This window comes from Gavia stellata, chromosome 7 (assembly GCF_030936135.1).
Source record: "Gavia stellata isolate bGavSte3 chromosome 7, bGavSte3.hap2, whole genome shotgun sequence".
Lineage (NCBI taxonomy): Eukaryota > Metazoa > Chordata > Aves > Gaviiformes > Gaviidae > Gavia > Gavia stellata.
Window position 1 is genome coordinate 5,823,591 of NC_082600.1, and position 72,089 is coordinate 5,895,679.

Genomic DNA, 72,089 nt, shown 5'->3' on the forward strand with positions numbered 1-72,089 from the left:
ACCATCTAAATGAGTCAATGATCTTCCCTTAAGGTACAGTTTATAGCTGCATACTGACTAAAGAAAATATACACTGGTTCTTTAAGCAAGAAGGGGAAAAAACTCAGCTAAGGCTAATCTTATCAACGTATAACCTTTTAATCAGATTATTGAAACAACATGTTAATTTATGAAAAGTTCAGCATTCTATTAAATTGCAAACAACGTAGTGAATTGCAACCCAACAGGCTGCTTCATTGAATTCATGCAGCCACTCCTGGCAAAGGCATTCCAAATTTGAACTTAATTAATATTCCTACTCCTGGTTTCCATAGTTTCTTTTTAAACATGAGTACCAGCACAAACTGGCAGTAACTTTACCCATATTCTCAATAATAACCCCCCTCTGGCTGTCAATATGTATGAAAGGAAAAATTTTTTGCATACCCCAAACAGTCTGTCATTTTCCTGTCTTTTGTCAAAAATATGTTGGCAACTTTTTTTTCCCCTCTTTTTTGCTTACACAGCTTAAGATGCTTAACTGTTTCTCCGCTTGGGTTATAAGCGAGACACCTTCCCTCCTTTATGTATTGGAAAGAGAGATCAGTAGCCAACCTCCTCCAACTTCAGATGACAGCCACATCGCAAAAAACAAATTTCACAGAGGTATGGGGGCAAAAAAAAAAGCTTTCCGTGAAGAATCAGGATCTTAAGTGGCTAAAACGCTTGGGGAAGTGTTTCATATTTTCCTTCCTTGCCTAGGAACTTCAAAAATGGCTGGTGTCCATCTTGTACCAATAACCTATTACTCTAAATACACTTTAAAGCTATTTTTCTATTCCTATATAAAGAGGACTGCCCTTCATACAAGCAATACCTGAGCTAGCCTGAATACCAGAAACACAGATCAATAGTCTCTCTCACTCATCACCTGGACAGAAAGCAGGAGAGAAGCACAGCACTGGATCACACTTGAGCAAGGAGAAGGAGGGAAGAAACGTTCCCATCAGGGCCCCACTCCCATAGGTATCTTTCTAGAGGGCAGAACTCCTACTCTGCAGCTTAACAACACTTCCCCTTCTGCACGATGTGGCCCCAAAATGCATCTTTCACTGTCATGTGAGCCTGTTCACCAAACAAACCCCTCATTCACAGTATCCAACCCAGTACCCTCTGTCTTTTCGAGAGTATTCTTTGTCTTTTGTGCTGGGACAAGAGAAACATAAATGTTCTGGAGGGTACCCATCGAGCAGAGGGTGATTTATTCCAGTTCATAATTCGATAGCCCTATAGACTGTGCTTTTTCTAGAAGACCAGTCAATGGCAACAGTTAAAGCACTTTTCAGCAGTTACCTGCTAAGAGACTAGCGGTTCCCTTAACGTACAGATCTTCCGACGCCTCGCATGTCACCTTCATTACAGACTTCCCAATTTCCTGTTAGGGACTACACCTAAAGCTTTTCCCTAAACTGAAACCAGCATGTAAGCTCAGGGTCTCACCATGGTTATATCCAAACTGATTCTTCTCTCTGAATTTCTAGGGGTAGGTTTTTTTAGCCCATTAGTCTGTTTTAACCAAATGTGGCAGACACATAGAAGCTTAGAAAAAATTATGCTCCAATAAATTTTGTGCAAAACGTTCAATGCAAAGTTCAGAAATACAAGTTAGTGCCTCACTAAAACAAAGGCTACAGAGTGAGCTCAGCAGTAGTTTATTGTTTATCCCATCTGTTGACCAGGCAAAATGTGTGGTGTCCAGTTAGCATGTGTGTTAATATACGTGAGATGTTAATGTATGTCTCACAAGGACACACAAGACAGACTGACACTCATCCACCCAGATCATCTGGGGGAGACATCATAGCACAGAGGGTACTCCAGAGCGATTTAAGGGGGTCTTCGGAGTCTTCAGGGGGAGGAAGCTGTTGGACATCATTCCCCAGGAAACCAGACTTCTGTTTACCTCACTGTTCAAAGAGCAACGCTTACACAAAAAAAAAAAATTAAAAAAACCCCTGACAACATAGGACTTAGATACACACAATCAACAAATCAGCCTTCTGCACCTTCTTTCCAGTGCTGTTAAACCGATTGTTATTCATGGCCTGAATTCAATGCTGACCCTGCTTTAAAAGTAGAGGGGTGGGCCAGATGACTTTCCAAGATCCCTTTCAATCTGAATTATCCCGTTTCTGTCATACATCTAGGAATACAAGCAGTAAGACCTACACCTGCCATGCAGTTGATTACAGCCATAGTTGAACTGGCCAGTTGCGAAGGTTAGACTACAGAAAAATCCAAGTCAATAAAGATTAAGCTCACATATGATACACTGGTATAGAGAGTCTATAGCATACTCTCAACAGGTACATGAGACAGGTAGTGATGCCATGAAACATCTGATCAAACATTAAACACAACAAGGCAACCTTGGGCTGGACAGGACCCATATTCCATATTCCATCAAGGCTGATGTCAACCACAATTTCCAAGATTTTGCAGAATAAGAAGCCTGCCTTCAGGGTACCACAGTGCAAAAAGGTGATCTTTCATCCTGTCATTCCAAATTCTTCTGTTTTATTGAGTTGAATCAACTAGGCTTTGTTAGCAGGTGCCTCCTGTGTTGCCAGACGGGAAAGCTCAAAGCCACCTGTGAGTCAGGAGGGGACAAGATGACAAGCAACTGCTTGACTGATAAAGATCCTATTCTTGGAATAGTTCCTGTCTATCCTGCCAAATATGCCTTGGCTGAAGAGTGTGTGGTGGCCTGGGAGGAGGGATGAAGAGAGGGGAGGGAGTGCTGAGGATCAAAAGTGCCCCCAGATAAGGTAGGCCCCAAGGCAGAGCCGAAAGAGAATGGCAGGTCAGATGGAAGCACCCTAGGAGAGACTGGGCATCTGAGAGGACATCCAGGAAAACCCAGGATTTTCTTCAGAAGGAGATGAATAATTTCTCCTTGATGTTGGTGGTAGCCTTCAGCTTTAGGGACTCTCAAAGTCCTAAGCTGAGGGAATTGGTCTAAAAAAAAAAAAAAATAAAATTGATCAGGAAGCCCAAGTGGTCCTTTGACAGAACAGAAAGGTATTTTCTGGTTCACAGTTCCTAACATAGAGAAGGGCAAACAGGATGGCTAGAAATACCATTCGTTGTTGCACAGGCAAGAAATTCTCTAATTCTTCAGCTCCCCTGGGAAGGACAGACGACATTATTTCTGTCACGACCTGACAAGCATTAGCTAGAAGATGGATCATGGAAAACAAAAGGGTGAAAGTAGTGAGGACATATGAGGGCAGCTCTTAAACAGAGCCCTGCAGGAAGCAGACAGACATGAGGTGCACCCCAACAGACTGCCAGAGTAGCTCTAAAATATCAAAAAGCCCGAGAAGTCACTCAGACCAGGACCAGCACTGCAGAACTCAAACCATGAAGGTAAGTTCATCGTGTTCAGTGTGGAAGAAGAGATATCGCAAAGAAACTTCTGAGAACAACGGCAGAACCATTTCTACAAGAAACCAGTGATGGAACAGATGGATGGCATCTGTAGATTGTCTAACTTGCATCGTACCTCATTGTGCAGTCTTAGACAAATGCACAATCATCAGTCGACCAAACGGTCAGACAGCAGCTGTCACTCATGCAGGCAGAGCTGGGATCCAAGGGGGAGCAAAATGAGAGGGCCTGTTCTTCTCTGCCAAGGACCAGCAGGTGTGGAAGGAGAGAGATGCCAAGCAGAAGGGAACCAAGCTAGAAGAAAACTCATTTTGTTTGAAGTTAGCCAGTGTCAGATTAAAGAAATCAAAGACTTGTTTAGTAGTAAAGCAAAGAGAAATAAAGGAAGCTTTTTTCAGATTTCAGTCCAAGCCTTTTGTCCAGTTTAACCTCTTTTCTCTTGTTCCTCCATTTGCTTGTTTTCTTCATCAGTCACAACAGAATGGCTCCTCCAGAAGAGACTCATCCCTTGGCTTTGAGATCACCAAAGAGACCAAGATCAAAGCAATTTAGGAAGCACAGTTTTCATGCCCGCCTCACCATGTACACTAACGTGCTTCTTCACACAGCACTGTCACTGGAGATAAATCCATAAGCAACGCTGTGCCATAGCAGCCAGAGTTACTGTGCAGCCTTCGTAAAGACAACTACTAAACACTGAAAGGCAGTATTTGCCTGCTAGCAAATTTTCTGTTCTCTAGTCTACTACCAGACATTCAAATGAAACAAAATCAGGTCTAGATTCTTCCATTTGCTAGGGAAAATGAAATCCAATGAGACAAGCAAGCTGGAAGGGCTGAATTCATTACAGACAGTCTTCAGGGGTCAAAACAACAAGTATCAGTGGGCTTCCTTGGCTGCTACAAGTAGGCGAGGCCATCTTATTCTTTAGGCATCTCATTTTAGCTGTTCTAAACAAGTGGCTTGCATCCCTTCATAACTGATGAAGCAACTGAGACTCTTCTAGAAAGCAAATCATCTGTCCTACTTTAGTTCTATTCCAGGATGAATCAGACTTTGGAATAGCTCCCTTCACTCTTAGTCCATGACATAGGGAGCCTACACAACTAGCACAGTACACATTTAAATTCACAGAATGGGAATTTGGTGGTATCAGTCCCCCATGTTGTTACCATGCCTTGAGAACTGCTCCACTTCTGCCTCTTTTGGCTCCGGTTATGTCTTGCATGGCAAGACATGCCATGCTGTGTTGTCTTCTACAATCTTGTTTCATCGCAGAATTGGCTCCATTCCATTTTCCCTTTGGAATCCACATAGTTTGACTTCCAAAAATAACATCCCACTAAATTAAAACAAAAAATTAAACCATGTTATGTCACTCCTCTAGCTTCCTCAGCACATCTAGTTTCTTCTATGTCTATTTTATACAGAGCAAGTTCTGCTGAAGAATGAGAGCCATTTCTCATCTTTTATGGCATGAAGCAATTTGCTGGCACTTAAAGGAAAGTACACTTCAATTCAAAGTTGGAGACAAGTGTAAGAGTGTATCTGACAGCACACCGTATAACTCATGCAATTTTTTAAACCAAGTTGACAGACTCTTACAAGTTTCTAAGAGTAAAGGGCAGACATTTCCCAAGCCTGATTAGGACCTTATTCAGCCCTGGAAATAAAGAACTAAGATGAACTCTCTTTGGCTGATATTGCTGTTGCTTTCTGCCCTCACAACATGACTGAACAGTTGAGCACTAAGCACTCCCGTCGAATCATTATTTTCTGCCTTCTCTTTTTAAGCTAGGCCCCTAATGTTGCTAAATGTACCATTTTTACATGAAACAAAACAGAAAAGTGCCCACCTTCCTGTTCGTTACCTCATATGGTGGGGTCTGAATTGAAAACACCAACATGGAGAGAATTACGCGTTGCACAAAGAATAGCTTGGGTTTTCTCAATGTGCGCAGTGTCTTAAATGGGAAACAAACTACATTTTGGATCATATCACTGCCACACGAGGCATTCTCCCTCTGGTGGTCTGATCTGAGGGTACGTTCTGGAATAATTTCCTAGAGGGAAGCTGACAGCTCTTTCACACCCTTCCCCTCCTCCATACAACCAACCAGCAGCATTATTCTTACAGGATCGTTTTTATTAAGACCAAATAAAGTAAATTCCTTTAAAACAAAGTGCCTTCATAGTGTAAAGACTTCAAAGGGATCTCTGCCCATCTTTGTAGGGACTACCACCACCTTGGACGTATGTCTTTTTGTTCCCCAAAAGCCACTTTAACCTACTTTTCAATTTTCAGAAAAGAGGCATTCTTTGTTGCTAACAAAAGCACCACCTTAGCACCTCACTTGCCAACAAATTAAGTGCTATCAGCTAAACACGCTCCACCGTCTGCTCTGAGTTATACACCAGTCATGGTAGGTTTTAATTTGATTAGTGATTGGGCTAAAAGCAGCTAAATAAAAATTATAATGCCCAAGAGCCACTTAGACTTGTTCAGACAGTTTAAATACCAAATCCCTTCAGCAATATAACATTATCTTTATAGACAAAACTGAGTTTAAAAGTACAAATCTAATTGATCTCAAGTGCATTGGAATTACTATATTTAGGCATTGGATTATGTACTACAGAAAGCCTCATGCTATGTAAGCAACAAAACTAATTGTGGAAAGACAAAGGTATGTGTCTAACGTGCTTATGGACTTTTAAAAATTCATATTTTCATTGAAGCTGGCAAAGTTACAGCTGCTCACACCAGCAGTGAATTTGGCACAGCGCCCTATATGTTGAGCGAACATAAACCAGCTATTTCTGGTCCCCTTCAGAAGACCTGGACTTCAAGCCCTGCCTCAAAATTACTGTTTAAGACTCTCACTGTTGCAGGAAGAAAAAAGTAAATTAAAACCCAGCAAGTTGATTCTCAACAGCTAAGCAAGACTTTCTTGTCTTTATTCTCAACTGGGGGGCTCAGTTCATGCAGGCATTTATGGCAGATGCTCAGACACCACAGAAGGATGCTATTACACTTTTAAAGAAGCTTTTCAAATGTAATACACTATTTCAGAATAAACAAGTTACCTAGACAAGGGAAGGAGCAATCCATCCCCACAGCCACTTCTGAGATTAATATATATCAGCATCTACTAAGAAAAGACACAAAAATGGAGAGATTCACTAGTCCAATTGAACTTGTGTCTGGCTGGACAGGGAATTAATTCTAAAGCTTTCAGATGGATGCATGGATTCTGCCTGCTTTGAACTCTGCTGTTGCATGTAACTCAGTTGTCTGCCTGCAGATAGACATCCCTAGGAGGGAAAAGCAATAAAATCCATTTATTCCTGAATACAACCCCATATCTGCATCTCGGAACAAAACAACCATCAAGAAACATTTGCAGACAACATGATTCAAGATATCCCTCTAAAACTTCGCGGCTCACCCTGTGTTGCACATTCTGCTTAACATGGGATTTTTCCAGTGACAAGGACCAGAGAAGCAGCTCTCCTCTCGCTCCTTTATAAAAGGAGGTACATTCACTAGTTAAAAAGACTAGCTTTACCCTCAGAGGCTTCCAGAAAAATGCATTAGGAGGGAAAAACAACAGCCAACACAGCAGAAGACAAAATAGGTCTTAAAAATAAAAAAGAGACAACAGTGATCTTCAGTTAATTCAGGAAAATCCGCAGAAGGAATCCTCGTATTAAACACCTAAACCGAGATTGTATTCCAATATTAACGCAAGGGGCTGGGCTGGGTCTTGGAGGTCTCACTTCAAGATGTTTCCTAACAGGCTAGTGAGAGCAGGAGTGAAAGCGATTTGGATCAGAAATTCCATAGAAGAGCAAAAAATCTTTCTAGGTTGAAGAGTGTTGTTACTTTTTTTTTTTTTAAATGAGAAATTAAAACCACATACACTGAGAAACAAAATTAGGTTAAATCTAGCCCAGCGTTGCACATTTTAACAATTCACTCTGCTGTCTGTAGAACACAGCAATATAAATATTGCTATCTCCGTTAAAATGAATTATTGACAATTTTAATACATGTTGCACAGTACATATTAATATAGAAAAATACATGTTATCAGCAGTGCAATGTTGACCATGTACTAATCCATTCCACCTGCTCAAATATTAGTGCAAATAATTATATATTTGCAATGCATCATTGCTGTCTAGTTTGAATCTCTGCCTCCAGAATAAATGTCTCTTCTCTGAAGTTGTTTGCTATTATGAGTAAAATGTTATATATTCATACTCAAATTGACTTTGGATGGATAAGTAAAATGAGCAACCTTCAAAAATCCACTTGTCTAAGACTTAGCAAGTCATTTTAATGAATTGTTTACAGTAAAATGAATGTTATAAAAATGTTTCAAACACAAGCTCATGTTAGCTGGCTTCTCTACAACACTCAAATACCACGCGTCAAAACAGCACAGAGTTCAAAATGATCATCTTCAACTGGCAGCACCAACTGAGGTGAACCATGTCTATCAACAGGAGTTATTTACCCTGATACCGTGCAGTTTATCTACCTATGAATCGACTCTGGGGACATCTTCTCTCCACAGCCTCACCTTTCTTTTCAAGCAAAGAGGTGGCCTTGATGAGGCTGGACGCTTGGTAGAACAGCAGCTCCTGTCCCCAATGGGCTGATGATCAGAATGGGAAAAGCAGACATACAACCATGACACTGCAAGGGCTCGTTTGTGCCAGGATATACCCTTGGCTAGAAGTGAAGTTGGGACAGGGCTGAGAAGGTCAAGGGCAGCCCTGAGAACAGGTAAGGTGAGGTTAAGGTGAATACATTGCAAGGGAAGACTGGTGCAAACAGGCAGCCGACAAAGAGGTGGGGAGCAGAAACAGCCCCAAAAAACTTACAGAGCCCCGTTGTGCACACAAAGGGGAGGAATGAAAAGGACCGACATATCTCAGTCCGTCCTCTCCTCTATCCTTGCTAAATTCAGGTTTGAGAACAACAAAACACAGCAAGAGGAAACTTTCAGCAACAGCCACTGCTGCCGTGATGCCTGTCTCACAAAACAGCATTCGTTTCTTCACGCTCTGGCTCCAGCAGCCTTATGGACAATTTGGGTTTCAGTGAAAGAACAGAGAGAAGCTTTAACACTTCAAGAAGAAAAATTTCGAAGTATTCACTTTCAAATAATATTGTGTATTAAAAGATCAACTGAACAAGGACTCCTAGAAGCCACACTGCAAAGTTAAAGGTTTCTCTCTCTCTCTCTGGTAGTGTGGCAACAGAGGGGAAGGGATAACGCAATTCTGAGATCTGGAAACGAAAACAGGGCACAGGGACGTAAAGCTAATAGAATAGAAGTAGAAACCAAGGCTTCCACGAACACTAAGGTCTGTATTGACACAGAGTAAGCAGTGCCCCATACAAGAGAAAAGACGACAGGCAAACACAGCTGCTTCCCCACTCTAAGATAAGCAGAAGACATGGTATAGAAATCTCCAACCCCCAAAAGAAGTGAGGATGGAGGAAAAAAAGACAAGCACAGCAATGAACATGACTGGGCAAGAGATCTGGCTCCCTCCCATCCTTAAAACAGGTGTAGAAACACTGGGAAAGAAAAAACAAACAACGTGCCAGCCTTGATGTCCAGAGAAAAAATACTCCAATGTAGACAGCAAAACACAAGTCTATCTCTACTTACAACTAGCACAGAGGTAGTGGTGGTGGATAATGCCTTGAAGCCAATATCCAGCGGCACATGAGGACAGGAAAAGGTGCCTCTACCTTTCAGTTGTCTTCTAAAAGAGTAGCTTTTGGTGCTGACAGCTGGCTTATCATCCCTACAACTCCTGGGACAAGAAGTGCAAGGAGAAGGGCTGCTACCTGCATCTAAAATTAGACGAGCAATCATTTAGATATCTGCTTCCTTCATATAGGAAGAACCATCACCTCAGCCTGGTTTCCCTATCCATAACTGGTTCAACTCAAGTGCTAATCCAAATTAAGATAGTTACTGCCACGAAAACTTAATACAAAGAGCACCCCTCTGTTTTGGCATGTGTCATGACATCTAAAACTGAGTACATTAGGTTCACTGTCATGCACATACTGGATTGAGAAACCTGGAGCTACAGGCTTCTGAAGAATAGGCCAACGTGTACCCAACCCGTGAAGGAACCCAACGGGCCTCTCCCTCTTCAGGGCACTTTGTAAGATGCAGCATTTTTGCCACATACTTGTAACATTTCCTACAGAAAAGGAGCAATCAATTCAGACAACAATCAACCACAACACCCCGGCACCAGGTAGATAGCAGAGGATTGCTCCTTAGGCAACTGAAATTATGAGTTATCAGAGGCAGTTAAAACACTGAAGCAACCAGTGATTTAAAATGACTTTGTGAAAACTAAGAGGAATAAAAAACAAAACCAAAACCCAACCCAAGTCCAATAACAACTGCAAGATAAACTGACCTGCCACCTGTCAATACCATGCCGTTCTCAAGTCAAGCACTTACCATTATCCAGATCACTGTAGTCTTCAAAGAAAAAAAATATAAGCTCAGCTCTTGCCATTCCCCTTCGCTTTAATCAGACTGCGTGTTGTTGATGCATTTCTACTCCGCACAGTGGAAATAAGCAGAGCTGACATTCACAGCATCCCTACCTATCCTTCAGAGCAGACTGACACTCATGTACGGCTAGCCTCTTCCTGTTGAATCCAGTGGTTTCAAGATGAATGAACAGCTCCACGGTGAAGTATTTTAGCCAGTCCTCCTCTAGACCTTCACTTCATTTTAGGGTGGGATGTAGCTGTGAAGAGATTTCAATTCCAATCCTGCTTATTCTCCTAGGTTTTGTATGTCAGGTTTCTATTAATCACATTTTAACCTCCTCCTTCCATGTGCTATGCAACTTCATTTAAAACTGCTTGTTCTCCACATCCTTTTAGTTCATGTCTTCTTCACTTCTTACCCTCCAAGTATCTAGATCTTATTTTTCCAAGCACTTCCATTTCCCAACTTTTTTGTATTTATTTGTGTTGAGAACTATTCTTACAGAACACCAACTCCTTCCTGCGCTCTGTGCATACGCCAACAGAATACAATACCAAATCATGTTAATAAATTATAGGACTTGTAAAAACACAGCTGATTTTCCAGCCTACAACAGTTTTACTGCAAAGCCATTTTCAATTGTAGACAACATAATTACACACACATATACACACCTCCTCTCAGGCATTCATTTGCCTGCCAGCCTGTTAAATGCCTATGTTCTGGGAGCGAACATTAGAAAGGCAATCCTTTAACTCATTACATGAACATTAAAAGGCATATTTGTATTTTGGATAGTACTTTATTGTATTCAGAAGCCACTGGAAATATTTTCCCAAATTACATGCTATAAGGGCTCTAAACTTAAAAATGTGTGAAAATTATAGTTCCCCATCCAAATCCAACTTGTATTGTAAAGTAAACTTACTGACAACGTAGTCTTCTCTAGAAATAGAAACTCTTACAGTGTTTGCATGGGAGATGTTTTAAAGGAAGGGAAAAGGGAAAGCTCACACCAGGGATAAATTTGGTCAGTAAAATTACTTTTATTCTTTTTTTTTTTTTTAAATAGAAGGGTTTATACAATTGAGTATAAAGATATTTGAAGAACATGGAAATGAAATGAAAAAAGTGTCTAGAGGGAATTCTTTTTATTGAGGAAGAGTTTACATATCTAAGTTTAAGTATTCACCTACTTTTTGCTGCCTCCTGTTAACAGGCATAATGAAAATATTGCACTGAGCATATGCATGGAAAACACAGCTAATAAAGCAAGAAATATGGTACATAAATTTCATACAACCTTGAAATAATTCAATCATACAACAAATTCTGAAGCACTTCTGCAATTTTACGATGATGTTCACTGATCTGAGGTGTTTACAAATTGACACTTTTTTGTAGAAAGATTTTGTATTGGTTAATAAAACCACAGCCTTAAAATTGTTGGCTTTCAGTTACAGAGGTAACAGAGAGGTATCATCTGAATTCACATCAGAGCTTTTGAAAAAAAATGGCAGCAGTACAAGCATGTGCCTCCTCCAGTGTCCAAAACTCTTTGTGGCTTTGCCATGGCCAAGGAATAGAGCTACGCAGCTCAAAGCAGCCAGTCTCCCCGAATACTTTGAGACAGTCTGGCACCTGTTCTCTTGTTTACCGATCTAATGCTCTGCTAAATATAAAATGAAGCAGAAGAACCTCAACTAACCAAGAGAAGTTCTACGCAAGTCTGTCAATATTGACTACACCTGGGAAGTCATTAACAAAAGAGGAAAACAATTTTATTTGCCTGACCCATAAAGTAAATTTATAGAAATGCTGTTCTGAAGATGGGAGAGAAAGAAGCTTCCGTAACATACGCTGAGCCCACAGCAGAAATGAAACGTTACAGATTATTTGTTCAGAGATGATGCAAGTCAGATTGAAGACACAAACCACTGCAGTTCCAACCTGTTTTCCACAAGAGCTCACTCTGAACAAAGGTCTATTTACAACAATTTTCAACTGCTTGTGGAAAAGCTACCCCAGATGCTTCAAACACAACTGTTGCTTCAATTCACTGTATGCACACTATGGGTCCATCTCAGAAACACCTTGAATAAACACTGGAGCATAACAGACACAGAAGTAGCCTGTCTCCAATGTTAAAATTATGATCAGTGGAAGAGAAGCTTTTGCACACTTCAACGTTTTATATTGCTCAGGCACTGAAGATCAATTACCTTCGGCACAGGAATTTTCAACTCCAGGTTTTTGGTAGAGCTGCTGTCCATTCCTCCCACATATGAAAAATGGGGCTACATTTTATCCTTTCACTTCATTATAATTTGGATTTATTTACATAAAAAACAAGAGACAGGAGAAAGTTCTCTTATATTAACCCAACAATGGGCACCTTCACCTTGTAATAAGAACGCCTTAGACAAGGCAGCTGCACTTACTTTAGGAGCGTATATAAAATTCAGTGTGCCGGTATCAAACAGGAACAATAATGTCAGATCATACAATGCCAATATGTTCCGGTGGGCCCTTGACTATTAGGTACAAAAAAAAACAAAGCCAAAGAACAAAAAACCCACCAAACTTTTCACCACTTTAGTTCTGTTTATAATGCTACGCAATGAATAAATTACATCTTTCTGGGACAGCGTTGCTTTTACTCCTACATCTCAAAGAAATTCCAAGCTAATTAATTAGAGCAAGAAATTACATTGAGCAGGATAACGTTTTAAATGAAAGAAATTACTTAGAAACACCAATCAAAGATAATTTGATTATGATTAGCTGTGCTGAAGTCTAAGCTATTAAAACTGATGAAGAATGTTTTTACAGTGGTCTATTCTATGTAATCCATTACCTACGCTATGCTCTGTAGTTCAAGTCTAACAAATGGTATCTGATAATTCAATATTGAAGACCGAAATACTTTCAATGCACCACTTGCTTTCCTACACCGACATGTTTCCAATAAAAAAAAAAAAAAAAATCAGTAGCAAGTAGATTTGCAAAATTCTTCACCAGGAGAACTTTAGCTTACATGAAATATCATTCAGATTTTTACCTGCTCGCCTTCTACATAGTCACGTTTAAATATGGCTGCTGCTTTATTCTGAACAGTCATTATCCCACAAAAGTTACAACCATGGTTTGGTAAGAAATCATTTCCTGTGCTTTCTAACAACTGAGGCCTGCCCAAAGGTACAACATTTCTTTCCATGCTCTCAGCTGAAGTGACGAGCAAGACGAGCAGACCTATAATCAACACGCAGCTGAACAAAGGAGTGAAGGATGTTCTTGTCCAGATTAGCAAGTTGTTCTCCTGAGCAAACTTGCTTTAAATTATCCGGGGCTACAACCAGAAGATTGCAAAGTGCATGCAAGGTATCAAAGAGTTGTAACACCAACGCAATCTGTGGTTAAGAGAAAAACAGAGAAAGACAGGTATTAAGAGTTAGAGTTGCTTGAACTCTTATGACACAACGTCCACCTAGATTCTCAAAATACTTTCTCCCTACAGAGGATTTACATCCATCATGCTCTCCTCATGTGCACATAAATATATATAGACACACGCACATATACATCTGTAGGGAGATATGCACATATGCAAAGTTATACATAGAACATTTAATAATGCAAACTCAGTATTTCCTCAATATACACACATAGCCTGCAAACAATAAAATGGTATCAGGAAACTGCTCTTTAGGACATGATAAAGAACTGCTGGTGTAGTAACAGAATATATAAAATCAGTATACAAAATGGTGATGTTCAAACAGAAACAAACTATTTTTATGAAGGAAAAAAAGCGTTATTAAAAAATAGAGTCCTGCTACTAATTTCAACATGGCTGTACATCACCAGCCAGTACATGCTTACCTTGAAGTCTTTGGCACACTTCCTATACTCAGCCACGTCACAAATAGCTAACATGCCTCCCATGCAACTGTAGGAATATTGCTGTAGGTGTTCATAGATAAGTCGATGAAAACGAACTCCAAGCTCCATCAAAACTGTGTCCACATTCTTACCATCCATAGAATTTCTAATCTTTTCCACCTGTTTTCTAACATAGCCGCAGACTTTAACACAAGCCTAAAAAAAGAGAAAAAAAGAATTAGGCAACTTTCTAGACATCTGTTCTTCTCGAAGTGGCTTCCACATCATAAGCTGAACATCAGTCACTAAATCTTTATACTTCCTACAATACACCACTGAAATTAGTAATTTTCCAATTAATAATTTTCCAACTTTTTTTATTTGCCACATAAAGATGCAAAAATGCAGGTAGCAATGCAAGACAATATTCAGTTCAGTTATAGTTCATATCAGTTCAGAATAGAACAGTTTAGTTTGGGCTTTTAATTGAAACAATGATCAACCAAGGGGTGGGGGGCAGGGGGAAATGATTAAAACCTCTCACCAGCTGCAATTATAAACCCAAATTCACAGCATGCAGGCATCTTCACCCTTCCCACACAGTACCAGACTCTACGTCCTACTGCTCCACTTCTCCCATTTTCACTTGGCTGCAGGCATTCTGGCAATGCTCTCGCTTCTTCCCATTGACCATAGTTTGTTCTCTACTCTTCTCTGCCTTGTTCCCTAACAAGAACCTAATGTAACCCAGCAGTACAGCTTCTCAGCAGTCTGTAGGCTGGGATTCAGACAGAATCAGTGGTAGAGACAATATTCTATAGCAAAGAATGTTCTTGCCATACCCATGACACTTTGTTATGCTCCTGCCATCCTAAGAGGGAAAAAGCATCCAGCAACTAGAGAGTACCTGATAATTGATTTTCTGAAACTAATGGCTTAAAGCTAATTATCAGCTAAAAACCTTGTTCCAAATCTGGGCCTCTTGGGAGGTGAAAGAATGTGACAGTTTGTCCAGCACCTACTGATTTGTGTCTGACACAACAAACAAAACTGCTAATGTTCCTTTTCAGCTTGAGAAAACAGTCCACAACAGAGTTTGGAGGTACTTCGTGCAAAATGGAATAGCTAAGTAAATTAATCAAATACACGTTGTCTAATTCGTGTTTGGTACAGAACATCTTGTACCTGATAACACTCATGAGCATTTGAAGCCATACTGATGAACTGGGACTTAGTTTACTTACATTAGTATACTGAATCAAAACATTGTTTTCATCTTCTGGTTTAAAATCTGTCTTCTTTTGCTCCGCAGCCAAGATGTGCTTCATCTGTCCAATCATACAATTCAGTGTCCTTTAAAGTTACAAATACAGATTGGCTTTTGAAGGGAACATTTTTATTTCCTTGATTTTTATCTTTACATATACTAATGTGATTCTATACAGAAGTAAGTGGCATAAAGCAAAGAGGGAAAAAACCCCACTACGTAACATTTGAGTAATCTACAGAATACATACTAAAAGCGCACATTTATTATAAGAAGCAAGTGGTGCTAGGACATGTCAAAGGAAATACTTCACTAGACAGACATGTACACACACACTCTTCCGAAGTTACAAAGCAATTCTCTAGAGAAGGTAAGTTTGATTTTATGTTAGCAGTCAGAAAAAGGAGAATCAGCAAAAAAAAAACCCCAACAACCCTAAAAACACTCTTGCCTCCAAGTTCAATGCCTTGGAGCACAGCATACAGCATGCTAGCCAGCTGGTTTTAAAGGGGACACATTAATTGTAAGGTAATCCATTCAAATCCAGCTCTTCAGAGAAACTGGATAGCATTCTTCAATGCAGAGGGAATCAGACAGCCAAGGGAAGCATTCCAAAGAGTTTAGTAGAATTAGATCACATTGCATATTACTCAGAAGCAAGCATCAGAAAACACTTGGAAAATGAAGGGCGGGGGGAGGAACAATCTCTTCCTTTGCCAGAGCTTGGTATTCCTTTTGTTCTAAGAAATCTAACAGAGTTTTACAGTGCCATTTATTTCTCCCTCACAGGACTTATCTTTTCAGAACATTATCTATGGCCAAGGTCCTGGTTTACTTCAAGTCCAAACCAAAGGGCAAGCAGCAAAGCAGCCAAGAGAGGCTGCATACCCCTATCAATGCCTACCTTTGCCAGTAACCTCCCTCTGCCTCTCCTTCCATGCCCCCCCTCCCTTTTTCTTCACCCCCCTCACCCCTCCAACCTCCCTGAAGAAAACACAGTCAAGGCCATTACAGGCCTTGAAAGATTCAAGTTGGGGTGAAGGGGAGAAGAATATATGTATCCAAAGAGGGAAAAAACCTTCTTTTTTATGCATACAGCTCAGACTTGCATTTCAGGTGCACTTCATTCAACAATCCACATAACAACAGAAATTTAAAGAAACTGTATCTTGCATTCTCTTCAATTTCCATTTTCAATAAATACTCCCACAAGGCTGTTTACATAGAATACATGCTGAAAGAAAAACAGTTGAACTGATTTTGTTTGGCTAATAAATCACTTTTACAGAGGAAGACAATTGCTACGAATGCCATTCAAGAAGCTGCTATTGGACTTTTTCAGATTGGATAACGTTGAAACCATCAACATTTAGAAGTTTTCTTTTATTTTTTAAACTAGATCATTCCTTTAAGCAAGACAATCAATTCTCAACAGCATCAGTGACACCACAAAGCAGCACATAAGCAGGCACACAAACACATTTTACACGTAACATTAATCTCAAAACTAATCTCTCTTTTCTATGTGCCACAAATCTGTGAACGTACCATTTTCCAACAGGGACTTGTTCTCTTAAGTCTTACTATCACTTTTAAGAGATTAATTATTTTACACAGACAAACTATTCTAATGCTTATGAGTGACCCATGCCTGTCTAGATCTAAGTTTATGGCCTCAGTGGTTCAAGTATTTCAAACTTTGTGTTTAAATCTCTAAGGTCACTTCCAGCAGGAGCAGCTAAAATCTCAATTGCCACTTACACATCCTCTATCTCCACTTTTCTTTTTGCACCCACAGAAAACGCAAGTGCAAATAACATATCAAACTTCTTTCTCAACTCTCTGGAGAGAGTACCCAGCAGGACACAACTGCAATGCCTGTTTTTCCCACACAGGGCTGTTCTCATCACTCTCCAGTATGGTGTGATCCTTACAAAAACCTCAATAATAATTTCCAGAGTAGCCCTCGTTACCCTCAGGATGGCTTATTCCTGTTACTGCAGAGAGAAAACAGGCACAGAAAGCTTAGGTAACATGTTCTAGGTTGACTATTGCCACCTTGAAATATGGGAACAGGACATGCTTCCCGTACCAAAGTAGGGCATCGCACAACAGCTCCATTTCCTAGTATTAAGCTTGTTAGTTTGTTACTTCCCTCTGCTGCAAAACAGCTATGAATTTACAATTTTTAAAGCTATTCCCTCATTTTTATTTAAAGAAATAGAAAAAAAGATTAAATGAGTCACTCACAACCTCAAAGCAAGTCACTGTCAGAATCAAAATTATGCCAGGTCTACAGACTTCTGTGACTAGGTCTAATCCATAGCACTGCACAGATTCAAGCAAATCATCTAACCTATTTTTGTCAAACTTTGCTCCTAATGGAAATCCTGCAAGTCTTTAACCTATTTCAATCATCATTCCTCCTTCCTTTAAAGTAGAAAAAAGTAGTTTGAGACAGTAAGGTAAAACTGAATTATTGCACTCTTTCAACATAACCAAAACCCTGTAACATCCTTCCAGAAGTATTTATGGGTCATAAATCTGCCATGGAAAATATGACCCTCTAAATAAACAAAATCTAAGTTTCCTAAGCAAAATAATGCATACTTACAGATTTTTAAAAAGTATTAAAAAAATAAATTTTGTGTTCAAAAATAATTTAATCCTTGAAAGGAAAGCTAACATACATCACAAAGGAGTCTTACAAGAATTAATGATTAACAGAAAGTTTAAATCTCTACTTGCCTATCAATGCCCATATCCAGCTTCACTTCCATTTGTTCTATGATATCCTTTTTCTTCTGAAGGCATTCAGATAATTTAGGAGAAGAACTGCAACAGTATAAATGGTTGGGTGTGTGACAGAGTGTTAAAATATCAAAACAAGTTTGTCTCCTGGGTCTGCTACTTACAACAGGATTTTGTGAACATTTCCCATCCCATCAGAAAGGACTAGTTTAGATGGAGTTAGCTGGCTTCAGAACAACAAATCAACTGCCTGAACAGCCACCTGACCCTGAGCAGGATTTGCTGAGTGCTGATGGGGAGTACTGTAACACACTTCAGGCAGCATTGTGCCTGCCTACTGAGCAGTGGCTCTCAGCTGCTGCCAGCCCCTGGCAGGTAAGTGAGCAAACACCGCTCTTCATCCACACTAATTCACAGCACATCAGTGCGCTCTGCCTCGAGTGTATCCATCCCGTGGCTCCCAACAGCAGGCAGCTTTCATGTAGTTCACCTGTGGCTCGCAAGACATGGCCAGCTGTTCCCTCTGCAGAGCCTGTGAGGTACCCCCAGGAATCTCAGCAGTCCTGATATTGCCAGTTCCCCCCAAGGTGCAACCACAAACCCTCTCCAGTCCTGGCCTCTAATGCAGCAGTGAGGTCTCCAAGGAGCAACTTGTCTCTCCTTCCTATCAATACTCTTGGAGCTCCCTCTCTCCCATTAGTTCTTCAAGGTACCAATTTGTTTAACTTCCCTTTTCCCCCCTCTCATTACAGTATTTCATCTTCCCATAACAACAAGCTGAACCACTCCAACAATAAACTCCTCTTAACAGAGATGAAAAATGAAAAAAATTGCTTTCTTCACCAAAAATGACCACTCATAAAGGAAATGCTAGTCAAAATAAGGTACCTGATCAATGGCATCAGATGATCATTGAACTGCTTGTCAAATAAATGGAAAATAGTATTGGCCTGGTGGACAACATCCAAGAAATAAAGATTTGCATTCTTTGAGTCAGAAGAGGGAATGCCTAAGGCAAAAAAGCTTTCATTAGGATTGTAATGATACGCAGTTCTTATAATTAGCATAATGATTTTTTAAAGATGCAGAATTTTTCCATTAATGCTTAAATCACAGGCTTAGAGTTTCAAAAATTCACCATGGTGCCATACATAGAATACTTCTCATAGCTGTATCAGGTAATAACCTTAAACATAGAAATATCTTGCTTTTAAAATTTCTAAAAGCAAAATGGAACAGCCAATTTAAATATTTCTTCAGAACATGAGTTTTATGCTTTCATGTAAGAAAGATAGGTTCTCACTTTCAAGAATTTAACTTCTTTAATACAAGTAGTGTTCTTATTTACTATCACTCTTTAAAATGCATAGGTATATGTTTTATAAGAATTCCATGCTTGTTTGTAAGACACTAAGCCTTAATATCAAAATATTCTCTTGCTATGGCACAGAGAACAATTAAAAGAGGTAGTGAGTGCTGATGTCCCAATTTCTGTGACACAAGCATTTTTGAAGACAGCAGCATGTTTCCATCTGTGCGTCAATTTCCCAAATGGAAGTTATGCTTTGGAAGACATTAAATGCTGACACCCAAATACACAAAACAAATTTCATTTAACCAATACATTCTGAACAAGGCCAATCAATAAGGCACAGCAAGGACCTGCAAAGATCATCTGCACAAAAAGGCCAACGAGATGAAATGCTCAGAAAATATTATACTCACCAGCAAGGCCTGTTTCTAATGCATAATCGATGTGTTCAGTACATAAGAACTCTACAAGCATAGAAAAAATTCTGAAAGCATTCTTCGGTAAGTCAGATGGATCAGAGAGCTTTAAAAGAAAAAAATTATCCTAAAGGTCATTTCTACATACATTTGAAAGTTTATCCGATATTGCGTAGGGGTTAAGCTTAAAATGTAACAAGTATTCCAGGAAAACTGGAATTTTATTCTAAATTAAAAGTATCCATACAGAGAACTATTCAGGAACAGCCTTTAGTGTCAATAAACCCTTCAGCATTAACAAGTAAACTAAGGCCAACATACCACAGGATGCTACAGAAAGCAAAAGCATAAACAGTTTCTAATAGTAATAATAAAGGAAGATACTGATTAATAGTCCTTAAAACACAATTGTCCAGATGTAATCTCAGGAATTACCTAAACTGCATAGCACTGGATGCTGGGAAAATGTACACAAAAAAGATGACTATCCATACCCTGTCTTTTTTCTTTTTTACTAAGTTTCTGCCACAGGCCACAGTCAGAGACAGGACACTGGGTTAGATAGGCCTTCGCTTTCACCCAGTGCAGCTTTTCTTTTATCACTGCCACAGTACTGCAGGCAAAATAATACAGACTGAACCTCAGCTACATTTATCACAGTTCAGCTGGAGTCAACGGAGCATGAACATTTTTATTGAGTGAAGTAATGCCCACATATACACAGAGCATCTGTACTTTCATGAGCTGTAAGCAACATGGGATTTTGGACAGCAACCTGTCCGTAAATCCCTTTTCTAAAGAAAAACGCGACAGGGCTTTTGCACATAAGAAATATGGCTTTGGTTTTTAAGGAATTATGTGAGACTTTATGAAGCTAGGAGTAAGAAAGATTACTATTGCAATTCAAATTAATTTACATAACAATACTCCCAAAGATTTCTGCTGTATTCCCCCCCAAAAAAACGAAAACAAAACCCCCAACAACAAAACACTGTTACAGAGATTTCCAAACACTGAAATGTTGCAATATACAGTTACGTTCAGAATTACCAACTTATTTTTCCTAAAGCAGTCACAGTTTGGACAGACAGTGTATCTGCATGCATCTGTCATGTGATATAAATATTACAATTAATTAGCCAGGGACACATTTACCTTATTTTTTGCATAGTGAGTTGCCCTGACCACAAACAAAACCCTAGCAGCATGTATGAGAGTGAAGAAGTTATACACTTGTAATTCTAAAAATCTCCTTTTATGCCAAGATCGATCTAGCATTGGTTTCCACCCCAATACACATATACAGTGTTTTCAGATCAAGTATGAAAAATTCTGATCCTCACAGAAAAGAAAAAAAAAAAAGTTGTACACAATTGGAAAAAGTTAGTTTACATCATGAATTTAACCATTTCTAGCAACTACCATATTGAGAAAAATAATGATCTGCTTGTCTTGCAGTCACTGACTTTCACCACTACGAAGGTGGTCATCCCAGTGTGTACAGGTAACAGTGCTGTAGCTGTATTTTGTTATATCTTTGGCCCCTCTAAGTATTAAAACTTCTAAATATCTAAAATGTTAAGTTTTTCGGCACTAAGCAAATTTAGAATGTTAGAGGCAGTAAAATTTGTTAGATATCAGTGTTGTTAGCTAATAAAAAATCCCTAGCATTTAAGTTTCCAGTTAAATTTCAAGGGTTTTCATTTACACTAAAGTATTAGACAAACAGTAATTGACAGGCAGTAAAACCAGCGATTTAATCAGAAGGAAAGCACTTTTTTTTTGTTAGACTAAAGCATTTAAAGAATAGTAGAGGGTTACCAAGGTAAACCATGTTAAAGATTATTCCTCTCAGCATTTTACTGGCAATACTCTCTAATGCTAGAAGAAAGGGCATTTGATACAGGAAAACAACTGTTGGACTATTGTCTCTATTTTTAAAGCAGGAAAAAAATTGCACTACAGGCTTCTCAAGTCGTGGGTCTAATTTAGTAAGAAAAGCAATGCAGACAATAGGTTTAACCCTCCCCACTTCTTCCAAAAATAGACAGTAGTAAAAACCACAAAATACAACTAGATCCACATTCAAAAAGCAAACCCTTAGCCTCCAGTGTGACCCTGATTCAGTGAAAAATACAAAAGAGAATTAATTTAATAATGTCCTTCCCTTCTTCCTATCACACTTCAACTGAAAATTGAACCTCAAGATTTAATTTTGCACACAAAATTGTATCAGTAATGGAGATCACAGGAAGCAAACTTACCCTGTGACATCTTTCAAAAGCTTGTTTAGTTTCTTGCAAAAGGTTAACCACCACTTCTTGAGATAGAAAAGTTTCTCCGTGTGTGTCAATACTTGGCCCCAACGGTAAGTTTGTACGTTGCCTTATTCTCTCTTTGAGGTCTTGAATGCTACAACAAAGACATACCAAAAGAAGACTTCACTGGATTGAAGTTTTGAAGCTCAAATTCAACAATGATTTAGGATATTTTAGTTGTTAACTTAAAAACCAGAACCCAAGACACAGCTGAGGATACGCAAGCATTAAGACAGTTTTGCAAGCTTAAAAAAAATTGCCAGTAAATGCAAAACTACCACCTCTGATCCCATGGTCAACTGTGTTCTACCATGGCACGTTCACACCATGGGATAGCTATTCCCCATTGTGGAGTAAGAGTAATTTGAATTGAATCCTATGGCACTTATGCTCTATGTTCAAAGCTTAGCCTCCATACATTCTGTCCCATTGTACTTTCAAAACACTAATGAGAGCTTTCTATCTCATCCAGGCCCACAAATCCTCTCATCCTCATCCGCTATCTCAGCAGTCCTGATATAGTCAAGCATGCTCCAACACATTACCATGCAAAAAACAACCCTTAAAGTCAGTCACTACAATCAATTTAATTTTCCCCAAGAAAATTAAATTTTCATCTTTGTTTTTTAAGTCATTCAATTACTCTGCTGCTGCTGTTCTCTCCAAATCGCTTTTCATTCCTGTCACACTGAACCCAGTAGCTCTTTGAAAGGTGCAGTAGTCTTATCACCTCTGCTTCACACAAGTTTTAATTCTTCCTTTCCCACTTCTCACTACTCCTTTATTAGAGTTTCTCTACCCTGAGGATAATGAAGTCTTGTTTTACCTTTCTCTAAGTCCATTGCATCTTCTGGGCTCATTAAGAGCTTTCTCACTGACATTGCTATGGTCTTTTCCCCTTCCTAGGTCTTGGGAGGGGACCACAAGACCTGGGCAGGTGAAAAAAAATGTATGCTTTTAGATACACACATATACATGCTTTAGGTACCTTAATTTTGCTTCAGTCCTTTTGTGGATCTGGATCCTAAGTTGAAACATAGGTTTAACTGGTATTTTTCATTTCCCATGAGCGTATAAATACCATGCATCACCCTTCACATGTACTGAGAGCAATATACTTTTTAGCAGAAGTTAACATGAAGTGATAGCAAATTATAAAAAGCTGTAGGTCATTTTAGAAGCCTGCTCTTTTGCAGTTCATCACTGTACATCTGACATGGCAAATACTATTTTTCTCCCCTTACCCCCTCCCTTCCATTTTAAAACTACAAAACTTCACAGAAGAAACTCACCCTCCAGTGCCAATGGACCTCTTCTGGTGATTTTTGGAATCATAATAGCGTTGCAGAATCATAGCACTCCTACTTTTCAAATAACCAATTTCCACCTCAATGTAATTCTCCAAGTAGGAAATGAAAATGGATTTGATAAGCTTAGACAAGAAAGTCTGCTTATCAGTACCCAAGTTAAATTCCATCAATTTGCTTGACAGATTAGTAGTTCTTTATGCAAAAGAAACAAAGAAGGGGAGAGGAGGAAAAGGTTGAATTTGTATGAATTACAGCATTACATGTTTGTAAAGTACACAGCACAACAGAATCCTGATTGCGATTAAGACTTCTAGCAGCTTTACATTTAAGTAAAGAATTTTGCATAATTCATGTTTAATTACATACAGTACAACTGAAACCAAGTAAGTTGCCAGTGAGATGCGGAGGACTGGCTTTTGCACAGTTTTAAAATTACTCTCAAAGATCACTATACTAAATGCTTCCCATTAAAAATAATAATGGCGATTTTAAATTTTCTTTAGGAAAGCAACCATTATAAAGGATAATGGCCATAAAAAATTTTCAATTTTCATGAGAAGTTTACATTTTTGGCTTCTCTTCCTGCATCTTGATAATAAATCAATCTATTACAAGAGAATATCTACAACAATAATTTCATCATCAATATATAAATACCTTGTATATAGATCATAGAGATTCTTAAGATACTGTTCTGCATCTGATTTCCTGTGTTCTTCTAGCTGGTCCTTTACATAACTCTGCAAAATTTGGGTACATCTGTTAGAAGAATAACTATCAGCCACAGGTGCTACTCACTACTTGCTAGATTATGGGTAGTTTACTGCAAAGTGTAAGTCTTTCTTAAGATAATTCATATATTCTTTGTTTTTAAATCTCTAATTTACAGATCCTGCATTATCTACAGACAGAGTTAAATGCATCTTTTAGAAGAAAATTATTTAATAATACAAAGCAGTAGTGTGTGAAGCAAAGACAAAAGACAGATTGCTTTGAAAACATGCTTGACCAACAAACACAAAATCCCCTCTTTTTAAGACTCAAAAGCACTGGAGGCCTAGGGGCATTTCTGCAGTTGACAGTAAGCAAAGGAGATGCTTACATATTTGCTTATCATAATACATACACAAAGCAGATACAAGCTTAGAGCCTTCTTGTCATTGAATATTTGAATAAAAAATATTATTTGCCATAACATAGTAAGTCAAAACTGACAAGCACATTCGGGGTTGAAAGACAAACTCAATCTCTACACTATAAGGAGAATAACATCTACAAGGAAATTGCTTTTTGCAACGAATAGTCATGTTGTTGACTTTACACACTTAAGTGAGTGTACTCACAGGACGGAAAACTTACTATTTTCAACTATTCCAGACTTCCATATAAATCTTGCATTAGCTGTGCGACAATATTCACAACATAAATTATTTTCACCTATTCCATGTTAACCTCACACATGAAACCCAATTCCAGGAAGGACCAGATTAAAGATACATATTAAATGTGAAACTTCTTTTCCTGACATATTCTTGGTACGGGACATACAGAAGAAATCAAATATGCGTATGACATCTTATGAATTACTCAGTGAACATACCGATTCCCTTCTAATGTTACATACTGAATTTGAGTATTTTTAGTCACACTGCATTCGGAGCACAAGCAGCTTTATTTGATACAGGCTTCATTATCTGTCTGAATTGTTACAGAGCAATCAGCTGTGATTCTACATCCTTATACAAGATCACAAATATTTTAAGTTCTCATTAATTGTTATTACTGGATACAATATTTTTGGATGAAAAGTTTCCTCAATGAACTTCAACATCTTAAAGTTTGAAATACCTGAAGTTTAACTTCAAAGATATTTTGAATGAGTTTGGCTAGCACAGTTTCTGGATTGCTAAAGACTTCTCCAACTTGCTTATTCACTCGCTGGCAGAGAATGGCTGCATCTTCAAAGACATCATTCCTCAGGAATGCACCCTAGGGTTTTAGAAACACATTTCATAATATATTTACCACCACCTATACGACTAAATAAATCAACACCCAAAGAGATACATGTAAAACAAAATGCATTACCTCTTGACACTGTTTTATGTACACATCAACGCAATGAGAATAGCCCTATGGAAAAAGCAAAACAACTCAATGTTAAAGCAGGTTCTCCATGCTTTCAGTATAGAATGAAATCAAGGGAATACAACCCCTGTGAAAGTTAATTGCCAAAAAAAAAAGTAGATTCATCAAAAGCATAGACTCTTTCAAACCCATTTTTGTCACAATCCTAACATAACTTCACTTATCACCACCCTACGCGGATATACACCACAGGTTTCAACACTCTCTCAAGCATGGAAGTCAGTTCACACACATACAAGAAAAGATGATCTTAGAATGGTCTCTACTGACACTGCCTCCAATCCCCCCCATCATCTGCCTCCTTTATGCCCCTGCGTTTGATTTCAGATGGAACATACCAGTATTTTTAAAGTCACATGTGTTATGATATGGTGGTTTGGCCCATGCAAATATGTTTACTTAAAATAGGCACTTATTGTACCGTGGGTTGTTTTATTTATGTATTTAAATTTAAACCCTCAGTTTTTACCTTAAAATGAAGCAAAACTGCTGCTACTTCTCTCATTCTGGAGATTTCACCTCTCCGCTGTGCACTGGTAAACTCTTGAATTAGCTGGCACTCTAAATCATGGTACTTACCTGGAGAGCAAAGGGGATAACAACAAAAATCCATCAAGCTACGTAATACAAGAACCAACAAAAACTGTAATACTGACAGTATTGCATACGTCTTTAATCATCTTTAACAATTCAAATATAGGAATATGGATTGAACTGGATAGATAACTTACTTGCTATCTTTGATTTTACTTCAGAAAACCTGTTAACAACAAAAACCACCATTATTAAAAATGCAAATCCACATCACAAGAGAAATCACAGGCATCCTAGATCATGAGTAACAGGCACTCTACTTAAAAATGAAAACACATAACACAAAGACGACAGAAAAGTTACACGCTTTATATCCATAAAAACCTACAAGCATCTAATTCAAATCTAGCATTAAGTCAGCACAGCAAAATTATCCCATTAAAAGTCTGTTAAGCAGTTTAGGATGTGTATGTAAAGATGATCCTACAACATGAGCGCGCTAACACAAATTTGAGAATGGAGGAGAGAGAAATAAGCACACAATCCATCTCAGAAGCTACATGAATCACTAAGTAAAGCACCAAAAAAGTAGACAAGGGAAACATCAGAAAGTTACAGCTACGTGAAAATTTATTTATTTTTAAAGATGCTTAGATAGAATTTTACCTGTCAAAAGGCAGTTCCTGTGCAATTAAATGCAGTTTCTGAATAATATCAGCTGCTTCTTTAATCTGTTAAGAGTAAAACATGACAGAATTATTAAAGGTCTGATTGTGGGCTATTCCTTTCTTCCCCCTCCACTGTCCAATTTTCATCCATGTAGTTCCTATTTCTAAAGCTGATTAAGTTGATATACCTATGGAAGAGATCACCCCCTTAAAGTTCCTGTATGTATTTTCATCATGCTTATGGTATTTTATTTTAACATAAAATTATATACGTCAAAACATGATAAAGAGTCTTTTATTATAAGTTCACATTAGGCATGTCTGTGTAGGTGTCCGAGCTACGTGGACAAATAGCTCATCACTGCACTATGCCAACATAGCTATACAGCTTGCAGACCAAAGATTCCTCAGGGCTGATTAGATCACAATGTGGCTACAGCAATCTCATGAAAATTTGCACACTTCCATTTGGGAATAAAACATATAACCGTAACACAGAGCTGGCTGAACTGCAACATTATACTTTATAAGGCATTAGGATAAAAGTCTTACTGAATCACACCCAACCAGAAGACATCTCTGATGAACTCAGAAGTGAAACGACTAGCAACTCTTTCAGACATGTCAGGAAAAGCACTGGGGAATTCTTTGCAATTGATGAAATTAGGTGTACAGCTGTATCCAAAAAAGCCATGACAATGCTTGGCATGGAGTGGGGAGGAAGGGGAAAAAGAGGATCAAAGCAGAGCATAGCTGGAGTACCTCACATTCACCCAAGAAAGGAGAAATGGAAGCTGTATTAGAAATTATAAACTCTGAGGTCCAAAGCAAAGATCAAGATGAAAGTTAGTTAATCATGCATCTACAAAATATGAATAGTCGCATGAATACAAAAGCTAACAGAAAAAGTTAACGCAGCATGCAAGTTCCTGCTCTGTCCTGGACAGCAAAACCTTTTATCATGTATTCTTCCACGATCAATCAGCATGGGAAGTGCACCTAGTTAGCATTTAGCGACTGTTTCACTAGGCTGACTAAAACTATAGGAAACACCTATTTGAAAATGCGGGGAGCGCAGCTAGTTGCAACTGAAGTTCAGTGGATTTAAGCACACAGTGTTGACTGGCCCAAACCAGGCACAGCTCTGGGATGGTTTTACAGGCTTTATTATGCTGTCTTGGTGACTGGAAGGCACCTTGAAGGGAGAGATGAAAGCTCCAGCCACTACATTCAAGCAAAACCTTTGTGAGTTGACACAAGGGAGAACATGGAAAACATGCAGTTTATCTTGTTCTTCCTGTTAGTCATGTTCCAGGGAACTGGACTGAGAGGAAAGGAAGTAATGAAATCCTATTCTCCCACCACTTAGATCAGGTTGGAATTAAAACTTTTCAAGAATAGAACAAGACACACAGGTAAGAATACAGAGCACAGGCACCACGCTAGGTTGGTTGTTCAGCAAAAAAAATGGGCTCTCATAAAGTATATCCATTCTGCTTATTAAGAGCAGCTTATGTTTTGAACTGTCAGCTTCCAATAGCCTCTGAAGGCAAAAGCAGCTACGCTCCTCAAATAAATCCAATGAAACAGCAGTTATTCCTATTAGCTTACCTTAATACCTACCTAACAATCATGATCAATACTGATGTCATTAGAATAGTTATATATTAGCAGTTATTCACTGATGTTACAAAAAAAAAAAGAACAAAACACCCCACAAATGCAACATTTTCTTTGTCTCCTCTTCACACAATAGCTGTTAACTAACTTAAATTTTACTGAATTCAGTGCTTTTTCCTATGCACAACAGAAGCCATGACAAATCAATTCTCCATGGTTTCTGCTTAAATCTGGACATATTTAATTTTTAATGGAATCAGGCTTCCGTAAACTATTAAATCAAAATAAATATAGATTCTGTAAAATACAACTTAAAGGCTATAACGTATCTAGAAAAAAATCTGAAGAATCGTGGCCAAACAATGGTAAGAAAGAATTTTAACACAAATTATTTTTATGAACAAGTTAAAAGGCATAATGGAATAATGTTGAGTACAGAACACAAATGGAGAAAAGGATGTAAGAATAATAGTAAACACTTTAAACACAGGATAATGCTATTGCATGATAAACAAGTGGGCTGCTAGATCATTTTGATTAATTGTTTTAACTGGAGTGATTTGCTCACTTCAAGACTTCAGTACAGGAGAGGGACTGGTTAGCTGGCAGTGCCTGGGAAATTATAAGGATTCAGAGGATGAAGACACACAATACGTAACATGGGACAAGACAGCAAGAAAAAACCTTCACAGAGATGACAAGTTAGAAATTGCTCAGTACAGCTATGAGGAAGTAATGTGGGAAGCAACAACTTGAGTGTAAGGGAAAAAAGGAATCCAACAGATTTTAAGAGCAGACACTACTGAGAAAAATATGAATTCCCTAGGAAATAACCGCATTATAATTCTTTTCTTGCCTCTCCTTTCACAGTATTCCCTGCCCTCGACGTCTCAAAGGAAAAAAAACACACTTGTGAGGGATGGCACAGCACAAAAAAAATCATAACATCCTCCAAAACACTATCTAAAACCCACATCAGTCTGAAGATCAGAAGACACTGACGAAGCATGAAGGTTTTACATTTAAGAATATTTGTTACTATCTCATACTTTAAAACTATTTTTAGTTCAAAGCTGCATTAAGATGTGATAGCACATGTCTAGGCAGGTTCTTTTATAAACACTACTACTTACTCTTTAAAGTAGGAGGCAAAAAGTTACAGAACAGTACTAACCCACCTTGACTGAAATTAGTCTCAGTAAGATAACTTGCATCCAGAAAATCTTGTTTGTGTTCCCACACACTTCCTCTGCAGACTGGCACAAGACTTCTAGCCTTTACTACATTTGTCTTCTTCCAGATTTGCTGAATATCTTATTATTCTTCAGGGTGTATAAAGATTGATTTGTTTACCAATTTCCAGGTTTACCCTATATATCTACCAGTTTTTTCAGATCCTCCAACAGAAAGTTATTAAGTAACTTTAAGTTATAAGTGAAAGTTGAATTCTATATAAGACTCTTCAGCAGACAACAGATAATCCTCTTTCACTTATGCGTTGTTATTTACCATGCTGCCATTAAATATTTTTAAAACGCATGTTTTATTTCTACTTAGAAAAAAAAAAAAAAAGAAAAACTTATGCAGATCTGGAAAAGGCTGTCCATAGAAGAACTTTTGTTATGTTGAAACCTTACTGTTTTCCTTGGAAGTCAGAAGTTTTTATGTGCTCTGTCTTTGATTAGGGTAAACTATCAACTGGTAATTACCACATATCCACAGACCATGAATCAAAAGTCACTATGCAACTGATTTCTTGGTAATACAACTATATGAAATTATTAGGTTTTCATTTCCCTGAGAGATACCTTCAGCTCAGTAGAGAGGGAATGACTATTAACGTATTCTTGGGTCCTTTATGAGCTGCATTTCAAGCACATTTTTTGCTGAGTGTATGACTACAATCATACGACTGCACAGAATGTAAGGAGGAAGATTCTTCAGGACACACTTCAAAAAATAAAAGCCAAACCAACAACTTCACTTATCTTTCAAACTGCATAGGGAAATCTAATATATGCTCTTTTGCTTAAACTTTTGTAAGCTTTTCCTTCAGTTTATTTCTATTAGCCACACCATTCAGATTATATTTGCTTCATGAACATACTCTTGAAGCATAAGAAAAAACAAAACGCTTCAACATTTCTTTGAAGTTTTCCTGCCTGGTTCCTCTAAATTCAGAGGGTGGAGACATAACCACAGGACTATACAAAGCCGAAAGGCATGCTGTGACAAAAAGGTATCCAAGGCCAGTGGACTGACCCAACAGAGTAAAGCTTCACAAAGAAGTTGTATTCAGAAACATTCTGCATTACAGGATGGATCTGAGGCAAGGGGTTCAAAGGAAACGGGCAGATATTGTATGCACTCTAAAGTTGCCCTCCCAGCATTTCTCAAATCTCTGATAATTTCATAAAATGAAAAATGCCAACATTGCCACATTAAGCATCGCTGAATACAAATGCTTTATCAGCAATCTGCAGCCTAGTGTTGTTAATTTACATTTCAGAACAATGAAACTTTAACAAGTCAGTCACTCACTGGTTTGAAGTCTGACCGTGGTAAGTCATGGTAGCAGCTTGTAATTAGGGCAGTACTGCTTATTGCTTTGAACTGCTTTCATCCTGCTGACAGCTCTTACCTTTTCAGAGTTTGTAAAAACATCAGACTTCAGCTCTCCATCCAGAAACTCATTAAAGTATTTCATCAGCTTCTGAGCCTCCACAGCCCGTTGCCGTGGCGTGTTTACCCCCTCCAGTTGGTCGCCAAGGTGACAGACCTTAGTTGCTACATAGCTGATGTGCTCATCTAGTTCTTGGAAATGTTGGAAGGCAACCTGGGAGAACATAGACACAGACACAAAACTCATGATTTCCGTTTACGGTACTTCAGGAAACACTAGATTTACTTCAGTAAGAAGCATAGTGAATGCAGGCATCAGCTTCCCAGGTGCTGTATCTCAGAAGTACAAACTACTCAGAACCACTAATTAAATACACGCAACTGCTTAAAATTTAGTGTCTTCCTTTAAACTATCGTGAAGACAGTACTTTTATAATAGCTAACACTCATTAATGGAACATGCAGATAAGCCCCCTTTGACAAGGGAAACTGTTTTCCATCAAACCCTCTTTATTTTTATCTCAAACAATAGCACGCTGTACCAAGAGCACGTGATGCTTTTAAAATTTGCACAGCTTAGCACTGACTATACTCTTTGGATTTTACCTGGTTGCTTTTCTGCAGCTCTTGTACTTTCTTGGCAAATTCCTTTGCTTCCTTCTGGCATTGCTGTTCTAGTTTCTCCACCTTTCTCTGAATCCTTTCGTCCATTACCTGTAATTCTTGGATATGATTTACAAATTCTTCCAATAATCTGATTTAAAATAAAATACAGGAAAGCAGACTTTAGTTTGAAAGACATTGTCTTCTGCAGAGAGATTAAAAAAAAACCTCAAAAAAAGGAACTTGCCTACAAGGCTGATACAATCATGTCTAACTTACAAATGCTATTTTGTTTTAAACTATACTACCCTGGTTGTGTAGAACTCTATGCCTACATAAAAGCTATATGATCACATACAAGGTAGGCCAGGGGAGAGGGGAATATTCAAGAATGTGGCTCTGCAACAGGTACAAAACTCCCTATATCCTCATATTCCCTAAATAAGTCTCTCAAGGACAAAGAGAGCTTAGGCCACTACATCCCTTCAATGTAAGGGCTATAAGAGGAAAATATTTTCTACTGTACATGTTACTGTAAACTTGTAAACCAGCATCCTATTAAAAGGCAATGAATACAATAGTCCCACGATGTTGCTTTGGTTATAATCACGTTGCTTCCTGACTTCACTTCTTTTCTTCCTATATCACATACCATTTTAAGGTTTTTTCCTGCCCTTTCCCATCACTTTGTTTTTTCTTTCAGACTCACACTTTACTCCTCCCAAACACATCCTTAATTTCCTCTATTCTTTTTCATTCCACTCTCAATGTCTCTCTTTCTCATTCCTGTTTTTGTCCATTCTGTCCCATTCCAGTCATCTTTTCAGCTTATACTTTTCTAAACATCCCAGCCACTGATGCTCAGGGAATGGATTATTCCCAAATCCTCCATAGCCATAAACCTCATGCTAATAACTGAAAACATACGAAAGATTTGAGAACTCTGCTGTCCAGGTGTAATGTCAAAGCAGAAGAGGAGAGGAAAAGGGAATCCCTTCCAGGGAGCTATTTCTAGACTACTCAGGAATCTGCATTTTCACATATACTCTGTTCAGAAGGTATACTGTGAATGTGAAGCCCTTCCAACCTGCAGTGCTGCTGAAAGGCAGAATGAGCCTGCTGCTCCTCTCCTGGCTCCCCATGCACAAGTTCAAGACTCTCAGCAACCAGAAGGGAAAAGAAGAACATATTATTCTACCCTCACACAACTCCTTCCCAGTAACAACTACAGTACCTCTCTTGGCCAACATCTAGAGCTTTCTCCGAGCAACACTTAAATGATACTAATGTGATTCTCTTTAGTTGGATGGAGGGTCACCGAATTTTCAGTTTTAACTTCTGTTGCTACAATGACTGGCTTTTACCCTGCTGCTTGGAGCATGTGAACTGCCTTTTTGCTCACTGTGTTGGTCTAAAAAGCTATTTCAAGTGGTATCTTTGCAACAGTAAGTGACTTAAAGGCACAACTTATAAAGAAAACTGGATTGGGACAGATGTTTATGACTTCTTTCCTCTACTTCCTGCTTGCCAGAAGCCCAAGAGTAAGCAAGTTGCATTAGATTCCACAGAAAATCACAAGGAACAGACTTAAGTTTACAGAAGTATTTTAAAAATATAATGTAAACGATAGTAAGTGACACAAAGCATACTTTCAAACAAAAGCCTAGAGAAGTGCAGATAGTTTCTGTTCATTTTAACAAGCTGATTCAGTTCATTTTGGGGTTTGTTTTTTAAACAGGTATTGTGCCAACTCAGCACTTATTCAGCAATAGCATTCCATATAGTGAGAGAGAAAACATTGCTCAAGTAGAAGAGGTAGCTGCCGGTCAGGTTTCTCAGAATAGAAATAAAGAATCCAACATTCTTTCTACCAAACAAAAGCATCATCTTCTAAAAACAGAAAAGAAAAAACATACACTAAAAGGTCTGTTTCTTTTTGATATTAATTTTGGCTCCTTGCCCAATACTAGAAGATCCCACAAGAAAAATATTTACTGTTGCAGGATTCTCCCACTTGTCCTGAAAAATATGAAAGCACTTCACAGAAGTTAACACAAGCAAACCAGCAGAAATACAGAAGATGGGTTAAACTGAGTTGGTATTGGTACAACCCATTAACTACCCTAAAGCATATACTAGGCACAACTGTGGGGAAAGAGCTACAGGAAGCAATGTTGTGTATTTCCAGGCTTCTTCCTGCTTAACTCACATCTGAAGCTCTGCATAGAATACAGGCCCCAGATTCAATGTCAAGGGTTCAAGCATCTTGGTAGAATTCCAATATCCTTCCTCTTCTCGCATGCCTCCAAAGAGCCAGACTGCTCCAGAAGGAATGTCCTTTGACCATGCTAATGAAGCTTTTTGTATTTGCTTTTGAATAACAGCTTGGCTATGAAGTTAGTAATTCCTGAACTTCTTAAGAGTTCTAGTTCAGATAACTAGAAACAATCCCAATCTGGAAAAAGATCATGTGGATGAGAAGTCACTAAAGAACAGCTATTGCACTTTGAATTTGTACCACCATAATCTAAATTAACATTCATGGACCTAAACTTTTTCTTGACCCTGCTAGCTCAACAGCGTTCCAGTAAACATAACAGGAAGAAGGTCAAGCTCATCTCCCAAGTTATAATCACATCAAAACCAAAACCTCTTAAGTTAGTTACATGTCTAGAAAGACTATCAATACTAGCACAAAAGCTAAAAAGTAGGACTATTTGAAAGAGTCACTCTTTTCAAAGGAAAAGATCTAGAGGTTTGGAGTACAGAAGCTTAGATGTTGAACGCTGCTGTACAAAACTGTGCATCTGAGTTACCAACGCGCCACCCGATGCTAGCCCAGCAACAGAGAGCTGGCTTCTTAGGGTGAGGTTTCTCAGAGCCAAGCCAGCTCACCACAAACAAGAGAAGGTCCTGCACCACCTCCTCCTCCTTCCCCACTTCCCCTAACCCGGCCTTGCTCCTTCCACACCCACATTGGTCCTCACCAACAGCCCACAGAAACACCACCTCTTCCCTTTGCACCTGCTCCCAGGCTTTTCCAGTCACCCAAAACCGCTAACCCAGCTAGAAAAGAAGCTGATTTTTTCCTTCTTCCCAAGTTAGTTTTCTGGCATTTTAGTCAGATTAGCTTGTCATGAGCTCACGATGAGCCATCACAGTGTGCAACTAAGAGCAAGGAAGGGGGAGCACAAGCCCATCTCCATTGAGCAGCAGCAAGCTGCTCACTGGATTCAGACTATACCACACAAATTCATTTCAAAATAATCTAAGCCGACATCACCATGGTCCTGCCTTTCTTCCCACCCTACCTGTTTGTGCCTTTTATTTGCACCAGGACTGTAAACTACTGGGTCTTACAACAGGGCCAGCTCAGGGAGCTAAACTAGCAAGAAAGTCATTAAATTAACTTAACTATCATAGCAGTGAAGCCTCATATTATGCTTTAATCTGGCAACTCTAGTGCTTTGGAACATTCATGTCTGACAAGGACAAACAACATCAATTCTCCTTCATTCAAAAGGTCTAAATCAGGAAGTGACTTTCTCTACTCTTGTTACTGAATAATTGGTTCTGAATAATTGGCTCATGGTCACAAATTCTAGCAATTCTCCCAAATGAAAACCTCCTTGGACACAAACCAACACTACATACAGGCTTTTTGTTATATGTGTAATAAACCAGTACAATTAGAGATACATTCACTTTGACCATTATGCAATTTTATTTTACCTTTTCGGATCAAAAGCTTCTCCACCTCTGGAACCTCCTCCAGGTGTTCTCCATGCCAGGCGTTCAATGTATTCATCTGCCACAAAAGGCTCCTAGCCACAGAATAAAAACTCCTTACAATGTGCCACAGCAGGTTGTTCCTTAAGCAGCTGCTCACACATCATTTTGAAAGCATTTAGAAGCTTTACTACAATCAAGAGCAAGCACAGTGTTGACAATTACCCTGTCACCTCTTATGTTTACATATTCAATATAGAGAACACCGTTCTTAATATGGTGGGTTTGAACATCTAGTCTACAGATTGCCAGACTACTAGCAAAGAATTTGCTGCAGGTCTGTGAAGTGTTGGCTCTAAATTACCTGTCCGTATTTCCAGGTGAGCTTATGGCTCATCATTACAAAGTGTCTGAACCATACAGCAGCTACACTGATTTGAGGTGTTACATCATGAGACCCAGCTGTCAGCTGTGCAGCAAATCAGATAGGAGAACTGATCTGCCTAAAAAATTACATGGCAAAGTAAGTTTTCTTTGCAGTTGCTCAACTCTCTGATGCAGTTCACAACATGGCATCACAAGCAGAACTGACCAAGGCACTGCCCCGTGGCAAAAACAGTGCGAGGTTGCCACTGGACACTACGCAACGTCAAACTGCAGCTGCAGAAACAAAGCAGCTAAAAAGGAGAAAAAAAAAAAAAACAAAGCAAGCATAAAAACAGATAATGGACTTGACTTCCCCAAGAAGGAAAACCAGGGCATGAGTGATGCTAAAAACACAAGGTTACTCAAGCTTCTTCCACAGTATTTGCTGTATCTTCCATAAAAATACCACGCAATGGTGAAAAGTTAAGATTTTTTTCTCCACCCAACAATGTTTTCTGAAGGCAGAGACCTCATTGTAAAGCCAAGACTTCCTATTTCAGTTGGCCTAATACTTAAACCAGCTCAAACATTTCTTCCCGTAGTTAATATTAAATACTCAAAACACAGTCCAACACCTATCCTTTAAAAACTAGTATTCATCACCTCAGCTTCATTGGTAAGCTAGCAGCATTGTTTAGGTGCTAACACCAGCACATCTAAGATCAGTAAGCAAAGTATTCTCACAACCACCAGGATTTCATGGAAGGCTTTTAAGTTACATGTAGCAATGGTTTTAAAACCGTGAAAAACAACCCAACACAGAGCTGGGAGTGGCTCTAGTTAATAGTGGTACTTACCCCAACTCATTTCTGATAATGAAACATGTGAACATGTCACCACTGCTTTAGATAAAGCTAGGTTTAGGAAAATAAAAATAATAAAAAATATACAGACCTCCGCAGGTCTCAAATTGGTGTCTGTATCAATAGGTCTAAAACCTTGTCAGAAGTAATAGGGAGGGAAAAACCAGCATTATAGTGTCATTTTAATAACTAAAAACAGGGGTTGGAAAGCAAATACTGCCAGTTCAAGGTTTGTCATTCCTCAGAAACACATTATGCCCTATCTAGCCAGGCCCAGCTATTAAACAGAAAGATAAAAGTTTTTTAAATATACTCTGCAACATGATGAATCCTGCTAGACAGGACAGAAGTTTCACCCTTTCAACAGGTCACCCAGTAACTCCTAATTCAAGGACTGCCTAGACTAACTGTGTTTTGCTCAGCCTCCTTAGTTAAGCTTAAAAAAATAACTGGATGATACCATACACAATTTCTTTACAAGTCCCCCATCTCTTTAACCCAGTTCTTTCTGATACACGACATTAAGTTTCTTCTACGTGAATCCTTTTCATCAAAAGTTATAATGCAGTGTTTTCATACCAAGTGTAAATTCTCTCCTTATGTCATCTTTACATCTAAATGTTTGGGAACATTTTTTCAATTTTAATTATAGGTGAAATGAGCCGTTCAATACAGTAACATTCCCTTCAGGGGAGTCCTCCAGCTTCCTAATTACCTTACGGCTCTTCGCAGCACTTCGCCTTTATACAAAAATCACAACCACAATCTTTCCTCTGAAGATCCCGTAATTCAGCTGGAGTACCACTCCAGTTACGAGGGTACCAATGCCTAGTACAGCACTATGGAAGAGCCCTATATAAAGGGTGCGCTGTTTACTGATGCTCTGTGTGTGTATATAACATTTTCTACATTTCTCCCTTCCTTCAGACATTCACACTAAAAGATAATTCACATACACACACATAATGACCTTGAATTTTTTTTTTTGGCAAAACAACATTTACAGCGTTTTTCTGCAAGCCTATCAAAACCACCTCTCCTAAGGAAACCTAATATACTTGCCCTAGATCCTCAAAAAAAAATTATGCCAATCTTGCTCTGTCCATTATGCCTCTATCCTCCTCTAAAGCTCCCTCGAGTGCAGGTGTACACAGAGTACCTGCAGCTCCCTCCCCTGCATCCCAAAAACTACCCGGGCACATCAGCAACAAACACCACGGTTGACCCCAAATTCGGTGCTGCCCGAACAGCCATGAGGCCAAACTGGATTGGCTGCAGCCCAGTCCCCTCCGCTGCCCTTCCCACAGCGCGGGCATGCACGCACGTCCCCCTCTCTCCTTCTGCAACATCTGCTGTTCTGCAAAAATTATAAACCTGCGTCTTTTTGACACATCAGCAAAGAGTGTTAATTAGTTTAGTTAGACCTAAATGATGGCAGAATCGCTGCTATATGCAGGTGTATTAATATTTTAAAGGGGCATAAGCTGGAAAACATCTTGTCGTGGTTTAAGCCCAGCCGGACTAATCACCACACAGCTTCTCACTCACTCCCCTTCCTCAGCTGGACAGGGGAGAGAAAATATGAGGAAAAGGCTCGTAGGTCGAGATAAGGACATAGGGAGATCACTCACCAATTACCATCATGGGCAAAATAGACTTGACTTGGGGAAATTAGTTTAATTTATTACCAATCAAAATCAGAGTAGGATAATGAGAAGTAAAACCAAATCTTAAAAAGCAACACCTTCCCCCCACCCCTCCCTTCTTCCCGGGCTCAACTTCACTCCTGAACCTCTTCCCCCCCGAGCGGCGCAGGGGGACGGGGAATGGGGGTTGCGGTCAGTTCATCACACGTTGTTTCTGCCGCTCCTTCCTCCTCACACTCTTCCCCTGCTCCAGCGTGGGGTCCCTCCCACAGGAGACAGTTCTCCACGAACTTCTCCAACGTGGGTTCTTCCCACGGGCTGCAGTTCTTCACGAACTGCTCCAGCATGGGTCCGTTCCACGGGGTGCAGTCCTTCAGGAACAGACTGCTCCAGCGTGGGCCCCCCTCGGGATCGCAAGTCCTGCCAGCAAACCTGCTCCAGCGTGGGCTCCTCTCTCCACGGCTCCACAGGTTCTGCCAGGAGCCTGCTCCAGCATGGGCTTCCCACAGGATCACAGCCTCCTTCAGGCATCCACCTGCTCCAGCGTGGGGTCCTCCACGGGCTGCAGGTGGATATCTGCTCCACCGTGGACCTCCATGGGCTGCAGGGGGACAACCTGCTTCACCATGGTCTTCATCACGGGCTGCAGGGGAATCTCTGCTCCGGCGCCTGGAGCCTCTCCTCCCCCTCCTTCTTCACTGACCTTGGTGTCTGCAGAGTTGTTTCTCTCACATATTCTCACTCCTCTCTTCTCCGGCTGCCCCTTCCTGGTTTTTCAGCCCTTCTTAAATATGTTATCACAGAGGCGCTACCACTGTTGCTGATTAGCTCAGCCTTAGCCAGTGGCAGATCCGTCTTGGAGTCGGCTGGCATTGGCTCTATCAGACATAGGAGAAGCTTCTAGCAGCTTCTCGCAGAAGCCACCCCTGTAGCCCCCCCTGCTACCAGAGCGCTGCCACGCAAACCCAATACATTCCACCCCTCGCCTCTGTGAATCACATATTTACAAATGATCATTAAAATCTACATTCATAATACAATCTTCACAAACTTCACTCACATCAACAAAAAAGAATTACCCACAGCAAAATCAAAATAAAATCATCACAACACCAAACAAAAGTGGACAATTTACACACAATCCACCCCTCGCCCTTTCACCACAATTACAACAACAAAAATTCCCCATGATCATTCTGCACTCTAACATTGTTCAGTCCGTATTTTGCCCATTACCTCTCCCAATTATGTCCTTATCTTGAATTCCTCGAGCCCCACGTTGGGCGCCAAAAAGACTGTCGTGGTTTAAGCCCAGCCGGACTAATCACCACACAGCTTCTCACTCACTCCCCTTCCTCAGCTGGACAGGGGAGAGAAAATATGAGGAAAAGGCTCGTAGGTCGAGATAAGGACATAGGGAGATCACTCACCAATTACCATCATGGGCAAAATAGACTTGACTTGGGGAAATTAGTTTAATTTATTACCAATCAAAATCAGAGTAGGATAATGAGAAGTAAAACCAAATCTTAAAAAGCAACACCTTCCCCCCACCCCTCCCTTCTTCCCGGGCTCAACTTCACTCCTGAACCTCTTCCCCCCCCGAGCGGCGCAGGGGGACGGGGAATGGGGGTTGCGGTCAGTTCATCACACGTTGTTTCTGCCGCTCCTTCCTCCTCACACTCTTCCCCTGCTCCAGCGTGGGGTCCCTCCCACAGGAGACAGTTCTCCACGAACTTCTCCAACGTGGGTTCTTCCCACGGGCTGCAGTTCTTCACGAACTGCTCCAGCATGGGTCCGTTCCACGGGGTGCAGTCCTTCAGGAACAGACTGCTCCAGCGTGGGCCCCCCTCGGGATCGCAAGTCCTGCCAGCAAACCTGCTCCAGCGTGGGCTCCTCTCTCCACGGCTCCACAGGTTCTGCCAGGAGCCTGCTCCAGCATGGGCTTCCCACAGGATCACAGCCTCCTTCAGGCATCCACCTGCTCCAGCGTGGGGTCCTCCACGGGCTGCAGGTGGATATCTGCTCCACCGTGGACCTCCATGGGCTGCAGGGGGACAACCTGCTTCACCATGGTCTTCACCACGGGCTGCAGGGGAATCTCTGCTCCGGCGCCTGGAGCCTCTCCTCCCCCTCCTTCTTCACTGACCTTGGTGTCTGCAGAGTTGTTTCTCTCACATATTCTCACTCCTCTCTTCTCCGGCTGCCCCTTCCTGGTTTTTCAGCCCTTCTTAAATATGTTATCACAGAGGCGCTACCACTGTTGCTGATTAGCTCAGCCTTAGCCAGTGGCAGATCCGTCTTGGAGTCGGCTGGCATTGGCTCTATCAGACATAGGAGAAGCTTCTAGCAGCTTCTCGCAGAAGCCACCCCTGTAGCCCCCCCTGCTACCAGAGCGCTGCCACGCAAACCCAATACACATCTGTTTTTCAAGAACACTTACATAGGAGACCTATCCTTCATTTTTTAATCATATAAACCCTTTTCTGTATTACTTAAGAAATTGTAACCAAAGGAGATATAATATGTATGCACATAAGTGTACGCACATGTGTATTATACATATAATAATATGTGTACGCACATATATAATATGCACGTAATAATGTGCAGAATACTGACCAAGAGAGAAACAAAATAAGCTTTTTCTTCCAAATTTTCACAACAGGTGTGCTAAAAATAATCTATTTGATTTATAAAGAATAAATGAAGTTCAACAGTCTCATATTACGACATTATTTCACAGGTTCCACTGCAAATCCAAAACTTTTTAGTTTTGTTTGTATATCGTATCTTCCATATACATTTGCTCTTTCTAATGCTATCTTGATAATAGGGTTACCTATAGCTAGCTGGCAGCCTAATTCCTATTTTAAGTCCCCTGTCCAGTTCTGCAGAAATTGCTGAAAATCAGCTAATACAAATGTCATTTGCAAGTCCTTTGCCTGTTATCAGATGAGCCCCAACAGTCAATTTCTTCACAGCTTTGAACTTCCCCCTAGCTCTAGATGAATTAACGTGATCCTAGCCATTCAGCCAATACTACTGATTTAATAAGAGATATGCCTGAAGTGGATGATAATCTGGTTTGATTTGGTCTGTATAAATGAAACTAAACCAGACCTAGCCATAGTAAAATCCAGTTTAGAGGTAATCACTGTTAAATTACGCTTTGAGTTACATGGGGGAGGATTGAGTCCATGTTGTGTCCATTTTCAGCAGAGATCCTTCCACACAATGTCACATATCTATACTGAAAATGACTTTCAAACACACTTGCAGGCGAACACTGCAGGCAAATACTACCCTCAGTATGCAGCTCAGCGTCAATCCCACAATAAGCATATGTTTTCATGTTCTAACCTTCATGGCAGTGACTTCAAACTAACACAGTAGGCAACATGAATTTAGTCAATGTCAACAAAACCTCTCTTGCCTTTGGAGTGCAAGAGAAACAAAAGCAGGAGAGAAAGAAATACTGGTTTCCATATTGGAAAACATAATTTCAAGCCCTATCTCTAGGCAAAGGTCTCACCTACTCTGCAATTTCATCTTTATTGCTATTGCAAAATGGAACAAACTGTTGCATGACCCAAAGCAGCCAAAACACGCAGTTTTCTTTCCACATCCCAGTTATCTCACATTCAACATCCCACAAAGAACAGAACCGCATTGTCATCACATTGGGAAATCAACAGACTCCTAGGACAGCTAGAGAGGTGTAGAGAGGGTATAAAATCTGGCATCTAGCTACCTAGAACATTGTATATTAGTCTTGCTATTTTTTAAACCATGCAAGCCAGAAGATGTGAGTCATAACACTCATGTGTCATAACAGTGATTCATAAATAGAAGTGCACACAATGCATTTATATAAACCACAGACAAAGGATCTTCCAGAGAAACAGGAAGACCTTTCCTGAAGCCTGGGCAAAGCATGTCCCTGTGTTAACACACCGAATGAACAACCGGCTCTTGAGTGACTCAGAGAGCAAATACAGGATACCTGGTAACAATCCCCATGCACTAGCAAATGGGGACAAACACTTTCTGTAAATCACAGGTCACATCACTAGAGCCTGTGGTCCAGGCCAAAGCAGAATTTGCCAGACTCCTGCTATATTCTTGCCCTGCTCGTGCACGGCCTTGGGCAAGCTATTGGGCTTCTCAGTTCCACAGCGGCTAAAGGGAGGGCAAAGTTATTTTCTTATTTTAGAAAAGTAGAAGCAGCGCTGAGATACAATGGCACTGGGGTCAACTGAATACGTGCCTTGGGGAGAAGAAGAGTCACGTTATCTGCTTGGGGGTCGGGCCTGGCATGGCCTGTGACCCCGCTGAAAGCAGCGCCCCATCTGCAGCAAAGACCTGGCAGCCCCAGGGGAAGGAGGCCCCGGCCTAAGGGGCATCGAAAGCCCTCGCCTGAGGGAAGGTGAGGGACCGCACCCCCCCCGGCCATCACCCACGCTCCCCCTCCGTTTCCTCAGCCCCCCACACCGACACCCCGCTTCCTCCGGTTCCGGCACTGCGCCGCTCGCCCCCCGCGCACGCCCTCACCCCGGGCGGGAGGGCCCCTTTCCCTCCCCGCGGCCTCGCCGCCCGAGCAGGAGCTCGCCCGGGGGGCTGCGCCCCGGCCGCGGCGGGGGGAGGCCGCCGCATCCCCTCAGAGCGCCGGCCGGCCCCACCACCGCCTCCCGCCCCCGGGCCCAGCGCGGCTCCCTCCGCCCGGGGAAGCCGCAGGGAGCGCCGGCGCTGCCCGCACCCACCTCGAAGAGCTCGGCCGTGGTAGCCATGGCCGCAGGGAGGGCGGCGGGGCTCCTCAGCGGCCCGCCGCCGCCCCGCCGCTGCCGCCCATTGTGTCCCGCCGCCCCGGCAGCAGCAGCAGCCGCCGCGGCGCCGCCTCCGCCCGCCGGAAATGGGCCTGCGCCGGGCGGCCGCCGCCGGGGAGGGGCCGGGAGCTGCGCGCGGTGGCGGCCGCCCCTCCGCAGCGCCCCGGCCGCCCTCAGCGCCGCGCCGCCGCCGCCGCCATGGCCCTGCGGGCGCTGTGGCTCCTCAGGCACGACCCCGGGACCGGCGGCACCGTGCTGTTCTCCAGGTAACGGCGGCGCGCCGGGCCGGGTGCGTGGGGGGGCCGGGAGGGGCGAGGCGGGGACGGGCGCGGGCCCGACGGCCTGGGCAGGCCCGCGGGTCGGGCCGGGCCCAGTGCCCTCAGGGGGCCGGGGCTCGGCGGGGCGGGCCGCGGCGGGGGTTTTCTGGCTGCGCTTCGTGTTGGCTTCTGGCCTCGGTAAGGGGGGAAGGAGGGCGAGAAGGCTGGCAGGTTCGCTTGGGAGGCGCCGGGGTTTTCAGAGCAGCCGGGGCTGCCTCGGGGCCCCGAAAGAAACGCAAAAATGCCGAAATAGTCTGATGGCTCGTAAATCCCTTCGCTCTTCAAAGCGCCGCTGGCCACTGTACACTTCTGAACCCGATTTTGAAAATTTCTGGGTTCAGATAATGTGCTTTTAACTAAATCTGTTGTTTTACAACTTCTGCATTTTGCACATGACTTTCCTTTCCCTGTTCCTCTTTCTGTAAGTTACTGTAAAGGTTTCACCTAGCTCTTCTCTGTCCTTACATGGAAAAGGACAAGGTAGTGGTTATGAAATACTGCCAGATGAACAAAATGGGCAAAGTAGAAAGCATATATTTTGCTTATATTCTCTTTGTATTGTTCTGTAACTGTACAAAAAGTACAGTATTTTCAGGCAAAAATTTTAACTTTCCATTTGATTTTAATTTTTCCATACAAAGACAGTTTTTAAAGTTAGTGAACCAAAGGAGGTCTTTTTATTCAGAACTCATTTAAAGAGTTTTAAGTAAGATTTTGGGCTAGGCAGGCTGCTTTTGTTGGTCTGGCAAAATTTGTTGCCGTTTCTGTGTACTCTCTGTGATTTCAGAGGACTCAATTTCAAAGAATGAGAGGAGAAATAATTGGGGCTAGGAAAAGGAAAAATACTGAGACCTGGATAAAGAGACGTGACAGTCTAATCTGAATTCAGTAAAACTGAAGAGAGAACCTAGGAGGCAAAAAAAAAAAAAGAGCAAGTAGACTATCTTCCATCTTCAGGTGCAGACAGATCGCTACATTGGACATTCCTCTGATTGTTTTAGGATTAGTATTATGGTCCTTGTATTACTTACAAGACTAGAGATGAGGCCTCCCCTCTACAAACACAGAGAAAGAGAAAGCCTTGTCCAAAAAATCTGAGAGTGTAATCACCATGGAGGAAGGGGGGGCTAGTGACAGGGATATGTGAAGTAACTTGTCACACAGTAAGCAGCAGAGACAAGGAATAGCGCTCCTTTGAAAAGGGCAAACTATACTTGATACTTCAAGTGATTTCCAGACTTAGATCTTTCAAGTTCCCAGAGGAAATAATAGGGCTGTGGAAACCCCAAGTTTATCCTCCTAACTGACCTTAAATTCAACAAAGCGCACAGACAATATAAAGAATGCCGGATCACATGGAAACTGTTGGTTTCGGGACTTACGCGCTCAGCTGGAGATACGTGAGCCCTGATCTTTAACCTCAGAGAAGACATCTGGGACATCAAAGCATTCCACTTTTTTTGAGCTGATCATAACTTAATTCAGGCAACAAGTATGGCCTCTCTCTTGAATCACCAAAGCTCATTCATTCCTGGAAACTTTCATCTTTTTAAGTTTTCATCACTTTCTAGAAGGGAATACTGAAAAACTGAGATCTGAAGGGCTAACTAATCATCTAATGACTCAGCTAAAGCTGGGAAGATTCAGTGGGAGGAGAAGATTGTTGTGGCATGGGGACAGCTTCAGCAAATGGAGCAGGCAGATTGGGACATAAGAAAGACAAAACTAGACTGAAATATCTCTTCTTCCTTTGTTTTTAAAACATCGACCAAAACCAAGAGATGCTCACCAAGGTTACATGTAGCCTGTTATCAACAACCTTGCTCTGGAAGTCTTCATAAATTTTCAAGCTGCAAAACCACTCTGTTTCCTTGCTCTTCAAAATAGACACGAGACTGTAGGGAGGCGTTTTACTGTCATCTGTATCCTGTTTACAGATCTTGTAGCTCTGGCTTCTCTCTGCCTATGCTTGCTTTTTCCTTACTGAAAAAAAAAAAAATCTGTAGATGCCCGTTTGAGAATCAAACAAAAAAAGCACAGTCATTGAAAATAAGCCTGAGGAAGTGTAGCTGCCTCCAGCAAGAGACTCTGCTACTCAGTTAAGACAAGATGGTGCAGGTGGGACTTAAAGGCAACAGGATAAGAACCATGCAAGTGTTCAGGAGCAGAAGGGGAACGCTACATATGGAGGTCATAGATAAAACAAAGTACCACATTGCTGAGATTACAAGTTCCATGGCAATTTAAGAAACAGGCTGTCAATGTGTTTTTAAAAAGATGGTATACAAAGGGCAATAAGTTAAGGCATTTATGTATTTGTGCATTTTTTTCTCCCATGTTTGTGTGTAAGCATGGCTCTGAGCACAAACATGCAGCCTGAGAACAGATCTGCTACAAGTTGATTTATAAAGTGATTTAACTAGTTGCCTGGCGAGTAACCTGTGATATGCACTTCGAGGGTCCGTGGATAACTACTAAGAGAATCCACAAAAAAGAATGTAGAAAACCTAGCCTGTTACCAAACTTAACGTAAGAGAGACTCAGGGGAGTCTGTAGTTCCAAAAAAGGATGAAAACCAATGCATTAGTGGAAGTAATATTTTTTCTTTTCTTGGCTATTTATTAAAAGACAGCTCTTCAGTTCCTCTTGATAGATTTAGGTTAGCTTGAGAAGAAATTCATCCCTCTCTCCTTTAAAAAATAATTCTGCCTCAGAAGAAAAAATCCCAGACATAGCATTAAACAGCAAGAATTATTTTTCTCAAATATTATCTCTAGGAAATTTGAAATGAAATATACACATTGATGCAACATAGCAATTTTAAAATCTATAAAACCTTGCATCTCTGTGACATAATTACATGTTAAATATTCAAAAAAAAGAAAAGAAATCATGAAGTCACATATATTACACTTGCAATGTGGAATCCATTTCACTCCCCCCCAAAAACCATGCAGCTCTTGCTGGGAAAATTGGACTTATGTACAATGAAATCTTTTTGTATTTATACTATCGTAAAGATTTTTAGTTAATCTTGTTATTCAATTAAAGCAATTGCTGGAGATCAATTGTGTAAGCTCAGAACAGCAATGAAGAACCTGTATATAAGTAACTTCTGTTATACTGTCTCGTAAATACAGTACTTAGCAGAATAGCAAAGCTGTAGCAGTAGCATACTATATCTAGGCAAAAAGCTGTTGTAGTTGAATTTGATTACGTGGGACATCCGTTTTCTTAAATGTCTGAAGACTTGTCTTCAGTGTGATCTCGCCTCTTAGAAATATTTTGCTGTTGAAGTTTCGCTGCACTGGTGTGAGTCATGCTTGGGTTCATTAGTGTCCTTTAAACATCCTATACCAACAGGAAGGGTAGACAGATGGATTCACGTTTTTTAAAAAAAATTATTGAATGTACTTGCTCAAAGTTTCCAGTAAAAACCCATCTGTTAGAATTAATCCTAATTACTTATGAAATAGTTTTATTGACAATGATTCAGGTTCTGATCTTGTCACAGTTTCTGTCAGGACGCTCCTGGCTTCCACTTCCACAAGGTTACTTTTAGGACCAGGGGGACCTTTGGGAGTTATCTGAATACCTAAGAGAAACCCATCCTTGATTATATCAATATTCCAAAGATTTTTATAATGCTTTTGCATTCTCTGACAGCCAGAAAAGGGATTGTATGGTTCTGCTTCTAGGAACTCTGTTGGTATGATATTTTGTGTGGGAAAAGATGAGTAGCACTAAGACGCTCTTATTTCCATGTCACAGACGTTACCCCACCGTTGAAGTACGTGCTGAGACCTTCAACGGGTCAACACATGTGCCTGTACCATCTGACAGCGCTTTTCTTAAAGCCTTACTTTTTGAACTGAGACTTGTAGATGACCACATTTTTGTGGAGCATCGAGATACTTGTACTCGAATCAATCATTCATCGGTATATTCAGTTCGCACTGAAGGAGGGGATCTCTGGCCTGTGCTTGCATTTCAGAAGAGAGGTCTGATATATGCCTGTCTTCCACTAGTTGAGGAGACCTTGGAGCCACGGCCACCCCTCCTCACCGTTAGTGGGCTCTCGCAAGGACTGGCTCTTTTGCTAGGCATTGTGGACTACATCTCTCCCAGTCAGAAAAATGAAGCTGAGATGAGTGCGAAAATAGGCCAGCTTCGAAATTTGCTTATACAGGCCTGTCCGCTTGGCACCCCCTTGAACACAAACATACGCAGCTTAAACAGCTCGTTTGATGACATTCAGGAAATGCCTACAGATGAAAATCAACCAGCTTGGAGATCCAACACATATAAAGGCAAACCTCAGGTTAATGTCTGTATCACTGAAAAAGTCAAGTGTATGCAGTATGACAAAAGAGATGTTGTGGACATGTGGCAAGTGTACGGAGCTGTAAATTGCAAGGTGAGAGCATTTTACGTGTGCTACTCTGGCCAAAGTATTTCTCATGCAAGCACACAGGGAAAGTAAATACTCGTGCCATTTTACTTTGGTGTGTGATCAGTGAATATCTAATACTGTAATATTTCAGAGTGTGACGAACTATTATGTATTAGACTGATGTGTTAGCAGTGTTTTTTATTTTGATCTTTACTGTTTTTTTCCTGCATGCCTCATGCATTTCTTCAGTAACTATTTATGGGACTTAAATTTCCAGCGGTAGCTACATTGCTTGTATTTTGCCAAATTTTTCTTATTTTAAATGAAATAGGGAGAAATAATTTCATATGGTCTTTGCATATAGAGACTAAGAAATAGTAGTGCTAACACCAAGTTTATTTCCAGCTGTCTAATAAGCAATGTGTTAAATAATGATTAGAAACAGAATTTCTGAATGAGTCTTCTACAAGTGTGAGCATTTTTAATTAATTTGCCTACCAAACAAAAGTTTAATCTTCTATCCTACTTTATTGTATTACAACAACATTTTGAATCCACAAATGTTGTTTGTTTGGCCGACATAAGAACAGTTGATACAAACTTTGGTGAAAGAAACTGGTTGTATCATTATTTTGAGTGGTTATGTATGTGACAATGTTTTTCATTGTTTAATATTAAAAAATGGGGAATATTGACTAAATAGATCAATAGTGATTATAAAATACATGAAAATTTGTGTTTTCTTTAGTTGATGTATTTAACATTCTTTGTCTTGAACTATGCTTAGGAAGCACACTATATTATCACAGTACACTGTATTTGTAACTGCCAGTGTTTTAAGAGGAGAAAGACCTAAAAAAGTGGATCATGGTAATTTAATTATTTGCAAGAGGTGGGATACTCATCTCCGAAGGAAGCCAACCTAAGTACTGCACTTCTGAAGACTGGGTTATTTCCCACCAGCCATGCTGGTAGGGATTATGTGGGTGAACAGCTTCCTGCTCTCAGAGGGACAAGTTTCTAGGTCATCTTGCAGGGTGGATGGCCTTACATAAGAAGAAAGCCCTGGTGTAATCGCGCACTGCTGAGCTGGCACAGGGAGGGACGAGACAATGGATGTGCCGCACATGGTTGCCGTGAGAAAGCTGGCATGGGACCACAGTGGCCATTAATAGCATGCTTGAATCCATTAAGCGGATGTTGTAAAAGTAACTGAATTAATTAGACTATCATCAAGTGCGTTTATGTAACATTCATAATGATGTAGCTATACAGTGAGTCCTTGGCTTGCTTATCTGCTGTTTTCTTGCTAAAGAGTACTCGACAATTAAGAGACATTTAGGTAAGACTGCATCACTAGCCCTACTGTGGGAAAGGCTACAGAAATGGGAAAGGGACTATGTTTTGAAAGCATTTGTCAGTACGAATGTTTGAAGCCAGCTGAAAATTTTTAGTGTGAGATTTTTTTTTTTAAATGCTTGTATGTGATTTTTGAACATCTAATTCTGACTTGAGGATGATATTTTAGAATAACTTCTTGACTTCATTTTTTCAAGTGTGACATAGAGGGATCTGCACCAAACGTAACCCTCAGTTTGAATCTCCCGACTAATGGCCCTCCGCTCCAAGATATCGTGGTTCATCATTGTGTGACTTCTGTAGACCCTGCCATGCTGATGTCCAGTAGTGCCGAGCCACTGGATGATTCTGTGTATAACGGACCTTACAAATTCCCTTTCATTCCTCCTTCAGATTCATTCAACTTGTGTTACTACACTTCCCAGGTAAAAACATCCCTAACCCTCATTATTTTCCTGTCTTCAAATGGGAATAAAAATACCTGTGTTGTTGAACATGTCTGATCGAGTTTCAGTCCGAAACTCATGCTTTTTATATATTATACTGCTTGGAAGGCACTTCAGGGCTTGAGTAGTCTCAGTCATGTTCAGGAGGTGCCAGTACCTTTGACTGCTTGGCATGGCTGCTCTTACTTTAAATGAACCGCTTAGATGCCTGAATTAGACAAAATGAATCCAGGCTGAGATGTCAAGTGCATATACCACAAATCTATGTATTACAAGCACCCTGAAGAGTTTGGCATATACTGTTCAAAACCAGTCAGCAATTAATGGGGTTTTATTTTTTATAGTACTTCAGCAATTAAAACAGTATAGAATTGGTCTTATGATGATGCTGTTAATTTATCTTGAGAATGAATATAGTTTTTTCCAGGTTCCTGTTCCACCAATTTTGGGATGTTATCAACTCATTGAAGAGGGATCACAGTTAAAAATAACAGTTAATTTAAAGCTTCATGAAAGCATAAAGAATTCGTTTGAGTATTGTGAAGCTCGTATACCTTTTTTCAACAGGTAAGAATAAAGAAATCCTAAATAAATTTCTTCCATTTCTCTGTGATCTTCCTGAAATTAGCCTGTCAGGAGTCAATATAACAGATTATGCTCCATCAAAGTACTACCAGTGGACACCAACCTTGCAAATGTTGGGAAGTCCCCTTGAAATTCTTGTAGTTTCCAGTATACAGATTCGTACCAGAATACTTGGTAACGTTCTGAATACTTCTGTTGCGCATCTTGTTTCGCTGTGGTATTTTTTCATGTGAAACCCTGCTGCAATCCTCCAGGTGGATTAAGTCTCGAGATCGCTTCCAACCCAGGGTTACCTGTTCCTTAAGACTGCTAATCCTAGCTACAGATCAGCTTATCAAAAATACAGTTATTTAAAATTAAAACGATAGTTTTCATTTAAGCCTCTCTGACAACTGCCATGACTACGCTGTTGCATAATTATCATGAAAATTTAAAGATGAAATGATACAAAGTTGCTGATGCTGATCATAGTGTTAGTAAAACACTATTGGTGAACTAAAGACAGTAATATATCAACAGCTTTTTTATGATTACTAGGTTGAGACCATGGTGATTTCCTCCTGCTCTGTAATTTCTTTTCAGAAATGAGCAATGTGCTCAGATAGGTGTGATTTGTCTGTATGCCCATAGATAATGTCTTCCAGCATTTTGTTGCTTTCTTTAACAAAACGGGTGTTAACAAACACTGAATGACACTAACTCCAATGGCTTTATTTCTCCTCTGCCATACTGTAGGGGCCCAATCGCTCAGTTAGAGTACAAAGTTAGTTATGGCCAACTGGATTTGTCACGAGAGAAGAGCCTACTGGTTTGGGTCATCGGTAAGCAGTACACCCCTGCGCAGTCTTACTTCCTCCCCCAGTCAGTTTTGTATAGTATAGGCACAGCTGTATAATTTCTTATAGATGCTGTTTCTGGCTTTAGGACAGAAGTTCCCTAAATCTTTGGAAGTTTCTCTGAGTGGAACCGTGTCTTTTGGCACTGCAGGCAAAGAGCACCCAACTGATTATGTTTGCACTGGGACCACTGCTTATGTAAAAGTAAGTCACAGGCTCTGTGAAAAGAGGCCTTAGTAGTAATTTTTTTATTATTTTAAATTGGCTATGAAATTGCATTGATTAAATCACACGTAATTATTAGCCTCTTTGTTCTCAGCATGGAGTTTTCTGTTTTCTTGCTTGCAGGATTTGATGTCCTGTCATTTTGGAGTACGCTTGCACACCAAAAGCATGTAACACAGATTGCCAGTATTTGCGCAGCAAGCATGACAGTATTCATTTGATCATGTTGTCCCTCTCTTCCTATAGCTGTATTTCAGGATCCCGGACTTTACACTTACTGGATGTTACGTAGACCAGCATTCTATTCAGATCTTTGTACCAGGAAAACCCAAGATTACTGCATGTGAGTTGCTAAAAATGTTATTTATTTAACTGAAGCTGCATATTGAAGTTATGAACTGGATGTCAGTGACTAAAATTACATAGCTAAATCTGGACAAAGTTTTCTCTTGGTTTGCTTGGGACATCCCAGAAATTTTGTTCTCTTCTTTGTTTTTTTTTTTTTTTTTTGTGATGCTTAAAGTGTCCTTGGAGTGGGGACTGGCATCTCCCTTTCAGATGAAAGCTCTTATTACTTAGTTACAAAGTTAGCTCTCTCTTGGGCTCCCTCCCCTTAGCCCTGGAATGTTTTACTATGCTCTGCATAATGGCAGAACTTTTAGGGGGGCACAGAATGCCTCTCCATAGTCTGGCCCCTTGTTTAGGCCACTTTTGTCAGAGATGTGATACGTGGATTGACAATACCCAGGTACAGAACTCAGCTCCTGCATGCAAGGTGAGACTGTTGCTGTCAGCGTCATCGCACCAACATCCCTTGGTGGATGTGGCTCTACATTGAATCTGTGGAGCAGAAACCAAATCTGCTTATTCTTGAGTTAACACATGACTGCTTCCAAGTCTGCACCAAAAATGCACTAATTGGGAACACAGTAGGCACTCATTAAATCTGAGCAGTACTGTCTAATGGAAGCATTTTTATTTGTTGCTGTCTTATCTGTTGCAACTTCTGTCAGTCATGTTAGCAGAAGTCTGTAAATGCCTTTTGAAAACTGTGATCTCCACTGTTAATTTTGTGACAGGTCACATTCAGTCCTAAATTGTAATACAAAAAAGCTACATTTTTGTACTGTATGTTTTATATCGAGTATGCAATTTATATTCATTGAACAAAATCCAAGCCATTCACCTGCTTTTGACTTAACCTCTGTTTGAATTTTAAGCTCATGACTGATACATTTGTGAAGGTAATTGAAGCTGAGACTTTAAATGTCTCATTATCAGAAACGATTTTCAAATAATAGTAAGAGTCTTACAGTTTAAAGAGGCCATTATACCTTTTCTGTAAACTAGTAAGGATGGATTAGTAGTTTCTTAACTTGGATGAAGGAATGTCTGATTGTAAGCACCCTGTAATGCTTATTTTTCTTGCCTTTTTTTTTTTTTTTTTTTAGCTCGGGAACTGGTTTCTTCTGATTACTACATCTGGAATTCCAAAGCACCAGCACCTATGGTGTACAAAACGTTATTTGACTAATTTGCTTGTGAATGTTTTTTGTATTTAAACAAAACAGAGAGCTAATGAGAGTGATGTCATGATACAGTGAAAATAAATATTCTCCAGCACTTGTACTTTGTATGTTTGCTTAAAAATTTCTGTTGAGGAAAAACGAAAGAGGTCACTTCTCTTAAAAACATAACTTGGTTTTAAATTGTTTAGTCCTGGATGACAGCTTAGAGAAGACAAGTTGAAATGTACTTGCCATGGCCATTTTTACTTTCCCTTCTAACATTAACTGCTACAAAATTAGTATCTAGTGATACAGATACAGACTGGTACGATTGGGCATGTCTTCCAGGAGGACTCCCAGTTACTTCACTGATTTTATAAACCTGAGAGCTCATGGGACGTGAAAGCTTTCGGCGTCTTGTTCCTGTCCTGAAGTCACAAGAATCTGATTAGACCCCAGATTAACAGGACAGTTAAAAGCAAGAGTTCATTATTTTCACAAGTTGCATACACAATAGATACAAGTCAATAATTTACAAGAATTTTGAGAGGGAGTATGGCATGAGTGGCACTTCTAAAAGTGGAGACGATACAGGAGTCTCTATTGCCTCTGTCAGCAGAAGTGGTGAGTTCCCTTTCATACAAGCCTGTGAACTGCGTTGCTCTGAAAGCTAGCGTTAGTGAGGATCCAGAGGTGTGAACCTGGTTTTTCAAATCGCAAGACTAGCCCTGAGCAGGCAAAACCAGCTATGTTTGCTGGAGCTTCCAAAAATTTCACTGAGTCATTTTCCCTGGAAAAATAGGCGGAAAAGAAAGGACTCAGTTGACAGAGGCAGACCTCTAATTTTGAGAAGAAAATTGGTATCTGCAGGAACACAGGAAATGGACTTTAAGAGAGTTATCAGGAAATGAGCAAATTCTGAAAGGCTGGTGAAAAACCGAGAGAACCTGGAGAGCAGCACAAAAGAAGAGAAGAATGCCATCTAATAACCAAGCATGCCGGCTGCTCCTGCCGTACCTCTTGTTTAACTGTACGCTGTGTGATAAATAAGATTAGTGATTATGTAAGGAGAAAAGTTTTAAGCTATAATTTAAAAAATGCTTAGATTGAGATAGTAATCTAATTGGTTAGTTAAATGTTCTAAAGGGTGGATTAATTCATGTGAAACATGCCGTTCAGCTGAAACTGCTTTGCGAACTTAAAAAACAAAGCTATGCTATGACCCATTTCACCCAGGTGATGTGTCCATTTTGATTAGCAGGCAAAAGGTGAATTAATGAATTTTGCCCAGAATCCAGCCCCTACCTGTTAGAGTTGTCCGCATGCCTGGGCACCACAGTGTGAGTGGGGAGAGTGGGGTCTCTTTGTTGGAAGGGTTTAGATCATGTTCTATATGCTGGGCACCCACCACAGGATTTCAATGTGCAGCGTTTGCTTTCTACCTACCCATGAGAAAGATGGGAGCTGTTCTGCACAGCAGCACCATGGAGGAATGGCTTTTCTTCTTCACAGGTGTTCAAAAAGTAGTCCCTAAGAAATGCTATGAAGCAATGGGACTGTCAAAATTCACAGTGCGTTAGAAGTTGAGACCCCTTGCACTTAATAGCAGGGTGTCCTTCCCAAATCATGTTCCTTTTTGTTTTCCCTCTTGTCCATGTGTCCATCTCTCTCGAGGTTAGGAGAGCTGCAGTACTCAGCAATGGGAGGAGGCTGCTTCTTTAGATTACTTTGCACACAGCTATCAATGCTGGTTTGGATGGAGGGAGGGTGTGGGTGATGTTTCTTTTCTAGCCCTGAGCAGTTTTCTACAACTTCATGCAAGCTGTTGCGTGTTTTGATTTATTAGAAGGGTTTGCTGCATAAACCTCTGGATTATAACTCTAGCACGATTTTTGCTGCAGTGCTCTGCCTCTGCTCAGGGACAGCTCTATAGTAAGAGAAGTGGGGAAAGGAGGCTGTGTCTGCCTTTTTTTAAAAGTGTGGCTGAGGTCTGTGGCAGGCTTGAGTATGCAGCGTGCCCTGCTCTTTGGAAAACACCCATGAACGAGACAGACAGCAAAACAGATCAGGTTAAACTGGCACACACCTTAATCCAATGGTCTTGGGCAACAATTGTGAGACACCCACGCTGGTGGAGAAAGGTGAAGCCTGGCAGCTACACTTGTCTTTTGGGAAGGGGAAAGGCCCATTCTCATGGGTGCTTCATAAATCTTAGTAAGCTAGTAAACTAGTAAAGTAAGCTTAGTAGTAAACTTGGTAAGCTTAGCTAGATGGCTAGCAACTCAGGTCTGTCACAACTGAGGTACCTTTAGGCATGGCCTGCAGAACACAAGGCACGGGGAGAAACAGGTGATGTGTGTAGAGGTTTCAGGTGCCTCCAGGGCTGGGCAGCAAAGAGGGACACGGGGGAGACGACACTGGAAGCCAGAGTACAAGGAGTTATATGGGGTAAATCCTGTTACTTCAGATAATTTTTAAGCAGCTATTCTTTTTTTACATAATTTAGCGCTTCCCTCCTCTGCATTTTTATTCTGTTTTTACAAGTGTTAACTACTTTGGCCATTTGTTAACAAGTAAACATTGAAACAACAAGGCATTAAACATTCAACAACAGTTGTCCTCTATTTATTCATGCTATCCTAGAAATGTGCCACACTTTGTCCTATTTGTACAAGCCCGGCTGAGTTTTAAGCCATAACAGAGCTTGCGAGTAGGCCCATGTTTGTCCTTCACTACTTTTGGTGTCTCCTTCACCACCACCTTCTTCTCTCATCCTTTAGAGGATGGCAACACTTTAGAAAATACCCGCTCCTCCCGGCAGCCTTGTCTCTTTGACTTACCGCCCATAGGCTCCCACTTACCAACTTTCTGAACATACTGAAATTTGGTCCTATTCCCCCTCTTTCCTATGGCTGGAGTTCTCCAGGATTTATTTTACTGTCACCATCTCCCAACGTTGCCATCTGCTGTCCCATCTTCCGTTGGCTCCTCAGTCCTCAGACTGCGATCTGAACCTGGACCACATTGTATCTGCAGCAGGAATTTACCGAATAGTCAGCATGGACAAAATACAAGGTATTACCAACAGCACCTTTTAGGCTGGAGAAAACCAAGCCCACCCAAAGCCGTGTCCACCCTGAGAGCACCATGGCAGGAAATGCCTGCAGCCGTCGATCCCAAAGGAGCCGTTAGATGAGAGTTTTGTGGATCCTAGTTTGGGAAGTGCAAGCTTCCTTGGAAGAGCTGCTATAGCACCTTACGGCTGTCAGTGGGAAGCTCACAGGGGCACTTCGGGGTTGTTCCTAAACTCCCTTCCCTTCATGCCGCCCCAAGTTATTCATGTGCAGGGAACAGAGAATAGAGTTGTAACTCCCAGTTTGACTCCTATTGATATCAATGCTAAAAATTCCTTAGGCACGAGTAGGACCCGTTCGGGCCCAGCGTGGGCCACTTGGATAGGTACATCGCCTCAATTATCTAAAATTTTCCTTCATTATTTCCACAAATCTCTTTTTGCCCTTCGATGCACCAATCTGCCAATTTTTGCAAAAATAAGATGATGATTCATGCAGGGGAAGCAGGATCTGAGAAAAAACAGGCTCTGTTCTCCTAAAAATATCCTAAAAATTCTCTCTCTAGTGAGCAGACCGGCAATAAAGCCACTGGCTCTCTCCACCCACACCCAGATTCAAAGGACCAGAGGTTCATTGCTTCCTGCAGCCCTTCCAGGAGACAGGACAACTAGCAGTGTATCTCCAAGAGGCTTTCAGGAGAATCCAGCATCCTTGGAACTTTAGTGCTGGTCCGTAAGGAGCTGCTGCATGTGTGGGATGTCTGGAGGGACAGCAGTCCCATCAGTCCATCCCAAGTCAACGGGGCTGGAGAGGAGCTGGAAAACAGAGGAGCTGTGCTTCTCCCAGGGGAAGGGATGGCCCACTGTGCCCCTAACCTCACCTCTCCGCCCGCAAAGGGGCTGCAGAGCTCTCCCCAAAGGCTTCCCATGCAAGATGCGCCCGTCACTGAGATGGCTTATCCTCAACAAATCAAGCCAAATGTTGATGGGGAGGTCTCAACCCTCATGGAGTTTTTTTCAAGGACTCACAACCCACAATGCACCTAAAAATCAGGTATTTTAAGGCAAAGGCCTGCCCCATTTCCCCTTCTTGCTTTCACGAAGCCTCCTAGGAACCTGGTTGAGCTCCAGATAATTTTCTGCAAGCCTGATGCCATCTGTAGCAACACGTAACAGCAGAGAACTAAACCCAACCCATTTTCTTCCCAATGAGATCAGCTGGTTGCTTTTGATTTTCTCTAGAAACCTATCACTTCAGGAGCTTTTTTTTTTCTTTTTTTTTTTTTTTTTGTTGAAGTCAAAGTCTGTTTCCCGTTTGGTAGGTGACCTGTTTAATGTTTTCCCTGTGTCTGGGAACTCCTTAGTGTAATTAGCGACCTTTGAACTCCACAACTAATCCTGAGCTATTTTGTATTCCTTACTCATCTTTAAGGCTGGACCTTTCTTTTCTTTTGAGTCCGCTGCCACAATTAAAGAAGAAACAGCTGCATTTCAAAGGGATTCCAATTCCAGAAGCTTAATCGTGATTGACATGTTCTTATTCTAAGCTATAAGAAACTCTAAGAGTCCTTTCTTGGGTTAAAACTTCAATCATTTTCTAAAAAATTATCTCAATATGGATTTTATTCATTTTCTTTGATAACCATTCTTTGCGATTTTTTTTAACTTGAAAGATGCTTTGAGTTTGCGATGAATATGAACTGCGCCCACCGAAAGAATGAATGGTGTCAGGCACAGGCTAGATGCAGAAGTGGCTAAATTCCATTTATTGTCAAAATCTGATTATGAAACCTGACGTCCGCCATGTAGCTTGACATCCTTCCACATGCCCAAAAGGTAGGAGAGGTGGAAGCGCTTGCAAAATGAACCCCAGGAAGGCTGGGGAGGGAGACGGCAAGAGAGCATTCTCCAGAAATCTACTTTATTTAACTGTTTTTCCCAATTTTTATAGCGCAGATTAAAAAGCCATTGCCTTACAGCCCTGGAAGAGCCCTTCTTCTCTCTTCGAGAAATGAATTCGCCATGAAAAGTCACAGCAAAAAGCGACTGCCATAAACCAGAGATAATTTGTATGGTTTAAAATCGTTGCCACAACCACACAACAAACCCTGAACAAGCCTCCGGTGGTTAAATCTCTTCCAAGGGCTGATCCTAGAAAATGATGGCAGCCTGTTGGGTCCGTTATTTAATTATCTCCGTCTCACTTATTCAGCGTGACCTCCGAAAGACGGGCTTAAAAAGAAAAAAAAAAAAAAAAAGCCTGAAAATCTGTTTGTGTGCATGTGTTTGCACAGATCCACACGCGCGGTGGGCACACCGATCCGCGGGCATCGCTTGGAGCCGCGGGTATAAACCTGCACGGAATGATCCCAAAGAGCCCCGGGTAAGGCAGCAGGCAAGACCCAGTGTTGCTAAGACAAAGGTCAAATAAAAAAAGGATGTTAATAAACAGCCCTCCGGTTTAAAGGGACTTTTTTTTAAGGATTACATCTTAAATTCCAACAAATCAGATTTAGGAGTTACTGAAAGTGAAATTGATCCATCCCTCAGCCAAACTTTGCAATACTTTCCTGTTCTGACATCATTTAGATAGTTAGCTGTATTATCAGATTAAAAACCATTGTACAGGGCCGCTGAAAGGAAAAGGAGCCAAAAAGCTAAACACTGCCTGAATTCTGAACCTTTTAACCTGGCTGAAGTACGTTGGTCCCTGTTATGCAAATACCTTCAATCCTCTGCTAAGTTCAGTGGAAATAATTTTCTTGAATGACAGGTTTATTCAGCAAGGATTCAGTTGGCGATTAATCCCCCTTTGATCTAAGGTATTTCACTTAACTACCAGTTACCTCGTCCTGACAAAGTGCAACCGAGATTAGGGAGATCACTAGAACACGACCAGGGTGTGCGTTTATTCTCCCCAACCGTTCAAAGCGAAGGGCCAAGAATGCAATCTATTTTCCGTATTTGAAGATGGAAAGTCCTGTCTCCCAAGTTAGAAAGTCAATTGAATACCAAATGGTGTTTGGTCCTGACGGAACGGGACAAACGGCTGAGACATCGTCTTCAAAACCAAGATATTCCCACTAACTGTGATTTTTGCTACGACCTACCCCCAGACCTTGTTTTGCAGCCAGGTTTCTCCTCGCCCTTACAAAGCTGCGGCTTTATTTCAGATTAGCGCGTGGCGCGTGTAAAAGATCTCTGCTTTTGAAAAAGCAGATGAGGCACAATGTTTTCCAGTTTTAATCTGTTCAATATTATTCCTTGGGATTCATTTTGCTTTTTGCTAAAAATCCCTTTCCTATTTCTCCAATGAGTGCCACCGTGGTGCAACATTTTGTGCCAAAACCTGTTTATGAAAGAAAATACATCACGACAGATTACAGAAGTCATTCACTAAAATAAAAAATTTCAGGCAACTGCTATGTGGCTGCCTGACATCTGAAGTAATATGTTTTTTTCTCTGCTTACTCATTCGCCAATATGCTGTCTTTTTGCTGAATTATGACATCATTTTGTAGAAGCGTAAACTGCAAAAACGCTGAAGCGACCCAGACGGCACCACGGGAGCACGGTCCTGATCCGGGGCTTAGCTGGGTCAGCCCGTGAGAAGCTGATTACGGGATTGGGCGTAAAGCTGTATTTTCTTATTGCAAGTGGAAAGGCGGAACAATATCATTTGGGGGATTTTTTGTTGTTGTTGTTAAAGTGGCTGCCAAGTTTTTCACTCTAAAATCTCTGATTTTAGGGGCTTGTTTTACCTAAATATGCCTGAGAGAGGGGAGAAAAATTATTTTATTACACCCTTAGGACTTTCCCCATCCTGAGATATTAGGGAGTTACTTAAACAAATTCCTTGTCTGTAGGATCTGTTAAAATCAACCTCCTAAAGCTAAACTGTGTACATATGTCTTTGCAGTAGCGGGGCTGTATTTGGGCTTTTCTACGTTCCACAGGCAACCTTTAAACCATCTTTCAGATATGTTGTTGGGTTTTTTATTCACTTATGTTAAATACTTTGAGTTTTTTAAAAAGCTGCTCCGCAGGGTGAGTACTTGCATGTGAAGGGGCTGCAGCCTGCGCTGGGTTCCCCCACTCTGGCTGCGTTCCCTCCTCATTTACTCCCATTTCCACTGAAAATTTCCAAAGCGTTTCCTTGCGGGACTCCTTGCCCGCAAGAGTCGCAAAATCCCTCCGAAGGCTCATCGAAGGCCCCCATCACACTTGATCAGGTCAATAATACACAAACTAAGTAGGATTTGCACTTGAGACAGTAACAGCTTCTTAAGAGCCGTTACAGTGTAGTGGGTTTAAGAAAGAAATCCCTTTTACAAAATGCCAAAATCTGGAGTAACGTGGTAGTCTGTAAGGCTTTAGGGTCTTCCTGGTAAATGTAATGTTGCACGTACTCATGATTTGATAAAAATAAAAAGGCAGGATTTTAAAATATTTTCTATATTGAGTATATGAACTCCACAACGAGCCAGTGAAGGAAAGAAATTAAGCTTTGAAAATAAGCCCCAACTGTTGTCTGCCTAACGTTATGGTATAACAAATACGACACAGTGACCACAAGCAATCAAAGCAAAGCCCCATGCTGGTCTCTGTACTGCCTCGTTGGTGATAGATAATTGATGACTCGATTTAGCTAATGACGAGATTAAATTATATAGGAAGATTGGGTTGTATTTATACAAGATATAGAAAATGCCTCAACATCATCCCTTGCATTTGAAGCAAAAAGAAAAACGTGGAGGGGATGTTCTTTCTTTGCAATGGTTGTGTGTGTCTGTGTTCATGTATATACAACATATATGTATCTATACAGTATAAATAAGATGAGAAATATCTGAAGAGAAAATACCTGAATGGCATTTATCAGTTTCGTTGGCTGTTTTTCCCAAATTGAATGATAATAAACTTTCATCAAACACATAATACAGGATGATATTCTATTCTGCTTACATTAAAAGCTACTCCCTAATTAATCATAGGAAGCCGTTGCTTAATTTCTTAAGAAATAGCCATTTGTTAAACAACAGAAGGCATCTCCAACATCCCCAGTGTGGGGCTTTATTCCCTTTTCAGCCCTCAGCAGCATTTCTGGAGGACAAATACCTTAAGCCACCTTGCACTGCACAGAGCTCTGTTTTAAGTGTAACGTGCAATAGGTCAACCTCTTAATTTCAATAAAGGGCAGGGATATATTATTAATAAAGGAAGAACTTTATTTACTTCAGCAACGTTGCAGTTTTCATGGGAAAGGCTGATGTTCTTCAAAGGCCTTTTCTGCCCCCCGGTGGTGACACTAAACCAGCGCTTCAGCTGCAAAAAACAGCCTTTCTTTACTGAGAGAGTGGTGAAGCACTGGAAGAGGCTGCCCAGGGAAGTGGTGGAGTCACCATCCCTGGAGGGGTTCAAGGAACGTGTGGACGTGGCACTGCGGGACATGGTTTAGTGGGCATGGTGGGGTTAGTTGATGGTTGGACTTGAGGATCTTACAGGTCTTTTCCAACCTTAGTGATTCTGTGATTCGCCATTTATTTATGGTGCTTATATATGGCATGTGGGTATTCCAGCAGGTCACTGGTTCACTGGTGCAATTGGTTTGCTGCACCCTTATCTCCTGTGAGCACTGCACACTCCTTTGCTCTGCTGCCTTGGATTTGGCCATCCTGGTCTTCACCCTTTTTATTTTATTTTTTCATTTATTGCTCCTCTAGGTAGATGTTTCCTCAGAGTGTGGCTAGGGGTAGCTTAATTTTGGGGCTGGAAGCGGGTCAGGAATGACTTTGTTACCGAAGCTTGGCCTTTGCAAATATTTAGGTTTGTTCTCAGCTTAATGCCGCAGCAGCTCCCGACCCCTCTGAGCCCAGAGCAGACCTGTCTTCAGCCCGGGCCGCTGCAGCTCCCCGGGATGGTCTGGGTGAGCAGAGGTACGTCACGCTGGGAAAACCTCTAATGACTACAACAAACTGTGCAAAGCTTTGAAATGGACTCAGGATTATATTCTCAAATTGCTATAAAATCACTTTGCCACTTGCAGGACTTCTCCAAGGTTTCTTCCAGTTTTGAGATGCCACACCTGCAAGGCTCAGAGCACAATATTATGCGCTTTCACCACTAAACCTCATTAAAAATGCAATAGCAAGCATGAACTATGGTTTTGTTTCCATTTATCTACTTACTGGCAGAAAAAGAGTGTCCATACTTAAACCTGAGCGTCAGACTCCAGTTGGTATCGTCGTATTTATTGATACCAGTGGGTGAGCTGAGATTGCAGACCAAGCAATTAGAAAAATAATGCTTCGCGTTGCTAAAACAGACACATTTGGCCTCGAGTCGCAGAGAGAACAAGCAGCATGAAACGACATCAATCCATTCTTACAAAATCACTTCAAATCGCTGCACTCCCAATCCTTGCTCTAATGCATCGATTATGCTTCTCAATCCCATTTGTGCTTGTTCAAGGAGCAGGCTGGAGAATAACCACTGCCAGATGAAGGGAGTTTTATTGTCCGACCAATTTGAGAAGAGAATCGGGGGGCTATCACTGGGGGAATAAGTCATCTCTAGACATTTCTTCACCTTCTCAACAGGTGCACATATCTGTTTCTGCAGCCGAAGGGAGCCGCTTTCCTACATGAAACCGTAGATCCGCAGGCAAGCTCCTGGTGGCACTTCTAATTCAATTAACTTACTCACTGGAACTACCGGAGAAACTAAATATGACGAGAACAAGAGGAGAGGTTGGGCCAAATTAATAGGACGAGATCCTTTTACAGGCTGGCCAGCAATCCTGATCAGCAGCCCTGAAAAGCAAATTGGAACAAGCAAATTGCTGTTGAAAAATTCTTTCAGCACTCGGCTGTTGCTACTCAGCCGGTCATTGCCGGGAGTCAGAGGTTGAAAAATCCCGGGTTGGTGCTGACAATGGAGGCATTATTATGACAAACATTTACATTTTATTTATTGAAGTGTTGGAGGTAGATTAGTCTCATCTTCAACTGCTCTGCATGGACTGCACCATTCTGAGGGAAGACTAGTGGAAAACAAGCATTTTATTGCGGGGAAAAAAAAATAAATCACATTTCCCACTCCCAGCCTAATGAAAGGAAAGATTACACTCAGGAGAAAACTTTCTTCCCCCATGACTCCTTTTTAGGAGAAGTGCAGGATAGGGGATTTTTTTCCTGATTCCAAATCAAGTTCTCTTGAAAATAATGTCATTTTTTGCATATGGCTGACTTGACATGTGCTTTATGCAAAAGTCCTGCTGCTTTCTTTCATGGAGACCAGTGTACAGAGCAAACAATCCGTTCAAAGTGTCCAATCAAAGCTTTATACACAGGCAAACTAGTGTGTGGGTATTTTTTAAGTGGTTGTGTAATTGAATATAGTGATCACATATGCATGGGATATTCGTTAGCTTGTAAAAAGAATAATTGCATGTTCATAGCTACAATTTCCACTGAACCTTTTGACTTTAAATAAGCAGTGGAAAAGGAGAGGGAGGGGAAGCTGAGCTGGGGGAGCGGAGACTAGCAGCAAATCACATGCACATCATGAGACATTCTTCTTCTGACTTACGTCCTGGATTTTATTTTATAGACAATAAATCACCGACGCATCTGTAGAATAAAGTGTTAGGGGAAAGAAAAGGGAAACATGCCCAGTTAGAGCCCAAGTGAATGGTTTCAACTGGAAGAATAATCACAGCGATTAAGCTGCAAGTTCCTCTCTCTCGTGGCAGTGCTGGCTCCAGCACAGCGGGTCCCATGGCAGGGCTCGTGCTTCTGGGGAGGGCTCTGACCTCAGATGTCCATGGGGGGGCACCTTCTCGGGGAGTCTGACCTAAAAATCTTGAGGACTGCTGCTATAGAGGAACAATATCCATTGCCACCCTCCTCCTCGTCTCTTGTGTGACGGGGCACACAGCAGAGAGCAGGTCTGGTGCTGATGTTTTTCACAGTAATGACCTCAAATCCAGCTCTGTCCTTGTCAATTATTTGGGAAAGCTAAGCCCCAAATCCTTTTAGTCTCTCCTGCCGCTTGTGCCTGCTGGCCCACAGACAAGAGCCAAGGGAGCGCTTGTTCAAGGGAAATTGTTTTCCATTTTTCTGTGGTTTCCTTCTCTTCTCCTTGACATCTGGGGGCAGAGTGGAAGGAAAGACGAGAGAGAGGGCAGCAGCCAGTCCCTGATCCTTGGGTCAGAAGAGTGCTGGCCCCACTCCCAGACTCGGCACTGACCCCAGGGGTAGGCTTTGTGTGTCGGGTGCTCTTGGCCAGCAAGGCTGCTGGTGACCTGCCTGCCCAGGCCCTGCCTTTCTCTAGAAAGCTGTGAGCCTCCAGCGCTCTTCCTCCAATTGTATGAGGTTCAGTTGTATGAGGTTCAACAAGGCCAAGTGCCGAGTCCTGCACTTGGGTCACAACAACCCCATGCAACGCTACAGGCTTGGGGACGAGTGGCTGGAAAGCTGCCCGGCGGAAAAGGACCTGGGGGTGTTGGTCGACAGCCGGCTGAATATGAGCCAGCAGTGTGCCCAGGTGGCCAAGAAGGCCAACGGCATCCTGGCCTGTATCAGAAATAGTGTGGCCAGCAGGAGTAGGGAGGTGATCATGCCCCCGTACTCGGCGCTGGGGAGGCTGTGTTCAGTTTTGGGCCCCTCACTCCAAGAAGGACATTGAGGTGCTGGAGCGTGTCCAGAGAAGGGCGACGAAGCTGGTGAGGGGTCTGGAGCACAAGTCTGATGAGGAGCGGCTGAGGGAGCTGGGGTTGTTCAGTCTGGAGAAGAGGAGGCTGAGGGGAGACCTCATCGCTCTCTACAACTACCTGAAAGGGGGTTGTGGTGAGGTGGGTGTTGGTCTCTTCTCAAGTAACGAGCAACAGGACAAGAGGAAATGGCCTCCAGTTGTGCCAGGGAAGGTTTAGATTGGATATTAGGAAAAATTTCTTCACCGAAATGGTTGTCAGGCATTGAACAGGCTGCCCAGGGAAGTGGTTGAGTCACCATCCCTGGAGGTGTTTAAAAGATGTGTGGATGAGGCGCTTAGGGACATGGTTTAGTGGTGGACTTGGCAGTGCTAGGTTAACGGTTGAACTCGATGATCTTAAAGGTCTTTTGAACCTAAACAATTCTATGATTCTATGATTCCCCAACAGAAGAAGGCACACTTGTCCAGCCTGCCTTGACATGCGGTCATGGTACCAGGCAGGGGCTGTGGCAACACAGTCATAAAGGGCAAGAGCATTTTTGGGGTGATCTTTTGCCTGTAGAACCCAAAGGGGGGCACTCCACAGACCACAACATCTCTCCTGCCCCACACTCCAGAAGCAGCAGGAAAGTGAGTCCCAAAGCAATCCAACAAGGTGCATCTTGCAGCAAACATATGCACGTTCATTCTGGCTCTTCCTAGGCAACCAAGGCTAGAACAAGCCATAACAGCTCCAACCTATGCTGGAGATTTGATGCCATGCTCAGCCAGCCCTAAGATCTGGGATGATGGCCAAGGTCCATCTTGATCTCCAAAGCTGCACCAGATTGAATTGCAATGAGATCACGCTGGCCAGCAAACCTACTACTTCAAGACTTGCATGCCTACAAGGAAGTGTTGCTTTTTTTTCCTTCTGAAAGACAAAAACTGGCATAAACCATCCTTTCTGTGACTGCCCTCCAATGTTCCCTCTTCCCGTCTTGTGCCTGGGAGATGGTGCAGCCCCAAAGCAAGGACTACCTTTGCTCTGTGCCTTGTACAATGCCACCAGCGAATTTCACAAAAGCACAACCTAAACAACTTGCTCAAGCAAAAATCCAGAAGTGCTCCTGTCAGTGTCCAGCTAAATCATCTTCTGCAGTGAAACTTGGAGCACCATCATGCACTAAGGAAGGATGGAAAGGAAAGGTGTCCACTGGATTTCTTTTGCAAAAGCATGATCATATATGGAAGGAACTGTTCCACCCATTTTAGATGAGATTAGCAATAAATCTTTATTTATTCCTGGAGAATGGGTGTAGGATCCCTTTACACACCCTTGTAAGCCTAGAGCAACCCTAGCAGCGTGAATAGTTGGACTACTGACACCTGGTCCAAACAGTAAGGTCGCTGTATTAAATTCTTTGCAACCTTTAATTCCAGTGACTTTATTTAAAGCATTCAATATTTTCTATCATTTTTGTTTCAACTTATTTTTAGCCTTTTTCACTGTCAAATGTATTGAAGCTGACATAATTAGCGCTCTGACTTCCCCAAAGGCATGTATTTACCTACTTGTTAAAAGGCTTTTTCCATGCTGCCATGCTGTTGCTGTGACAAGATGACTTTGAAGGCACAGTAGGTAAAATAATATTGTATATTGCACAGCAACCCCAACAACGAAATGTTAATTTAACCAATAAAGTAACCACATCATAATTATAATAATCACTATTCCTTATCTCTTAACGGGGCTAAAAGTGGAATTCAGATTTGCCATGTAGTGCTTGTCAGCTCTGAAATTACTACGCAAATCACTCAGAGCAGTGAAGTTTTTAGCCCCATGGCCTCTAACTCATGGAAAGCAAGGAAAGGATTCTCTGGAGGAGACCAATGTGGTCTCATAGCCACCATCTTCCTTCTCCAGCTCCCTCCTGCTCCAGCTTCCCATCCTGCTATGATTTTCCTTGTCAACGAATAGGACATTCGGGTGGATATTTGAGATTTTTCCATCTTAGTACTTCTCCAACTGCTGTTAATGCATCCCTCTGCTCCATAATTCTAGGAGTCAAGCAAAAGAGCCATCTTTAAAGCAACCAAATCAAGGCATTAACCCTGAGGAGCAGGTCAAGGGCAACACCATTACCCACAGAGCAAGGGGACCTCTCAGTTTGGCCCAGCCCAGCTGGTGTCACAGGTTGGACCTACACTTTCCCATGTTCTGCGCTTGGCTGTGCTAGGGGATGGTCATCCACACCATCCAGACTGGGCCAAGTTTGGGGAACATGTGGCTCCCAACTCTTTTACATGTTTTCATCTTCCTTCCATCAAAATCAAGGTGTAAAAATGGCAGTGCTCGGGCAGGTCTCGCTCCAGTAGCAAGTCATCCAGGGGGTGTGCTGGGACATACTCTCTGATCAGGTAATTTGCAATCAGCCATAGGATTTAGCTATCATTCTTTTGTGCTTCTAAACCTCTCTGCTGGCTTTGAAAGTCCCATCCTGAATCTCATTCCCAGTGTCACATAAATAAATGGATGTCAAGTTCTCTTTTAGACTCAGAAATGAGTTACTGAAAATATAGCAAATCTGTAGCAATGATGGACAATTAGGAAGGCACAGAGCTTACAGTGGGAAAGAAAGGGAAAGAGAGAGATGGAGAGTCTTTTTGTGTTTGTACGCATGGCAAAGAGATATGACAATCCTGCAAAAACTGTGCTTGCCCTTTTGCTAAGCAGCAAGTTAGAAAAACTGTGGTTCAGTGTAGCTTGAGGGAGGATGATCTAAAGCTGTACAAGGGAATTAGCATGTCTTAATCCATGGCTGCTCCCCAAAACGGCAAGGCAGGAGCCATCTCAGGGTGGTTATCTCAGCTCCAGCGAGGAAGAGTCTGGCACTGCAGATCTCACTGCTTGGAGCAGCAGTGAAAGGGCAATTGGCCCCAGCCTGTGCCCGGGGTCCCACACGTGGCATGAGACCCACAAGCAGACTCAAAACATCCAGGGACTGAGCTGTGCTTGGGAACCATGTCCAGCTCAAGAGAAAGGGGCTGGCTTTACAACCCCCTTCCATGGCAGAGACAGGATGGTCCAGCACTAGCTCAGCCCTCAGCAAGGGCAAGCTCAAGAACCTGTGCTAGGGAAGTGCCACGAACCTGCCTGAGATGTGGGGCAAGACTTTTAGTGCAAATAGACCTGTGCAGGCTGGACAGGAGGCAGCTGCAGGCGGAAGACCGCTTAGATCTCTCAACACGGTGCTAAGCCTGGACTAATACCTGCTCCTGCTCCAGGATGTGGCTTCCAGACCCAAGACGCCTGGGATCCTGCTGGCCAGGAGCCCCTGTGGTACAGGGGCAGCTGCTGTCCCCCTGAGGGGATGGATCGGTAAGTGATCCCAAGAACGTCTCGACATCCTCTGCAGAGGAGCTTTATGAGGATAATTATGTTACAGGCTGTGCGGCGTTGAGATAATCTAGCACCACGAGCCTGTGTGAGGTCCGAAAACAGATTTTTCCCTTCTCACATTTTATGGGGTGTGGAAATAAAGCCAATCCACATCCCAGGCCAAATCCCCCAGCCAGATGCCAATCTGGCTCCTGACTGTGATCCTCAAGCTAATATTAACTTGTCACAGAGGCAACAGCAGAAATGAAAAATGTGAAGAGAGCGCCTGGGTCCATGCTAGCATAGGTTTTCAATTTTGCTTCAGATTTTTTGACAGGAAAATTGGTCTATGACTTTGCAAGATACCTTAGGTGTCACCATTAAAAATCATCATACCTAACGCTTGCTACAGGCAGGTTTTCACGATGCCATAGTCTTTCCCTTGCCTTAAAAATCCATGGAAACAGCAGTGTTTCAGGTAGCACGGTGCAGTAAACCTTGGTAAATACTGGACTGCAGTCCTTAAATGGCACTGACCAAATCACGCAGAAGAAGAAGCAAGAAACGAAGCAGCTCTTGGTGAGGCCAGTGGCTGCTGTAAGCCAGGGCTCACGTTGTCCTTTCGCACTACTAGCCAATATGAATGCAAGATATTTCCTATATTTCCCATTGCTACATCCAAAGTTGATCTTTCTTCTTTCTTTTCCTCCGGGGATATCGCAGGGGCTAGATACCAGAAAATTACCCACAGCGAATCCATCCTTCCCTCTGGCTAATGAGGAAATGTACCAGTAACTCTTTCCCCTGTGTTAAAAGAGAGGGGGTTTAAGCCGTCTCCACATGCCTTCTCGTCACCCCAGCACTCCCAAGAGCATTTAACACCAAATCCGCAACACGCATGGCATTTCCCAGGTCTCAGCGGTGAGAAACCTTCATTGTCACCGGCAAATACCACTTTGTACATTCTGGGGACTAATGGTGAGAAAATGTAACCGTGCCTCTTTTTAATTTTCTCATCAGGTTAGAGGCATGTACGTCGTAGGGGTTAATTGTCAGAAACTTTAATTGTTACCCTATGACTCCTGCTTCCCTTGTGTGTTAGTGGCACGCAGTCGGGGCTAATAGTGAGAAAATTTGACTGTAGCTCTACCACACTCTCTTCATTAGGCTAATGGAACATTTTCCTCTCATTTTCTCCCTAGGGTAGCTGTAGGAGTGCTACCTTATAATTGTTGCTCTTACTGTAATTGGCAGTAGTAGGAGGATGTATAATCTCATTGTCTTTCCTGTGCGGTGGAAGATTTATTTATGACCTATTGACAATTCCCAGCCAGCAGCTGTAGCGCAGTGAGTATTGCATTAGCCTTTCCCCCCAGCGAAGGGAAGACTACACAAAGGCTGTTATTAACTAGAAAGAACATGAACCCAAGATGTCCCGCAGGACCAAATATTAACATCACTAACTGCAAACAAAGGCGCTGCTGACCCCGAAGATACATTGGTATCTTATTCCCAGGAATAAGACCAACCTTTGTGGATTCACTTGGTTTCTGGCATGCCTCATCTCACCGGTAAAACACAAATGGTTAAATTCATCTCCAGAGTTGCTTCAACATATTAACACCAAAGATGGACCAGGCTGTCTTTGTGCAGATGCCACACTACCTTGCACCACAGTTTGGTGAGAAAATGAGGTCTTGATTCAGCAGAGCGCGTAAGTGAGGGGGGAGATTCCAGCCACATAAAGATGTGCTTAATTTTCAGTTCCCGCTTTGGGATTTTGCTGAAGAGGGACCTAAACTGGTTTGGCATGAATAAACCTGATCCTTCTTCCCAAACATGACTGTTAGGATCCAGAAGCAGCTTGTAGGCGGCAGCTGCTATTGCCAGGTCACTGAAAGATGCAGCTTCCCTGTGGATGATACCTGCAAGCGGCTATTTCCATCCGAGCCTGCCAGCAATCTTATTTATGTGTCCGTGTCCTTCCTGTCTAGGAGTTGTTGCTCCTCTTGTCCCCCGCTCCAGAGGAAGGCTCTTTGTGTGTGCTCACAGACCAGAGCCTGTGGTCTTTGCAAACCCCCTCTTGAGCCTTGCATACCCCAACACAGGGACCACCCTGCTGTATTTCTTAAATCCCACCACTGATCCACTCAGAATCACAGAATCACAGAATCACGGAATGACAGGGGTTGGAAAGACCTCTGGAGATCATCTAGTCCAACCCCTCCGCCAGAGCAGGTTCACCTAGAGCAGATTGCACAGGAACGTGTCCCAGCAAGTTTTGAGTATCTCCAGAGAAGGAGACTCCACAACCTCTCTGGGCAGCCTCTTCCAGTGCTCTGCCACCCTCAAACTAAAGAAGTTCCTCCTCATGTTTAGGTGGAACTTCCTATGACCAAGTTTGTGCCCATTACCTCTCGTCCTGTCACTGGGCACCACTGAAAAAAGACTGGTCCCATCTTCCTGGCACCCACCCCTTCAGTATTTATAAGCATTGATAAGATGCCCCCTCAGTCTTCTCTTCTCCAGACTAAAAAGACCCAAGTCCCTCAGCCTTTCCTCATAAGAAAGATGTTCCAGTCCCCTAATCATCTTCGTAGCCCTTTGCTGTACCCTCTCCAGCAGCTCCCTGTCCTTCTTGAACTGGGGAGCCCAGAACTCCTCGCTCTTTGCCCATGGCCAGGTCCCAAAGCTGGCTGTTTGTCCTTCCCACCACTGTAACAGGGTCCAGTCCTCCCAGTCTGAGCCTCACTGGGTGCCAGTGGAAGTTCTGCTTGCACAAGAGGGAAAATCAGCCCTTATCAACACAGAATCAGCCCTTACCAACAGCAGCACACTCATATCGATAGACAGGATGGATTTTCGGTGTCAGAAGAGTGGTTTTGCTTATCTTTCACTGCACACAGATGAGCTTATTAAAGCAAAGTAGGTCAGGCACATGATATAATAGTATGATCTATGTAAAAGGCACTGGGAGGTGTTCATTGTGCTGAGACACTCCACTCCTGACAGATTTATTCCTCTTCATACAAAAAGACTTGACCAGAGTCAACTCTTCCCAGCAAAGCCAGTAGCAAGCTCCCCACTAACTTCAGTGAGACTAAGATCTCAGCATCATTCACTGGTTTGTGCAGAGAATATTTTAATGAGTCCACAAAAGGAATTACTCTCCCTGGAAAGTATGGAAAAAAGAAGAAACAGAATTTTTATTTTTTTCAAAGTCTGTAAATAAAAGCTAGAGCTCGTTGATGACTTCAGAAGGAGGATGAGTTTATTTCCCCAAGCTGTAACAGTTCCTGCCATCATTGAACAGGATCACCATTGCTCTGCCAGACCCAGCCTAGCAAACCTGAGATGAGCCAGATGATCGTGTGTTTCAGACACACACCTGGGGAAAGAAAAGGAAAAAATCTAACACTTTCACAGGCTCCTGAATCCAGGAAAAAGGATTTTGCAGTACATTTGTCTGCATTGTGGCTGGGCGTCCTTCCTCCCGGCGCAGCTGCAGGGATGCGAGCAGCCACACCTGCCTCCGCATCCAGCTGAGAACTAACCAGGTTTTCTCCCGCTTCGTTCTCAACTGCATCCTCTCCCTGACCTGGCTGGCCATGGCACGGGTGCGGATACAAGCCTGCAGGCTGGATACAGCCCAGGACTTCATTTCACCTCCTAGACAGAAGATTATTCTCATTTCGGTATTAGCTAACCCTGACTTCTCACTGGTGGGCAGCTGGAAGCGGTACCCCCTTCAACCGGTGTTAGAACCAGCAGAAGACATCTGCCTCCGGCAGGCGAAGATAATCTCTCTCTCATGTGCTCCCCAGTGACACGCACCATCCAATGTTATCAAATCCAGCTGGTTTGCGTGACTGGCTCTTGCTCAATCAGCAGCTTATTTAGAAAAGTCAGTTTGCTAATTGAGAAAAGTTTAATGAATTTTTTGGTGTATGAAAAAAAATAATAATGATTACTTTATATTACCAATGTGTTCATTTGAAAAATTCATTACATTTATGTATTGTGTTTTCATGTAAATACCTCTGCCAAAATGTATTAACAAAGAATACAATATTATGGTTCATGGTTCATGTGGTATCTGAAAGGAATAATTGTATAACTAATCAGTGAAAACAAAGTAAATGTTCCTCTTGAGCTTGTACAATAAAAAACTGAATTAAAACTATTCAGGCTCAAAAATGCAAATATGCCATGTTTCCCATCAGCAAGAAAATAAAAAAATAATATTTAGAAACCTTATAGGAGATCCAGGGTCTCTGGGATTTTCTGACAGTATCATCGCAAGGCACCGGTCCAGTCTTTGTTAGAAACACTTCTCCGTAACACCGTCCTACAGCCCCACCAAATACTCCAGGGCTGGTTTGGATTTGGGTAGTTTATTTTTGGGGGTGATTTTTA

General features: G+C 41.6%; 2 protein-coding genes across 2 annotated transcripts; one reads left to right on the forward strand and one right to left on the reverse strand.

Moving 5' to 3' along the window:
- Window positions 1-10,949: 10,949 nt before the first annotated feature.
- On the reverse strand, window positions 10,950-42,844 carry EXOC5 (exocyst complex component 5). The gene is made up of 18 exons (XM_059819230.1): window positions 42,793-42,844; window positions 35,158-35,249; window positions 31,429-31,576; window positions 30,842-31,036; window positions 26,579-26,643; window positions 26,110-26,138; window positions 25,848-25,957; window positions 25,319-25,363; window positions 25,079-25,219; window positions 23,888-23,970; window positions 23,213-23,422; window positions 21,867-22,014; window positions 19,600-19,708; window positions 18,763-18,883; window positions 17,872-17,958; window positions 15,101-15,209; window positions 13,857-14,072; window positions 10,950-13,384 (listed from the first exon to the last, which is right to left on the reverse strand). The coding sequence occupies exons 1-18, from the start codon at window positions 42,817-42,819 to the stop codon at window positions 13,196-13,198; spliced, it is 2,124 nt and encodes a 707-aa protein (XP_059675213.1). The 5' UTR covers window positions 42,820-42,844; the 3' UTR covers window positions 10,950-13,195.
- A 209-nt stretch (window positions 42,845-43,053) lies between these two features.
- On the forward strand, window positions 43,054-52,645 carry AP5M1 (adaptor related protein complex 5 subunit mu 1). The gene is made up of 8 exons (XM_059819693.1): window positions 43,054-43,121; window positions 46,944-47,589; window positions 49,122-49,349; window positions 49,798-49,937; window positions 50,691-50,776; window positions 50,880-50,995; window positions 51,263-51,359; window positions 52,468-52,645. The coding sequence occupies exons 1-8, from the start codon at window positions 43,054-43,056 to the stop codon at window positions 52,548-52,550; spliced, it is 1,464 nt and encodes a 487-aa protein (XP_059675676.1). The 3' UTR covers window positions 52,551-52,645.
- Window positions 52,646-72,089: the final 19,444 nt, after the last annotated feature.

Bases quoted from the DNA above. Each gene is read 5' to 3' on its own strand.
- EXOC5 (XM_059819230.1), bottom strand. From the start codon at position 42,819: ATGGCTACCACGGCCGAGCTCTTCGAG. The intron at 23,423-23,887 runs GTATTTATATAT...TTTTGCATAAAG, and splicing joins CTCTATGATCTATATACAAG to AACTACTAATCTGTCAAGCA. The intron at 13,385-13,856 runs GTAAGCATGTAC...TCTTAACCACAG, and splicing joins AGTGTGCCAAAGACTTCAAG to ATTGCGTTGGTGTTACAACT.
- AP5M1 (XM_059819693.1), top strand. From the start codon at position 43,054: ATGGCCCTGCGGGCGCTGTGGCTCCTCAGGCACGACCCCGGGACCGGC. The intron at 50,996-51,262 runs GTAAGTCACAGG...CTCTTCCTATAG, and splicing joins GGACCACTGCTTATGTAAAA to CTGTATTTCAGGATCCCGGA. The intron at 51,360-52,467 runs GTGAGTTGCTAA...TTTTTTTTTTAG, and splicing joins AAAACCCAAGATTACTGCAT to CTCGGGAACTGGTTTCTTCT.